The 72,089-nt window shown below is 41.6% G+C and overlaps 1 pseudogene and 1 gene segment (V, D, J or C); both read left to right on the top strand.

The window, feature by feature from the left end:
• The first annotated feature begins 9,513 nt into the window (after nt 1–9,513).
• On the top strand, nt 9,514–10,032 carry LOC129076586 (Ig heavy chain V region 1B43-like). The segment is given in 2 exon segments: nt 9,514–9,606; nt 9,692–10,032. Coding segments are annotated over 2 exon segments (387 nt in total).
• Nucleotides 10,033–42,806: 32,774 nt separating this feature from the next.
• LOC129076567 (immunoglobulin heavy variable 4-38-2-like) lies at nt 42,807–55,002 on the top strand (annotated as a pseudogene).
• Nucleotides 55,003–72,089: the final 17,087 nt, after the last annotated feature.

Below are 72,089 nucleotides of genomic sequence, written 5' to 3'. Positions count from 1 at the left end.
ACGAACTCAGAAGAGTCAACAACTGAACCTAAAACAAAAAGCAAAAAAAAAAAAAAAAAAAAAAAAAAACTAAGCAAACAACTAGAACAGGAATAGAATCACAGAAATGGAGGCCAGGCAGTGGTAGTAGGGGGGAAATTGGGGACTAAACACAGGGGATAAGAAACATAAATAGTAGGTGGAAAACAGAGGGAAGTCATGAATAGTATAGGAAATAGAGAAGCCAAAGAACTTGTATGCACAAACCATGGACATGAACTAAATAGGGTAATGATGCAAGTGGTCACAGGTGTGCACGGTGGAGGGGAAGAAGGAGATATAAAAAAATAGGAAAACTGTAACAGCATATTAAAATGCACCCACACACTTTTATATATTTATACACAAACACTCATACTTACACATATATACATGAGTCAAACCTTCATCTCCAGACACATGTCCAAGAAACACTTTCCCTAAGCCTGAGCTCACTGACCACCAAGGACACAGACATGTATTACTGTTGGGAGACACATTGAGGGAGGTCAGCATGAGCCCAGACACAAACTTCCCTGTTTGAGGAGCTCTGATACCAGCTGTATCACTCAGTGTCCCTGAATTCCAGGATCATCCCAGGAACAGCTTAATTGGTCAGTTTGGGCCAGTTCCCTGTGATATTTCCTCTTCCTGTAACAGTTTCCAGCAGGGAACCTCAATGGATTCCTGGTTCTGCATGAACCTCTAAAATCTGTGTTAAGAAGGTCAGTTGTAAGAAAACACAAATTTATCTTGTGGAAAAATGGCAATGCCTGTTTCAGACAGTATGTACCCAATGTCAATGAACCATTAAACCTCTGACTCATCAAACCAAGATGAATGTAACCATAGACTGAGCAATTTCATTTGGTGAAAGTCACAGTGTAATTATACGCACCAGGAGAATTCAGCCACCACTGGGGCCTAATTGTCTGAGCTTTTCCATGCCAGGCAGTGCAGTAGGTTGTTTTGCAGAGCAGTCAGGAAACACATGTGTGAGCAGTGTAATGTGCTATAACATTACAGCACCAACAATGACACAGGTGATAGGAATATTTGAGTCCCATTAGGATCTCATGTGACCACAGTTGGATGCATAGTCTGTTGTTTGAGCACAAAGATGTGTGTGTGTGTGTGTGTGTGTGTGTGTGTGTGTGTGTGTGTGAGTGTGTGTGTGTGTGTGACTGTTATCCAGATGATAGTCATAGAATTTGCCAAGGGTAAGTATGTTTAATGTGATGTTCCAGATTTGTTTCTTGGAAAAATGTTGATCCTCTTTAATAGGAACTTGAAAGTTCCCTGAAACTGGAGTATTGGTGACTGGATCACCCTGCTTGGCATTTTTTGTTCTGATCACAGACACGGGGTCCTGTGGGTCCTCACTGTGGAGGGAGGCCTTCCTGGCCTGTTTGAGGAACTTGTGACAGATACGGAGAGGTGGCACTTGTCCCCGGGTGACTGGTGAAACCTGAAGCTGCAGGAGCAGGGCCAAGGACTCCTGAAGCCCCCATTCACCTACTCCCACACTGTATTGTTTCTGAGGGCTCAGGTACTAGTATTGATTATTGGATAGCATATGCCACATCCAGGGAAGAAGTTGGAACAGTTGAAGCACTGGTCATGGTGCAAAGGTAAAAACTACTTTTCCCAGACCACATCTCCATCACTGCTGACACATCCAGAAAACAATTCTCCCTGCAAATGAACTCTGTGACCACCAAGGACAAAGCTCTGTGTTTCTGTATGACAGACATAGTGAGGAGAATCAGCGTGAGCTCAGACACCAACCATCCTATGGTAGGCAAAGGGCTGAGCTGCAGGGAGAACTCTGGAGACCAGGGGTCACCCTGGGACCAGGGTTCAGTGCATCCAATCCAAAGCAGGTGCAGGTGGAGGCTTCACTGGGGTTCCTGGGGTAGCCTGAGGTTTCCTCTTCATCTTACATCTGCCCCAGCATCTTCTCCAAAGTAGCGATGATGACACCAACAGGACAGACATCACAGCAGCCAATGGCAGCTCCCAGGAATCACCTTCTGTAAGAAAGCAGAACCGTGATCAATCCTGATGGAGAAGAAAGTTTGGGTGATGGTGGTGGTAGTTGTCCAAGCATCCTGAACACATCACTGGTTCTAAGGTCCTTGTGTAAACCTGGAGGTGCTCACATCCAAAGTAGCTTCTGATATTTATTCTCATCTTGCCCACTCACTAAAGAAACAGACGGAGCTCCCTTCAGACATGATCAACATCTCAGGAGTTCAGAAAGGCCTCTCCGTCAGGTGAGAAGTGGCTTCTGAGAGGCAGCCCAGGAGCCTGGATCAGGGTATCTGTGGCAACAGGTGAATGTTCTTATGTTGGGCAGAGACTGTCCCACAAGGGGAAAGGAGTGATCACCCAGGCTTTCTTATCAGTGTGTCCACATGAGGGTAGACGGCGATGCATGAGACATGGCTTGAAATCTCTCAGACATCCAGTACCAAAATCTGTGTTCAGATAGTTGAGTCAACCTAACTATTGTGATAAGAAAATGGGAGACAGTCAGGCACTGCAGTGCGTAGCTCTAAGAGATTATGAACAACCAGATAAGAACAAACCAAGGATTAAATAGGCTTTTTTACTGGGACAACATGAGCGGCAGTTTCTGTTGCCTCAGACTTCTCTCGTTGTACCAAGGGCGGTGGGTCAGCTGGCCGTTCCCAAGGACTGAAGCTTCTGGAGTACCCAAGTTACACATCCTGCACTTGCAGCGGTCCTCAAGGGTGTGGAGTTCACATTGTCTGGCTGACCTGTAAGGTGTGAAAACAGAGACCCTTCTGGAGTCCTATTGTGCCCTTAGTTGTGAAAACGGAAGCTATGTACTCATCCATGTGGTTCATCAGCCATTTCCTCAAAATCCTCATTCAGTAGATAAAACGCCTAGTTGTAGATCATGAAGATGCTATTGAGGATGGCATGAGGGAAAGTCACTCGAGTCTCTTGAGAGGTTGGGACACGTGGTTCTCATGACGGTTGATGTTTGGCCCACATGACTGGCAGTGCATGCCCCCAAATCTGCTCAAACGTCACCTGGGTTTTCCATGAGGGTGTTTAAATCAGTGGACTGATTAAATCAGTGGGTGAAGCAGATGGTCCTTCCAAATGCACTGGGGGTGACCCTGCCTGGCCGTTAATGGCCTGCAGGAGACTACTGTGATATTCCCGCCAGATGGCCTTGGCCTTTAGCATCCACATGAGCTTTGTTCCTGCCTCCAGCACAAAGGGCACACAGGCTCTTACTGCATCTCAGGCCTGAGTCCATTTACTGGGGATAATCCTGAGAATTCTCTGTGACTTCATGTCACATTCACTCCTCAAATTCCCCTGAATCTTATTTAAGTCACATTCTCTTATTTCCTCAGTCCACAGTGCAGGTGCAAGGCATGTGCCCCTGCCCAGAAACACCCAAGTAATGCAGGTGTTATTCAGAGTTGGACCCAGTCCCTGTCTGAAACCAGGCCCCATCATCCCTGCCCCCATTACACAGGCCAGGCCTCCTCCTTTCACTTCCTCCTCATCTTGTTGTTTCCAGAAAGGCTGGGAGGCCTTAACAGAGGGCCATGATTAGACTTTGAGAATTATTACTCTTTCTCCTGACTGTGCACGGCCTCTGGTCCAGGGATCCTCCTGCTCATTTAATGTGATCACACGTTGCTTCCTTTCATCTGAGTTTGTTGTCCGCTTTCCCTTGAGAACGACTGCTCTGTGTCTTTTCTCTAAAGTGTTATCAGTGGGGGTAGGTAGCAGTAATATATAAGTAATCTAATTGCATAAGTATGTTAAGTTTGCCAAAAGTAAGTGATATTTAAAAAAGACGGTTGGCAGATACACACCTATCTGGGTGGATCTGAGATGAGTTAACATAAGAACACCAAATGCTTTAGAGTCAGGGTCCATGAATAATATAAATTTCCTTCCCATGATGAGCCAGTAATCATGGGTTGAGGTAGAAAGAGGGCATGCTTCAGGGAGTGTAAGTTCCTTCTGGACCTTATTTCCCATGGGGGCCCTCAAAGCTATTATCCGGTGTTGCCTATCAACCACATTACAGGTTTTCCAGACAAGAGCCTATGGAGACAATCCCAGGACCAACCTTGTGCAGGACTACAGTCCCCGATACCACTGAAAGCAGCCCCAAACAGATGTGCTCCATGCTCATCATAAAATAACAGCCCCCTTTATGAGGGAAAATCAAGATGGTGGAGGAGTGAGTGAAAGTCACACTGACCTCTTCCCAGGACCAACCTGGAATTACAACTAAATTGTGAAGAATAAACCTGGAACAAAGAACTGAACAATAGTGAGAGAGGAGCCTAGTAACCTTGGAGAAAGAAGAATTGCCCTTAGTGTAATGTAAGTGGTAAGGACTGCAGTACAGACCCAAGAAAGTGGCCCACTAGTGGCAGCATCAAAGATTATTGAAATAACCAGTTGGGTCCCCCTGAGAAGAGTGGGGTGTAAACCAAAAGCAGTGATATCCAGGTGACAACACCAGAGCTAAACAAGTACACAGAAAACAGCCAGCTGTGAAGAGTGGTAGGGATGCTCTCTGCCAGAGACAGAAGGTCAAAGAAAGAAAGAGTCTTCTATAGGGCCCATGAAAAATTTTTATTTGCAGCCACTTGTCATGCTGCCTTGAAAAGGTAGGAGCAGAGTGGTTTAGAGACACATGAGGAGAGACTGGGGAAGGAGGCTTTGGGGAGAGAACTGAGAGAGTAGCCGGAAGAATTTTGGTGCTGACTCATCCTCTATGCACAGCAGCCATTTTGCTCAGGAAGAGACCATAACCCCTGAGCAACACCAGGGTCAAAGGACCAAATATCCCCACCTTCAGGTGTGATTCCACCCTGCCCTGTGCTGAGTGCAGAGTGACAGCCACTGACAGTAGATCCCTAGCTAAAGGGGGCACAGAGAGGTCTGGAGACACTTGAGGAGAGACTGTGGATGAAGGCTTTGGAGAAAGAACGAAGACAGTAGCTGGCAAGATCCCAGTGCGAACTCCTCCCCCATGTGGCAACAGCATGAAAGGACCCAATAATCTCACCCCCAGGAGTGACTCCGACTCACCCTGATCTGTCTAAGGCACCCTGCTGAGTGCAGAGTGAATAGATTAACAGCTGAAGGAGACAGCCACAGGCAGCAGATTCCTGGATGTCTGGAACAGACTGCCTAAGGTCAGACAGGATCAACATCTGACATCATCAGAGGTAGATCCAGAAAGTAAAAATAGTGGTTTCCAACCATAAAAGTTCACAGAACAAAGTCAGGAAATCAAGACAGATCAACTTAAGAATCACAAGCAAAAGAGAAGCGTCTCACAAATAATGGAAATACATAGAAATACACTCCACTCGAAGAGAAAGGAGCCATTCCCAGAAAGTTAACTAAATGAAATAGAGGCAAGTAAACTATCAGATATTGAGTTGCATAGAATGATTCTAAGGAAGCTTAATGACCTCAGTGAGCTCAGAGGGAATTACCAAAAATTACAGGAAACTGTGAGGAACTTACTGTGAATTATATCAGCATGAAAAAGGACATAGATACTATCAATGAGACAAGAGGGAATGAAGAATACCATTTCTGAATTGAAGAACACAGTAGAAGGAATCCAAAGCAAGCTAGAGGAAGCTGAGGAACGAGTCAGTGATCTAGAAGACAAGGTAGAAAAAAGCTTCCAGAAAGAGCAAGAAAATAAAAAAAATAAAAAAAAAGAGAGAGAGAAACTCAAAAAAAAAAAAAAAAAAAAAAAAGCAATGAAGAAGCATCCAGAGAAATGCAGCACAACCTTAAGTGTAATAATATCTGTATTATAAGGATACCAGAAGGAGAAGAGGATGAGGAAGGGATAAAGAACCTGTTTGAAAAAGTCATGATGGAAAACATTCCCAGTTGGAGGATAGGAAATGTCACACAAGTCCAGGAAGCACAGAGGGTCCCATTCAAGAGGAACCCAATGAGGCTCACTCTCAGACACATCATCATTAAAAATGGAAAATATGAAAGATAACAGAGAATCCTAAATCAAGCAAGAGAGAAAGAGGTAGTAACATATAAGGGTGCCCCTCTATAGCTAGCAGCTGGCTTCTCAACAGAAACACTGCAAGCCAGAAGGGTATGGCGAGAAATATTCCAAATGATGAAAAGCAGACGGCTGCAACCAAGACTGCTCTACCCAGCAAGGCTCTCAATTAAAATGGAAGGCAAAATAAGGAATTTCCCAGACAAAAGAAGGCTAAAGGAATATACCTCCACCAAACCAGCACTGCAAAATACATTAAAGGGACTGCTTTAAGATGAAGAAAATGTTTCTATGAATACCCAGTTCCTTTTGGAGTTGCCAATACTTGATAGTATCGATATTTTTAATACTCATCAACCTGATTGTGATAATGATGTTATTTTAATTGTTTCTTTACTATATGTTGAAACTAAACCTGTTTTAGTATATTTATTGTCTATTTATGTTATTTTTTAAAAAGTCTTTAAATTACTTTGTAGTATTCTTTACCCATTTATTGATTAAAGGTTTGTGAATCTTTTTTTCCATAAAAAAATGAAAAACTTAATAACCATGTTTTAGATGTGTTGCAAAGACTTTTCTATTCTATTCCTTGTCCTTTAACTCTTTTTATATGTATATTAATGTATAGTTAAATATTTAATATAGTCATGTTGTTAATATTTACTTTATAGCTTCTTGGTTTGAATATTTTGCTTCAGGTCATGAAAAATATTTTATTTTCTTCTAAGACTCCTTAGATTATACATAGTGATTTTTAACTCACCTGAATATTTCTTATATAATATGTGAAATAGAGCTCTATATTTGTTTTATTTCAAGTAATAATGGTCCATACTTCTTATTTGTTTAGTAAGCCTTATTTTTCCCATTTATTTGAAATATCAACTGAATCATATATCTATTAATTAGATATATATGTTTGTCTCTAGAATGTTCATTATATTTCATTAATGTACTTGATTATTTCTGTGCTGGTGTCATGTTTCTTTAATTGCTGAAAATTTATTATGGTTTTAAATTTTTTAAAGAATTTTATAATTAACTTTGACATTTAAAAAATCAATAAAATCAGTCTACATTTAAGAAAGAAAGAGAGATAGAGCTGCTACTTTTTGTGACAGCATGGACAGAAGTGGAGAATACTAAGCTAAGTGAAGTAATCCAGTTGATGAAAGGCAATTACCATATGATCTCACCTATCAGTGGGTTCTATTCAACAAAAGTAACTAACAAACAAAATAAACCACAGGTACGGAAACATGGAGCAGACTGAAAGTGACCAGAGGGGAGGGAGAAAGAGGGCAATGGTGGAAAGAAGGGGGAGGGACTAGACAAGGAACATGTATCAATGACTGACAGACATCGACAAGAGAATGGTAATTGACTGTGGGAACCGGGGGTCGGGGGGTTGGGTTCATGGCAGTAAAAGGGGAAAAATTGAGACAACTGTAATAGAATTAACATGATTTATATATTAATAATAATAAATAATAAAATAACAGCCTTCCTTTAAAGATAAAAAAAGTAGACAGGATCAAGACATTGATAAATTTGTAGTCAAAATACCAGATATACAAACCACCCTCAGAATCACAACAGCTGTGTGCATGCAAGCCTAAAAGAGTGGAGGGTCAAGGGCATGGAGACTAAGCCTTGTAGTGGTGCCTGAGGTGGGGGACATGAATGAGGTGTTGTTAATTATTGTGCACTGAGTCAGTTTGGGGAAGTGAGAGTTTCTGGATTTGGGTGGTGGAGACCTTTCCACAACAGTGACAATATACTAAACATTGCTGTGTCCATTTACAATTGATTAATTAACCTGGTGAGAATTAGATAACATTTGTTTTTCCACAAGGATCACGCAATAACTAATGGGAGAGGTGCCTCTTGACCCTGCAGGGTTGGAAAAGAGTCAGGATTGCAGAGTCAGGCTGGTATTCAAGGTCACTCTGGGGAGCTTTTCTGTTGGGGGCGGCAAAAAGCCAGAAGTGGATGACAATTCCATGAGTGTTTCTAGGAATATGAAATATGGGATGATGGGGAGACTTGATCAGGAATCTGGGCCATAGGGGCTCATGGGCTAAGAGAAGTGTGTGAAGTGGATGTGTGTGTGTGTGAGAAGCATTCTGAGAGGGTGCAGGGCATAACAAGGACCTGGGTGTATCATCAGGAAGAGTATATGTGAGTGGCATGCCATTAGGTCCAACAGTGCCTACCTCACTGTATTACCAGAATGACAGGGGAGCACACATAACTGTTCATGACACTCAGCATACACAGGAGTGTGCTCAAAAGATTGAGTCCTCCCTTCTCAGGAGGCAATTTGTCCTCCTGAGAACAAATTCAGAGAGGACCTTTCACTTTCTAATATCCCCCAAGCAGATATTCATCATTACTCCCTGCTCTCACCTGGTATGGAAATGAGAAAAATATCGAGGCTTTAAAGGTACAATAACTGAGCACTTAGGTTTTCCTCCACAATAACCTTGGCTCATGCTCATCTCCTAGTCTAATATCCAGGTTGTCAGCTCCCAGAACTCACCGCCTGCCCCGAGGCTCAGATTATAAGTGGATGGTTGATCCCAATCTGACTGTATAACAGGGCAGCAGGTCCTCTCATCCACATACATCTCAGACATCTGTCGTCCCAGAGCGAGAGCCTTTTATTCCTCTGATATAAGAAAAATCCATGTTCCCCATGCTTAATGTGGGCTAGGAACCTGTGAGGTGTCCTGTGTAGCTCACCTGCAGGAAGGGTCTGCTCTGCTATGGAGGAAGTGAGCCTAAAGGAAAAAAATATATCATGTCTAAAACCTCTTTCAGGTCAGAGCCTGCACAAGACCCTCAGAGACAGGTGCTGACCAGAACGGCCCATTCCCTGGTGTTGGACTGTAAAAGAGGATGCACTTGTACTGCCAACAGCAGAAACAGTGGCTTTCTTCAGGTGAAGGGAAAGTAGGTTCTTCATGTAGTTATTATTTTACATCTCAATTTATATCAAATATAATTTTATACAAAATAATGATTATCCTATATATCAACAAAGAATCAACTTCATGTGTTGTTTTGTTGGTTTTTTTTTTTTTTGGACATGAGAATATTTGGGGGCAAATTCTTCATCAGTTTTAATATCCATTTGAATATTTCATGAGATTAAAAGTGTGTGATCCCTCATGTCATCCTACTTTACTTGTAATAGTGTAAAGAAGTGTTGTCCATTGATATAATTCAAAATCATCTCATAATCCAGTCACTCTCCCTTCACTGGCCCTCTCCATCAAGTCTAAGTAGAAAGGTGCTCCAGACCCAGAAGCACATTGGGAAGTGATGTAATCCCCTCCTATTTTATGAGAGCAGTCAGTATCACATGCAAATTTATTTCCCAGTTCTAGGTTAAATCCTCCCCTGGACTGTGGGGGCCAACAGCTCTCTCCTCACAAGGGGCTGACATCTCAAGAAAGGCAGCATTCTGCTCCCGAATAAGATGAGACTGCTGGGTATCCTCCTGTGCCTGATGATAGCCCCCCAGGGTGAGTGCATCAGATATCAGACATGAGTCTAAAGGTTGGTGGTGCCTGCACATGACTAACAGAAACTCATGCTCCTTGTCCCCAGGTGTTCTGTCAGATGTGAAGCTGCAGGAGTCAGGCCCTGGGTTGGTGAAGCCCTCGCAGACCCTCTCCCTCACCTGTGCTGTCTCTGGTTACTCCATCACAACCAGTGGTTATTGCTGGGACTGGATCCGCCAGCCACTAGGGAAGCGGCTGGAGTGGATTGGGGTAATATGTTATGATGGAAGCACAGCCTATAGCCCGACCTTTAAGAGCCGCACCTCCATCTCGAGAGACACGTCCAAAAACCAGTTCTCCCTGCAGCTGAGCTCCATGACCACGGAGGACACAGCTGTATATTACTGTGCAAGAGACACAGTGAGGGGAAGTCAGGGTGAGCTCTGACACAAACCTCCCTGTGGGGAACAGGAAGAATGTGCTGTAGGGAGTGCTCAGGACACCAGGGAGCTCTCAAGACATCAGGCAGTACAGAGGAAAACAGCACTGACACTGGGTAACATTATCTGACAGCCCAGCACCATTTTTCTAATCCCTGCTTCCTACATTATCCTCTGCGAGTGCTCCTTGGGAGACACCTGTTCAATTACACCCAAGGGTTGACTCTCAGGACTCTGGGCTGTGAGCTCTGATGATGCAGAATTGCATTCCTAGGGCAGTGAGACACCCCTACCAGTCAGGGAAGAATGAGGTAACTTTTTGTGTGAGAGAGTCCTGGTATGGAGTCCCCTCCCAGAACAAACCAAGGCCTTTTCACCATGGACTTTCTAAACTACCAGGTTCTGGGAGAACAGGAAAGCACGAATTTGGGCACTCTCTTGTCTTTACATCAATTGCATTTACTCATGTTCTGTCCGCAAAATTGGTCATTCAGCTTTCATCTTAGTGGAAATCATACCCATGTACTAGGAACTGAGTAGAAGGCTGTCCTGGAGTCATTGCCATTAAATAGTTTGTGAGTGTGTGTTAGTGTGTGATTTTTTGAACAGTAGAAGTGCACTGCCATTAGGGTCACATGCAGGGATATTCACAGGGGGCCTGCAAGCAGAAAAAACTGAAAACATCACATCTCCCACACTCTCGAGATATTCTGAGCTCAGGGGTGTCACCTGAGTCAGTGCACCTGGCAGGTCCTGGGAAGGGGCTCTCTGGAGGCTTCACAGTGCCATTTTTAGGGCCCCTCACTGAATCACTGAGCATTAGAATGGTCTAATATCTGTATCCTGAGATGTTTAAAGCACAGTGTTCCAGAGGGAGCATCTCAAACTCAAAATGAAACCTTAAATTCTAGACTAGAGATGAAGAGAGGTTTATGCTCTGTGAGCACAGAAAGGACCCTGCCCTGCAGGGCATGGGCTGGGCAGCAGGGGGCACACACAACCCTTGATCTCAAGGATGCTGTCCCAGTACCAGATGGAATGGGGGAGGGGCTTGATTTCACCCTCTTGGGGCCTGGGTCCTCTGCTTTGCACAAAAAACATCTCAAATAAGGTTTAGGCATGAGGTGACTCAAAATACCCTATTCTATCAGAGCTATGACCTTACTCAATAAAACAAGAGAAGCACAGTCAATGAGAGTAATTCTAGTTTTCTTGTATATGATATGACCTTTATAATACTGACGTATGCTCCCTCTCTTTCGACTACTGCTGAAGGTTTTATCATAAGTAGGTTGTGTACTTTATCAAATTTATTTCAGTACCCATTCATATGATCATATTAGCAATGCCTTTCATTTTCATGTGGTGTATTACATTTATTGATTTGCAGCTTTTATAGCATCCGTGCATCCCTGGGATGAATGGCACTTGGTCATGCTGTATGATATTTTCAATGTTTTGCTGGATCCAGTTACCAATATTTTGTTAAGGTTTTTGAGCATCTAATTTCATCAGTGATACTGGCCTATAGTTTTCTCTCTGTGTTGTCTCTTAACCTCCTTCTGTAATGAGGGCAATACTGGCTTCGTAAAAAGACTTTCGTAGTCTCCTTTTTTTTTTCTTTTTTTGAATTTTTTGGAATAGGTTGAAACCAAAAATAGTTAGCTCTTCCGTAAATGTTTGATAAAACTCACCTCTGAAGGTGCTCAGTCCAGGGCTTTTGTGTGCTGGGAGTTTTTTTTATCGCTGCTTCAATTTCATTAGTTATTATTGGTCTCTTCTTGATTTCTGTGTCTTCTTGATTCAGTTCTGGAAGATTATATGTTTCCAAAAATATGTATATGTTGCCCAGGATGTCACACTTCTTGGCATAGTTATTTGTACAATTCTTTGTATTCCTGCACTATCAGTTGCAACTTTTCTTTTATTTTGGATTTAATAATGGATTTTATTTATTTGGGTCCTCTCTCTCTTATTCTTCATGAGCTTGGTTAAAGGCTTCTTGGCTTTTACCTTTTCAAAGAAACAGTACCTGGATTTATTGATCTTTTGAATTTTTCTTTTAGCTTCTATATCATTTATTACTGCTCTGATCTTGATTATTTCCTTCCTTCTATTCACTATAGACTTTACTGTTTTTATTCCTCCAATTCTTGTAGATGTTGGGTTATGTCATTTATTTAAAATATTTCTATCTTTTTAGGTTGGCATGCATAACTATTTTTTATATTTTTAAATCATATCTATTCTATTACACTTGCCTCGATTTTTCTCCTTTGCTTTCATCAGCCCATCTCACCCAGCCCTCCTCTTCCACAGGCAATTTCCATTCATTTGCCCATGCCCATGGGTCATTCATACATGTTCTTTGTTTAGTTTCTTCTCCTTATTTCCAACACTGTCTTCCTTCTCTATTCCCTCTGGTCACTTTCAGTCTGCTCCGTGTCTCCTTGCCTGTGATTTATTTTGTTCATTAGTTTATTTTGTCAAATAGATTCCGATAATAGGTGACATCATATGATATTTGTCTTTCACCAACTGGCTTATTTCACTTAGCATAATATTCTCTAGTTCCACCCATGATGTTGCAAAAGGTAGGAGTTCTTTCTGTCTTTCTTTATTTTATAAGTGTAGATTGATTTTATTTATTTATATTTTAAATGTCAAAATACATTATAAAATATTTTTTAAAAATAACTCCAATATAAAGTCTCAGCAATTAAAACAACGTGACACTGACAGAGAAATAATCAAGTAGATCAATGAAATTAAAAGAGCATTCTAGGAAAAAAATGTTTATATCTGTTAAACAACATAATGTATGATTAAATTAATATTTCAAGTCAATTCAGAGAATAAGGCTTATTCCAAAAATAAAGTTAATGAACCAATATTACTTGAAATAAAACAAATGTAGAACCCTATTTCACATACTACGCAAAAATATATTCTGGTGAGTTAAAAATCAATATGTAAAACCCAGTGAGTTTTGAAGAAAATATGAAATAATCGTTTTATTACCCTGAGGTCACATATTCAAACCCAGACGCTATAAAGTAAAATATTGTTTATATGACTATATTAAACATTTAAGACTAGATCATAATATACATATAAAATTTAAAGGACAGGAAACAGAATAGGAAAGTATTTGCAAAACATCTAGAAGTGGGTTAATATATTTTAATTTTGGGGGAAAAATTTCTACAAAAATTCCAAAATTTGATCAAGAATATCAAAAATTCGAAGTGGAGATGATGGCGGAGGAGAGAAAGGGAGTCACGCTGGCCTCCTCCAAAGACCAAACTAAAATTGAAACTAAATAGTGGAGTAATGACCTAACAATGGAACAATAGTGGGAGAGGAGCCTTGGAGCTGCAGACAGTGGATTCAACTCTTACACATCCTAACGGGTGAGAAGTGCAGTGGAGGCTCGAGAGGGTAGGCTGGGTGCCCACGGGCACTAGCACCAGAGGGACATTGAAATGGCCAGTTAGCTCCCCCCGAGAAGAACGGGGTCTGAATCATAAACAGGGACCCCTAAACTACAGCAGCTAAAACCAAGAATATACAGACAAATGCAACCCCAAAAAAGCTTAGGGGTGCTCTCTGCCAGAGACAGGTGGCTGGGGATGCAAATAGACATTTAAAGGACCAATGCAAAAATTGCAGTGGCAGCCACCCTCCTTGATCTCTGGGTAGAGGTGGCAGTAGGGTGGGATGGTGCCTGGAAAAAGACTGGTGAGGAAAACTTTGTGAAGAAAATTGACAGGGCAGCCGGTGTAGCCCTGGTGATAACGCACTTCCCACTCTGCAGCTCCCATCTCGCTCAGGCATAAGGGAATCAATTAACCTGCGTTTTGTGTACTCCAAACACAGCTTGTGCATGTGAGTCGGGGGACTGAGTGCAGACTGGCTGGGACAGCCTTGAGGAGAGCCTGGAGACGGAGGCGTTCGGGAAAGAATTGGAGGAGGAACTGGGGAGTCCCAACTCCTTCTCCTTGCCTTAGTCTCTATTGTGCGGGAAGAGGCCACACCCCCCAAAAGCCAAAAGCTGAAAAGCACATATAGACATCCCCAAAACACCCAGTGCAGGCACGCACGCTTGTGCCGAGTTACTGGTGAGGGTTGGCGAGCTTATGTGAACCGCTCGGGCTGGTGAATGCTTGCAGCAGCCAGCAAGGCCTCCCACAGATAAACACCAATAAGGCCTGCGAGGGAGTGCACAGAGCGGCAAGGGCAGGCGTAAATTGACCCGCCCACCCGTGATTGCGCAGTAGCCCACAAAATTAGTAGATACCCGGCCGAAGGGGTCACAGAGCTGCCCAGAGTCCCTGGAGGAGACCCCAGAGACAGGATTAACCAAAGAGTCCTGGAGCTGACTTTCTCCCATTTCCATAATCCTCATTTGGCGAGGGCAAACAACGGACCCAAAGAGACAAAAGCGGGGAAAACACACAATAGAATACCCTAAACTGACCAGTGCCAGGGAGCTCGGCGACCAGGGGGACCAGATGAGTATGTGAGGTCACGAATAAACCCTCTGGCCTGGGGCAAGCACATGTGAGCCCAGGCAGGCAGGGGATCCAGCCGCACTGGGAGTGCGCTCAAGGAACCTAAGTGAGAGTGCAGAGATATCCCCCAAAATAGCGCAGCCCTGACCAAAGTGGTCACAGAGCTTCCCCAAGCAGGAGTAAGACAGAGGCAGTAGACTCCTGGAAGGCTCAAACAACCCAGGGTCATATAGGGTCAACAACTGACATCATCAGAGGCAGGCCCATAAAGAAAAGTAAAGGACAAAAATACTTCACAGACTCTCACAAAAATGGGAAGAAAAAGAAGTCCCCCCCCCCAAATGAGTGGAAAAGGGGACACCCCACCGAGAGAGCTAAATGAAATATAGGCAAATACCATATAATCTCACCTATAAGCGGAACCTAACCAACAATACAAAGATGCAAGGAAAATATGACCACCAACACTGAAAGGAAAAGAAACCAACAGAGAAAAGAGGGAAGGAGGGAGGGGCAGGCAGGGGAAAGGGAAGAGAAGGGGAAAGTCAAGGAACATATAGCAAGAACTCATGGACAAAATGAAAGGGGAAGCGCTGAGGGAGGGAAGGAGGGAGAGGGCAAGGGAAAGCGGTGGGGGGGAGGCAGACACAAATGCATTTAAAAATAAATAAAGAAAGAAAAAAAGAAATATATGCAAAGGAACTATCAGATACTGAATTCAAAACAGTGGTTCTAAGGAAGCTCAATGAGCTTAGCCAGCTCAAAGATAACTATGAGAAACTGCAGAGAAAAATATCAGGATCTTACAATAAACTATATCAGCCTGGAAAAGGACATAGAAACTATCAAGAAGACACAAGAAGATATGAGGAAAACCAATTCTGAATTGAAGAACACAGTAGATGGAATCCAAAGCAGGCTGGATGAAGCTGAGGATTGAATCAGTGAGATGGAGGATAAGGTAGAAAGAAGCTGCCAGAAAAAAACAAGAAATACAAAATAGACACAAAAAGAATGAAGAGGCATTTAGGGAAATGCAGGACAACCTGAAACGCGATAATATCCATATATTAGGGATACCAGAAGGAGAAGAAGAGGAGCAAGGGATAGAGAACCTCCTCGAAAAAGTAATAATGGAAAATTCCCCTAATTTGGGGAGAGAAAGGCTCTCGTGGATCCAAGAGGCACAGAGGGCCACACTCAGGAGGGACTCAAAGAGATCCACTCCAAGACACATCATCATTAAAATGGCATATGTCAAAGACAAAGAGAGAATCCTCAAGGCAGCAAGAGAGAAGGAGAAAGTAACATACAAGGGGGCCCCGATACGCCTAGGAGCTGGCTTCTCAACAGAAACACTACAAGCCAGAAGGGAATGGCAACAAATATTCCAAGTCATGAAAAGCAAGGACCTACAGTCAAGGTTGCTCTACCCAGCTAGGCTCTCCATTAAAATAGAAGGGGAAATACAGAGTTTCCCAGACAAGAAAAGGCTAAAAGAATACATCTCTTCCAAACCAGCACTCCAAGGTATGCTAAGGGGACTGGTTTAAGCAGATGAAGGAAAAGAATGAGAGAGAGAGGAACACAGGTACAAAGAGAAAAGATGAGTAAGTTTCTATCAGTAATATCCCTCAACGTGAGTGGACTAAATGCCTCAGTCTAAAGACACAGGGTAGCTGAATGGATAAGAACACATGACCCACACATATGCTGCCTACACGAGACCCACCTCAGAGCAAAATACATACACAGATTGAAAGTAAATGGATTAGAAAAAAATATTCAAAAAAATGGACAAGAGAAAAAGGCCAGGGTTGCCATTCTTGTATTACACAAAGTAGATTTTAAAATTAAGGTAGTTTTCAAAACAAAAGAGACCCAGAGGGACACTTTATAATACTTAAAAGAAGAATCCATTAAGAAGACATAAACACTGTAAACTTATATGCTCTCAATATAGGAGCCCCCAAGTTTATAAGGAAATTGATGGACGACTTCAGAAAAGATATAGACAGCAACACACTGATAGTAGGGGATTTCAACACACCACTATCAAAAATGGACAGATCTTCCAAACAGAACATTAATAAACATATTTTGGCGCTGAATGACACACTGAGTCAAAGAGATTTAACTGACATATATAGAACCTTACATCCCAAACAAGAAAAAATACACATTCTTTTCAAATGCCCATGGCAGTTTTTCAAAGATAGACCACATGATAGGACACAAAGCAAACCTCAGCAAATTCAGGAAAACTGAAATAATACCAAACTTCTTCTTGGACTACAGGGAATTGAAACTGGAAATCAACCTCAAAGAGAAACTTCAAAAACTTGCAAACTCATGGAGACTGAACATTAGACTATTAAACAATGAATGGGTCAATAATGAGATAAGAGAAGAAATCAAAAAATTTCTGGAAACAAATGAAAATGAACAGACAACAGTCCAAAACCTATGGGACACGGCAAAGGAAGTCCTGAGAGGGAAGTTTATAGCAATACAGGCTTACCTAAAAAAGATAGAAACATTTCAAATAAAAGACCTAACACTACAACTTCAAGAACTGGAGAAAAAACAACAAATAAATCCCAGAGCAAGTAGAAGGAAGGGAATAGTCAAGATTAGAGCAGAACTGAATGACATAGAGATGAAAAGAACAATTCAGAGAATCAACCAATCCAGAAGTTGGTTCTTTGAAAAGATAAATAAAATTGATAAGCCTTTAAGCAGACTCATCAAGAAAAAAAGGGAGAGGACCCAAATTAATAATATCAGAAATGAAAGAGGAGAAATAACAACTGATATCACAGAAATACAAAGGATCATCAGAAACTACTATGAACAATTATATGCCAAGAAATTGGAACATCTAGATGAAATGGATCAATTTTTAGAAAAGTATAATCTTCCAACACTGAAGGAGGAAGAAAGAGAAAGCTTGAGCAGAGCGGTAACAGCTCAGCTCGGGAATATGAAGCAGTCATCAAGAAACTCCCAGCACACAAAAGCCCAAGGTCGGATGGTTTCACAGGGGAATTTTACAAAACAATTAAGGAAGAGCTAACCCCTGTCCTTCTCAGACTATTCCAAAAAATCCAAGAGGAGGGAAGACTCCCAGAGTCTTTCTATGAGACCAGCATCACCCTGATCTCAAAACCACATAAAGACCCTACAAAGAAAGAAAACTAGAGGCTAATTTCGCTGATGAACATAGATGCTAAAATCCTCAACAAAATATTGGCAAACCGCATCCAGTAATATATTAAAAAGATTATCCACCACGATCAAGTGGGGTTCATCCCAGGCTTGCAGAGATGGTTCAATATATGCAAATCAGTAAACGTGGTACATCACATAAATAAAAGAAAAGACAAAAACCACATGATCATCTCGATAGATGCAGAGAAAGCATTTGATAAGGTACAGCACCCATTTATGATCAAAACACTCAGCAAAATGGGAAGCAATGGGGCATTCCTCAATGTAATAAAGGCCATATATGAAAAACTAGAGCCAACATCATACTCAACGTGCAAAAAATGAAAGCTTTCTCAGTAAGATCGGGGACACGCCAAGGATGCCTGCTCTCAACTTCTTATTGGAAGTCCTAGCCAAAGTGGTTAGACAAGAGAAAGAAATAAAAGGCATCCAAATAAGAAAGGAGGAAGTAAAGCTATCATTGTTTGCAGATGACATGCTAGTGTACATAAAGAACCCTGTAGACTCTACCAAAAAACTCCTCAACCTAATAAGTGAATTTGGCAAAACAGCAGGATACAAAGTCAACATTCAGAAATCAAAGGTGTTTTTGTACACCAGCAATGCAATAGAAGAAGAAATCAGAAAAAAAAAATACCATTTGATATAGCAAGAAGAAAAATAAAGTACCTAGGCATAAATTTAAACAAAGACGTAAAGACCTGTACGCAGAAAACTATACAACATTGAAAAAAGAAATTAAGGAAGACACAAATAAATGGAAGCATATACCGTGCTCATGGATTGGAAGAAATAATATCATCAAAATGTCCATACTACCCAAAGCAAGTTATAAATTCAACATAATCCTTATTAAGATACCAATGGCATATTTCACAGAAATTTATATGGAACCATAAACAACCCCGAATAGCCTCAGCAATTTTGAGAAAGAAAAACAAAGTAGGAGGGATCACAACACTAGACATCTAACTCTACACAAAACCAATATACTCAAAAGAATCTGGTACAGGCATAAGAACAGACCCAGAGACCAGTGGAACAGAATAGAAAGCCCAGAAATAAGCCCATGTCTATATGGGCATCTAATATTTGACAAAAGGGGCAGAATCATAAAATGGAGCAATAATATCCTCTTCAAGAAATGGTTTTGGGAGAGCTGGATGGCTACATGCAAAAAAATTGAAATTGGATCATCAGCTGACACCATGCACAAAAATAAACGTAAGATGGATAAAAGACTTAAACGTAAGATGGATAAAAGACTTAAATGTAAGTCGGAACACTATAAAAGTCCTAGAGGAGAACATTGGCAGGAAACTCTCAGATATCCCATGCAGCAATTTTTTCACTGATATGTCTCCTAAAGCAAGGGACATAAAGGAAATAATAAACAAGTGGGACCTCATCAAAATAAGAAGCTTCTGCACGACAAAAGAAAACATCAGCAAAATGAAAATGGAGCCAACTCTATGGGAAAATATATTCGCTAATGATACATCAGATAGAGGTTTGATCTCCAAGATATATAAAGAACTCTCTTGACTCCACTCCAAGAAGACAAACACTCCAATCAGAAAATGGGCAAAGGACCTGGGCATACGCTTTTCCAAGGAGGAGACACAGAGGGCCCAGAGGCATTGGAAAGGATGCTCAGCATCACTAGCCATCAGAGAAATGCAGATCAAAACCACCATGAGGTACCACCTCACACCAGTCAGAGTGGCCATCAGAAACAGATCCACAAACAACAGGTGCTGGTGAGGCTGTGGAGAAAAGGGAACCCTAGTCCACTGTTGATGGGAATGCAGACTGGTGCAGCCAATGTGGAAAGCAGTGTGGCATTTCCTCAAAAAGCTGAAAATGGAACTGCCTTTTGATCCAGTGATTCCCCTGCTGGGACTATACCCTAAGAACTCCAAAATGTTAATTCAAAAGAACCTATGCACCCCAATGTTCATAGCAGCACAATTTACAATAGCCAAATGTTGGAAGCAACCTAAATGCCCATGAGTAGATGATTGGATACAAAAGTTATGGTACATATACACAATGGAATACTACACAGCAAAAAGAAAAATAGAACTACTAAACTTCGCGACAGCATGGATGGAACTCGAGAACATTATGCTAAGCAAAATAAGCCAGGGGGCGAAAGACAAATACCATATTATCACATCTGCAAGTGAAACCTAACCAACAATACAAAGATGCAAGGAAAATAAGACCAGCAACACTGAAAGGAAAAGAAACCAACAGAGACAAGAGGGAAGGAGCGAGGGAGGACAGGGGGAAAAGGAAGGGAAGGGGAAAGTCAAGGGACACGTAGCAAGGACTCATGGCAAAAACCAAAGGGGAAGATTTGAGGAAAGGAGGGAGGAAAGGAGGGAGGGGGCAAGGGATAGTGGTGGGGGATAGGCAGAGACAAATGTATTTGAAAAAATGAATTAAAATTAAATTTAAAAAAAATATCAAGAAGTCATGTAAAGCTTTCTATAAGTAAGAGAAATAGCCAAAGAATATACAAAATCATGTTTAGTTTCAACAAATAGTAAAGGAAAAAATAAAATAGCGTATTGTTTTGACAATCAGATTAATATGTATTAATAATATTTGTAAATCAACTATTGGTATCTGTGAAAGGACCTGGGTATCCCTAGACTCCTTCTTTCTTTCTAAAGTGGCCCCTTTAGTATATTTTATGACTCTTGTTTGGTGGAGATATATTCTTTTAACCTTTCTTTGTCAAAGAAACCTCTTATTTCACCTTCAATTTTAATTGAGAGCCTTGTTGGGTGGAGCATTCTTGGTTGCAGACCTTTGCTTTTCGTGACTTGGAAAACTTTTTGCCATTCCCTTCTGGCTTGTAGTGTTTCTGTTGAAAACTCAGCTTCTAGTCATACTGAGGCTCCCTTGTATGTTTCTACCAGTTTCTCACTTTCTGTATTTTGGGTTCTTTCTTTGTCTTTGATATTTGCCACTTTAATGATGATGTGTGTTGGAGTGGACCTCATTGGGTTCCTCTTGAATGGGACTCTCTGTGCTTCCTGGACTTGTGTGACTTTTTCTCTCCTCCAATTAAGGACGTTTTCCATCATTACTCTTTCAAAGAGGTGTTCTAGCCTTTGCTCCTCTTCTTCTCCTTTTGGTTCCTATTACATGAATATTATTATGTTCTAGGTTGTCCTTCGTTTCCCTATACACCTATTCATTCCTTTTGGGTCTTTTTTTTTTTTCCATTTTCTTGCTTTTTCTGGTAACTTCCTTCTACCTTATCTTCCGGCTTGCTGATTCAATTCTCTGTTTCATCTAGTTTGCTTTTGATTCCTTCTGCTGTATTCTTCAATACAGAAATTGTATTCTTCATTTCCTCTTGTCTCTAATTGATAGTTTTTATGCCCATTGTTGTTTGGAACTCAATATCTTATAGTTGCATCTATTTCATTGAGTTCTCTTTCCACTGTCTCCTTTTTTCACATTGGCCGGGGGCTTTATCTTTTCCTTCCCATTATTTGGAAGCTCTTCTCTTTTGCTTCAGCTTCTTAAATTGATCTGTCTTGTTTTTCTAACTTTGCGGTGTGAACTTCTATTTTAGGAGACTGCCCTTTTTATCTTTTTGGATCTTCCTCTTATTGACCTTTTGTGTTCTTAGGCATTCTGCTTGAGACTATTCAGAATCCACTGCCTGTGCCTGTCTCCTTCAGCTGTTAATCTAGTCATTCTGCACTCAACAGACTGGTTTAATGACAGTACAGGTGTGACCAAGGATGTCCTGAGGGCAGGGCTATTGAGTCCTCTCTTGCTGCTGATAATCAGAAGAGTGGTCTCTGCCTGAACAAGGTGGACAGTGCCATCTGGGGTATGAGTCAGCACTGGGATCCCAGTGTCGACTCTTCTAGTTCTCCCCCAAAAGTCTTCCTACCCAGTGTTTCCCCAAGCTTCTCCTGCCCAATCCTCCACCCTTCCACCTCTGCCAAAGCCCAGTATAAGTGGCTGCAAATACAAATATATGAGTTGGCCCTTTAAATGGATTTTTGTCTCTTTACCCGCCTGTTTCTGGCAGAGAGCAACCCTGCCATGTTTCTCAAATGGCATTTATCTCTGTACATTTTTGGTACTGGTGGTGTAGGCTTGAGAAGTCTGCTCATGTTTTAGACCCCACTCTCCTCAGGGGGATCCAAGTGTCTGTTTCAATATCTGTCTGGTGCTGCTACCTGTGGGCACCCCACCCACCTTCTTAAATCTCTACCAACTCCTTACCATTTAGGCTGTCAAATGCCGATTCCTCCGTTTGTCCAAAGTTATATGGCTCCTCTCTCACTGTCTTTTTGTTGTTTGGTCCAGGTAATTTATATGAAATTTAACTTCAGCTTGGTACTAGGAGGGGATCAGTGTGACTTCCACTCACTCCTCCACCGTATCGATCTTATTCAGCCTGCATTGCAATTATTTCCCCCTCAGGACTGCCTTCGTTGTGCTCCATAGGTGTTGGACTGTTGTAAGTTCATTTTGATTCATTCCCAGAACTTTTGAGATTTCTTCCTTAATCTCATTGTTAACCATTTCATTATTTAATTGCATGTTATTCAAACTCTGCATATTTGAAAGTGTTTGAGTTCCCTTTCCTTAAAAGTTTATTAAATTTATTTTTAAGAGTGGGGAAGGGAAGGAGGAAAACAATGAGACAAACATCAATGTGTGGTTGCCTCTGGAGCACTCCATACTGGGTACCTGGACTTCAACCCAGGCATATGCCCTCCCTGTGAATTGAACTGGTGACCCTTTGGTTCACAGGCCAGCACTCAATCCACTAAGGCACACCAGCGGGACTTGAATTTTCTACTTGAGTTTTGTTTCCAATTTCAAGGCATTTTTATGTGATAAAGTACTTGATGCAATTTCAATTTTCTTGAAATTGTTGAGTCTTGTGTGCCCTACCATGTCCTCTACCTCTGAAACCGTTCCATGTGCATTTGAAAAGAATGTATGTTTTGTGTTTGGGGGCTGGAAATTGTTGTATGTATCAATTAAGTTAATCTGTTCAAAAGTGTTGTTCAATGCTACAATATTTTTGTTATTATTTTGCTTGGAAGATCTATCTATTGGTGACAACAGGGTGTTAATATCCACTACTGTAAGTGCATTGTTGTCAATTATCTTTCTTGATGTCCATGATTTTTCTTAGATACTTGGCTGCTCCTATGTTGGGTGTATATATGTTGGGTGGATATACATTTGTGGGTTATATCTTCTTGTTGGATTATTCCCATAAGTTTTATATTGCGTCCTTCATACCTCTTATTATAGTTTTTGTTTTGAAATTTATTTTGCCTGATATAAATATTGCTACCCTGTTTTTATTTAATGTGTATTCCCTTGGAATATTTTTTTTTCCATGCCTTCACTTACATCTTGTGAAAATCTTTGGTCTGAAATGAGTCTTTTGTAGACCATATATGTCGGTCCTGTTTTGTTATCTATTCAGCTACCTATGTTTTATGACTTGAGCACTTAGCCCAAGGGTTACAATCTTTTGTTTTTCATTACTTGGAATATTTCTTGACATTTTCTTCCAGTTTTTAGTGATTCAGTTGAGTAATCAGCTGATAGCCTGATTGGAGCACTCACGTTACTAGATGATTCTTCCTTATTACCTTGATGATTCTTTCTTTGTCTTTATATTTAGGCATTTTAATTATAACATGAATTTGAGTCAGGCTCTTTGTTTTTGTTTTTTGTTTTTTGTTTTTGTTTGTTTTTTTGTTTTCTTGATTGGGACTCTCTATGCTTACTTCACTTTTCTTACTTTTTATCTTCTCCAGTTAGGGAAATTTTCTGTCAGTGTTTTCAAACATGTTTTCTATCCATTGTTTTTCTTCTTCTTGTTCTTCTCCTTCTAGTATTTCTAATATACAGACATTATTATATTTCATGTTATGCAGCAGTTCTCTTAACCTTCTTTTTTTCTCTTTAAATCTTTTTTTTTTCATTTTATTGCTCTGTGTGGTAATTTTTTACTACCATGTTTTCCAGCTCGCTGATTTTATCATTTGTTTTCTGTGGCCAGCTTTTAAATTATTTTATTCTGTTGTTCATTTCAGAAGTTTTAGTCTTCATTTCCTTCTGGCTCTCATTGATAGTTCCCTTTTTTATCTTAGGGTAGTTCATAGCAAGTTCTTTGTAGATTTCCTGGAATCCTTGTGGTTTCCACTGAGCTCACTGAGCATCCTTATAACATTATTTTGAACTCAATGTCTAATAGTTTGTCTCTATAATATTTAGCACTGCTTCTGGGGATTCCTTCTTTTCTTTCAATTATATGTTTTTTTTTTTTCATTTTCTCCTCATTTTAGATTATTCTTCTTGTTTGTTTCTGCATATTGGATTGATTTACTTTGACTCCTTCTCTTTGTGGTGTGACTTTCTGTGGTAGGAGACCTGTGTGATTCAGCGACGCAGTCTCCTTCATCCTGAACTTGATACTCTTGGCATATTCTTTACATAATTTCCATAGGGTCTCTGATTGTAATTGGGTTTTGGTTGTTGTTGGGTCATTCTTTTGTAGGTACTTTTCTCCAACTGGATTACTGAGTAGAAATTCACCCACCATGTTGTCTATGCTGCTCTATATGTGCGTTTTCTCTTTTTGTATTCTAAACTGGTGATGTTAGATGGTGTCCCTGTCTGATCATAGGAAGTCTGTCTGTGCTAGTCTACCAGTGATCTTCAGTCTGTGACTCTCTCCTTCACTTGTTAATTTAGTCTATCTGTAATTAGCAGTCAGGCTTAAACACCAAAAGGTTAGCAGTTGTAATGCCTGCAAGTGGGGCTATTGATTTTCACACTGATATCATTTAGAATGAACTGACTTGCCTGAAGAAGATGGTCCATGCAGTATGTGGGATGTCTGAGCACAGAAATCCTGGTGGTTGCTCCCTCAATTCTCTCCCTAAAGTCACTGACCCCAGACTTTTCTCCAGCATGTCATGTCCACTCTGTCCCTCCATTTGCAAGTACAGGACAAGTGGCTGCAAACAAAAGTTATGTGATGGTCTTTGAAAAGGCTCTATGTGATTCCAGCTGATTCTCTGGCAGAGAGAAACCATGTTGCTCTTCACAGCTGGGTTTTTTATCTGTTCATTCGTGGCCCTGGTGCTGTAGGCTGGGGAGCTGAGCTTGGAATTTAGACCTCAAATTTCTCAGTGGAATAGCTGACCACTCCATTTCCTTCTGGCATCTCTACTGCCACTCGTGGGAGCCCAACAATTCCTCGGGTCTCCTCCATACTCTGTACCAGTCATGTGGTGGTGATGCAATTTCTTTCATCTCTCTGTGGTGATTTCTTTACAACTTACTTGTAATTCCACGTTGGTCCCAGGAGAAGGTTAGTGTAGCTTCTGCTACTCCTCTGCTATCTTGAATCTTCTAATTAAACCTTTTAATATTGGAGTGAAAGATGCATGAGAATTTAAAATTTTCCACTATTTATCTAGTATATCATTTTTTCTGTTCAATTCTAGACAGATGTATTGTTCCAGGTGCCACTGCAGGAGTCTGGATCAGAGATGGTGACACCCTCACAGACCCTTCCTCTCCTGTCTCTGGATTCTTATTTACAAGGTTTCATGTGGATTGGACCTGCCTGGCTCCAGAGAAGTGCCTGTGGTGTTTCATTGCTATTTAGAATAATGGAACACGGGCTCTAATCCAAAACTGAAATCCATAATCTAACCCAGTACATCACCAGGGAGACCTCAATGAGCCAAGTTTTATTAATAATGAGCTTCCTGAGAGACAAGGACATGGCCTCTTTGTATTGCTGTGTGAAAGACACAATGAGGGGAAGAGGGCATCAGCCCAGACACAAAATATTAATTTTGAAGATTTTCAAATTCTGGGGCCTCTTTCCCTTCTCCTCCTCACAGTAACCACTGAAATTTCAGCTGAGAACTTCCCAGCCCAGCTGTTTGCTGGACTTAATAGAAGAAGGGTCAGAATGTCTGAGGGTCTCAGAGAGATAAACAGGGGCTCCATGACCTTCACAGTCCTCTCCTAGGACATTTTTTGAATGGCCTATTGACAACACTTACTGAAGAATCTTTGAAAATCTCACCACCATGGAGCCCACTTTTTATAATTCCTAGACAAATTGAAGTGTTGAGTTTACTGCCTGTGTCAGGTCTTCCAAGTCCCTTCTCTATTTAGTTCACTCTGCTTTCTGGTTTTCACACAACACTGCATGCTGTTCTCCTGGTATAATTAACCCTCAGCGATGTCAAACCACACACTCTGCTGCACAGCATATACTGAACAAGCATTTTTAAGCCTTTTTTGTTGGTGGCTATATCTATTTTGACTTAACTTCTTCCCTTTTACTCTGGCTTATCTGAGAGGCACGTTCATTCATACTTTTTGATGTCTCTTTTGCAGCTTCTTGGCATTTGATGTAGAAACATCCCTAAAATCACATCAATTTTCTGTATTAAAATTTGGCAGGATGATTAACATTGTAAATCACAACCCAATGCATTAATCCATAAAATGAACCCTCACCTTCATGCTAGGAAAATGTGTTAATTTGGGTCGGAAAGTCCAGGACAGCAGTTGTCCTCAGTGGCCATTCAGTATTGCCCACCAAGTTCTAGTGCCCTCTGAGTTCACAGAAGGTCATCTTCTATTCACAACCTTGGAGTATAACCAGAGCTACCTCCCAAAAATGTAGAGGCACCTCTGGATGAAGGTCTTCTTTTCAACGCTATTCAGTCAGGCTCTTCTTCATATCTTCTGTTGCAGACTTAAAGTTTGGGAATTTAAGATCCACCTTTGCATAGCCCAATATTGACATCAATCTTGTTAAGTTGGTTGGACTAGAATTCACCACTGCACATATTTGATTATGGTGACAATTAATTAGGTTCCCGACCCAACACCACTGCCAGGTGATGTCTGATTACCCTGGCCTGCTTTCAGCACAAATGCTCTTAGGTCAGATAACAACTCTCCCCTCACCTCTTCTGTTCTCTTAGTACTCTCAATCCTTTGACAACAGCCCTTTGCCTGCATGTGCTTGTTTTATTCAAAGTTGAACCAAATATCTCTCTGCTACTGCAAAACTCACTTGAATATTCCTCACAGTTCAGCCAACCTTCTTGTTGGTAAACAATGGTGAGAGTGGATGTTTTATCCAGCCCTCGACCCTGAGTGCCTGAGCCTATTATGATACATGTCAATTCTTCCTGTTAATGTGGTCACAGCCCACAAAAATGCCCAACACACAGTCATTGCCTGGTTGATTAAATCTGACCCCAACCACCTTGCAAGGTGGCACTCTATCCCAAGCAGAATCTATCAACCTTCTCATGTGGGTTTGCTTCTGTCAAGAACACAGTCTGGGCATGAATGTCTTGATTCCTCCTGGAGTCAAACACATGGACCTCTCTTCATGCCCTTGGGCTTCTGGTTTATGAACCCAGGGAGGTTCCTCCTGTAGGGCAGGGCAGCAAATATTCACATTAACCTAGAAACATTCATTTAAACCCAGAATTTCTTTCAATGTTGTATGTCCCTTATTACATCACTTGGCCCACAGTTCTGCCCTTGGCTGTCCTCTCTCCAGATGGTCAGTGCCACTGTCCTTACAACCACTTTTTTTGTCTTCCCTGGTGAATCTCAGGCCCAGTGTTGGGGTCATAGTGGAGGGAGAGTAAGAGGATCCCCCTTGCCTGAGCCCTGATCTCCCTCACTGGTGCCTGTGACCAGGTGTACCTTGAACCATCTGAGTCGAAAAAAAAAAAAAAAAAACAATCACAACAATTAGTGAGTCTCTGTGGACTTTCTTCCAGACCTGGATGTATTTACCAGTAGCAGTATCAGCTGGGTGTTCCAGATGCCTGAGAAAAGCCTGGAGTTGATAGGAATGATCAATCCTGGTGACTCAGTAACCAAATATAGCTCAGTTACCATATGCACATCACCACCCCCGGAGAAAAGGTCATCAGCACCAGCTACCTGCCTGTAGCTGGTACACAGTAGAGCTTCCTCAAGGCTTCTGGAACAGCCATATATTATATTTGAGGGACTCAGTGAGAGCAATCACGTGCTGAGAACACCAAAACCCCTCTAACATCTGTAGAGAACAGACTCCCAAGACCCCCTACTGGGACCCCTCAGGTATAATCTTGGAGGAAACAGCATCTGCAGGGTCTGCAGGTGTTAGAACAGGAGATAGTCAGTGTGAAAGTACTGTCTCTGATGGGACAGGATATTTCCGCATTTGAAGCCCTAATATCTGTCTGGGAGGCCATCTCAGTGCGGAGTTCAAACTCTGTGCTCTGTGACTGAATAGGGTTGAGGAGAGGATATTCATCCTGAGCTGCCTCTGCCTTTTTTGGAGGAAGCCCTGTTTGACCTCCAAGGCCAGAAACAAGGAGGAACCATAGGGTTCACAGCTCTTCATAACAACAGCTCCCCTATGACACACTGCAGACAGTCTCAGTGTTTCCCCCTCACCCTCATGTCCTTTTCTCTCTCCAGATTCACAAGTTGAACTCCATCTTGGATTCTTTTAGTCTGTTTTATCTTCCAGGGCATTATTATTCTTCACTCACAGTGTTCTGATTCTTGTTATTGGCTCTTTTCAAATAAAATTTACTTATTTTTTAGAAATATTTATTTCAGGCCTTCCAGCAGAACAGTCAGGTAACTGCATCTGTTCAGGACAACCAGAGCACAGAGACTGGTTCCTGCAACAGGTATAGATTTTGTTTATGGATGTTTTCTGGGGGTTTTGTCCTTCCTATTGATTTACCAGTTATTTCAAGAGTTGCTCTAGACATATACTTGTGTCTACCAAAGATGTGTCTGAATTATAATAGTTTCATTGCCACAGTTTACTTTACTTTGGTTTACTTTCACATAAACCAAAGGCAGTATGTCACAATTGAAGAAGGAAAGTGTAGAGAGGTTAGTTAGTCTGGGGAAACTGAGAACACATGATAAAAGTTTGCCCACAAAATTTGGAACTTAGGTAAACCTCTGTGCACTTCAGGATGGCCATACCCATGTTTTGCGAATTTATTCAACTTAATGTTTCCCTCAGATGACATCTGCAAGTCCCTGAAATGACTGTTTTCTAGTGTCACTGTCAAGCTCATTCATGGCCTAGGATCCATGCACTCTCATGTCTTCAGCACAAACCGTGATGGGTCTCAGAGAGTAACACTGTTCTTTGTGCTCCCTAGAGATGGAGGTGAGGTATGTGCATTCTCAGAACTAAGATACTTTGTGAAATATACATTTAAAAAATGATTCTATTTAATCCTTTTTGGTGACATATAAAATTACTATGTTTTTTTTTAAACAACTGTAATTTTAACAGGAATCAAATTGCATTAACCTTCTATTGTGTTGGATGCTGTTGCTGAGACTTACCTGTCAGAGGAGGAATTTTTAAACAAGATGTGAGAAGATGTGTTTCCTTTTCCACTGGTCTCTTTTTGTACACAGAATATTACATTAGAATAAGGTTGCCCCTTTCTTCATAAAATACCACTCTTCTCCCAATAGAAGAACACAGATGTCTTTGATGCTGAGTCTTAGCCTCAGAGCCTGCAGAGATACTCCCCAGCTGCAGTTTATAGAGGCAGGTGCAGCATTCTACCTCCTCCCTCATCAGTAGACCTAACTGTTTCTTTCCTGGAGATTAGCACACCTTAGTAACACATCCAAACCCACATGAACATATAAACACCCATTATATCATCTGTTGCATGAGCAATAATGTGCACCAGTTTCCATCCATACTCATATTCTCCTTATTACCAGAATGACCCATGCACATCTGTTCAAACAAAGGGGCCTGAGATCATTTGATGATTGTTGGACTCACCTGTTTTTTGATGTCAGCGTCTGCCTTGTCCTATCTGCTGTCCTGTAACTGGTCAGCCAACAATTTTTCAGGTTATAAACAAAGGATTCAGATTCTTCTTTTTGGAATTATCCACAAACTTCTGGTGACTTTTCAAGAACCTACATCTAGATAGGTAGAAGCTACTACATTTAACATATTGAATTTGAATTTGAGGTTTTGTGCATGCAAAGAATGGGAGAAAAAAGCTTTTCACATTTAAAGTAAAAGGATATAAATCATTCGGATCAGTAGTGGAGACATGAAGGTGGGTGACCTGATCCAGGGGTAGCATTTCAGTCCTGGAGCAGGTGTTCCTCACCTAATCAGAGGTCAGGCCTCGCAGGGAACCTTCCTGCCTCCATGGTGGGTAATGATATTAATATCAATGAAGAAAATTCTAAGAGGGCTGGTGTCCTTTTATTGAGTTTACATATCACGTTGCCACTGAAAACCCAAATCTGCTTTTCAGACAAAAGAAAAACCTGAGGCCACATCTTTCACATTCAAGCATGAGGAGGACTCAGCTGCACCATCCTCTTCACTGCTACTTACTCATAGAACCTCAGTCCTGTATTGACACCCGAGGAGTTACAGAAGAAACATCCATCCAGACCAGTAGGAGGGGCAGAGATGGGCAGCTGGGGAGAGAGGACATGCAGCAAGGCAACTGGGTGGAGGCCAGGGAGGTGAAGCAGCAGCTGACTGACTGGGAGGTCCTGCATTGTCATGTGGCTAAACCAGAACAGCTGGGGAGTGAGACAGTCTGCTTACTCTAAGTTTCAGGTGAAAAAAAAATTAAGCCTGAAAATCTCTGGCTTTAAAAATCTGTTGTGTCAGCTGAAGAAACATACATCCTCAAAAATGTGTTAGTTGGAGAGACACACAGGGTCCTAGAGTGTACACAATACCACCATCCTGGAAATTAGCACTAAAAGCACACAATTCGCTTGTGGTTAGCAAGGGGAAGTTACTGTGCTTTTCAGTTCTCAGCCAGCCCATAGCTAAGCAAGTGGCATTGTTACATCCGGACCCCTCCTCCACTCACAGCATCGCAACTCAGTGACCTGGGTTGCCGTTTTTCTGGTGAATAGATTAAGCTCCTCACTTTACAATGTAACGTGTGTGCTGAGACACAAAAATGTGGACCAAAGGAAAGAACAGGTCAAAGCTCCAAAAAGATAATTAATTGATTCAGAGATACCCAATGTATCAGATACACAGTTAAAATACTGGTAACTAGGATGCTCACAAAAATGGCTGAGTATAGTTGCAACAATGGAGGAAGATGTGAAAGCCATGCAAACTGAAATAAAGAAAAAATATACTGGGATCCAACAGTCAAGGGAAGGAAATAAAGACTCACATCAATGATTTGAAGCAGAAGGAAGAAATGAATGCTCAACCAGAACAGAATGAAGAAACAAGAATTCAAAAACGTGAGGAGAATATTTGGACCCTGTGGGGCAATTTTAAATGTTCCAGCATCTGAATCATAGAGGTGCCAGAAAGAGAAGAGGAAGATCAAGAAATAGAAAACATATTTGAAAAAATAATGAAGGAGAACTTCCAAAATCTGGCCAAGAAAAGAGACTTCCAGTAGATCAAGGAAGCTCAAGAGTCCCGAAGATTTGGACCCAGAAAAGCACACACTAGGGCACATCACAGTTACATTATCCAAGAGTAAAGATGAGAGAATATTAAAAGCAGCAAGAGAAAAGAAGGCAGTTATCTAAAAAGGAGTTCCCACAAGACTATCAGCTCATTTCTCAAAAGAAACCTTACAGGCAAGAAGGGGCTAGAAGGAAGTATCCAATGTCATGAAAGTCAAGGACCTACACCAAAGATTACTTTATACAGCCAAGGTATCAATTAGAATTCAAGGGGAGTTAAAGTGATTCCCAAATAATGTGAAGATAAAGGAGTTCATCATCACCAAGCCATTTTGTATGAAATGTTAAAAGAACTTATCTAAATAAAAGAAAATCAAAAACTATGAACAGTAAAATGACAACAAACTCAGAAGAGTCAAAAACTGAACCTAAAACAAAAAGCAAAAACAAACTAAACAAACAACTAGAACAGGAATAGAATCACAGAAATGGAGGCCAGACCGTGGTAGTAGGGGGAGAATTGGGGAATAAATACAGGAAATAAGAAGTATAAATAGTGGTGGAAAACCGACAGTAGATGGGAAGTCATGAATAGTATAGGAAATGGAGAAGCCAAAGAACTTGTATGCACAAACCACGGACATGAACTAAATGGGGTGAGGATGCTGGTAGTCATGGGTGTGCAGGGTGGAGGGGAATAAGGAGATATAAAAAATGGGACCACTGTAATAGCATATTAAAATGCACACACACATTTTATATATTTATACACAAACACAAATACTTACACATATATACATGAATCAAACATTCAACTCCAGACACATGTCCAAGAAACACTTTTCCCTAAGCCTGAGCTCACTGACCACCAAGGACAAAGCCATGTATTACTATGTGGGAGACACATTGAGGGAGGTGAGCGTGAGCCCAGACACAAACTTCCTTGTTTGAGAAGCTCTGATACCAGCTGTGTCACTCAGTGTCCTGAACTCCAGGATCATCCCAGGAACTGCTTAATTGATCAGTTTGGACCAGTTCCTTGTGGTATTTCCTCTTCCTATAACAGTTTCCAGCAGGGAACCTCAATAGATTCCTGGTTCTGCACGAACCTCTGAAATCTGTGTTATGAAGGTCAGTTGTAAGAAAACAGAACTTTCTCTTGTGGAAAAAAGGCAATGTCTTTTCAGACAGTTCTGTACCCAACTTCAATGAACCATCAAACTTCTGACCCATCAAACTGAGCTGAATGTAACCACAGGGACAGCAATTTCATTTGTGTGAAAGTCACAGTATAATTATACACACCTGGAGGGTTCAACTGCCACTGTGGCCTTATGGTCTAAGCTTTTACATGCTGGGCAGTGCAGTAGATTGTTTCACAGAGCAGTCAGGAAACACATGTGTGAGCAGTGTAATGCGCTATGACATTACGGCACTAATGATGCCGCAGGTGATAGAAATATTTGAGTCCCATTAGGATCTTTTATGACCACAGTTGGATACATTTTCTGTTGTTTGAGCACAAAGATGTGTGTGTGACTGTACCTTAGATGATAGTCATAGAATTTGGCAAGGGTAATTATGTTTAATGTGATGTTTCAGATTTAAAATTGTTTCTTGGAAAAATGTTAATACTCTTTAATAGGAACTTGAAAGATCCCTGAAACTGGAATATTGGTGACTGGCTTACCCTGACTGGCATTTATTGTTCTGATCACAGACCTGGGTCCCTGTGTGTCCTCACTGTGTAGGAAGGCCTACCTGGCCTCTGTGGGGCACCTGTCAGGCAGCGAGTTTCTTCTCTGAACATGACCCTCACTGTCTGTAAACCAGCATTGCGACTCATCTCTGCAATCACAGGGCCATGTTCTTCTTCATCAAAATATCAGGGAAACACATGAAATAGTCTGTGAGAGTGAGCTGTGTGCTGAATTATAAGATGAAAAATTGAGATAAATATTGATGAATTAAATTTAAATTAAAACCCTTTGGCCCAAGCTGGAGTGGCTCAGTGGATTAAGTGATAGCCTGCAAACCAAAGGGTTTCAGGTTCAATTCCCAGGGAAGGGCACATGTGCTGGGTGCGAGCAAGGTCACCAGTAGGGGGCACATGAAATTCAACCATACATTGATGTTTCTCTGCTTCTCCCCCTCTCTTTCCTTCTGTTAAAATAAAAAAAAATGTTTTTAACACCTTTTGTCCCACTGAGATACTGTTAAAACTCTGAAAAGGCAAGCATTGAAAATAGAGCAATTTTAAGTGCTATGTCTTCAAAATATTGTGTGTATATATATATATGATTTTTCACATAATACAGAATCCCTGGACCTCATTATGGCTACAGAAAGAAGGCAGATGGATAGAGTTCATTTGAGGATCACAGTGACTTTCCCTCTCAGCAGGTCTGTGGATGGGCCTATGCCATTCTCATGCCTCTGAAAACATGAATAATAAATACCAGAATGTCAGAACATGGGTCAGCCATGAATCTGCCCACATCATCTCTTCAATATTTTGACATCTTCTCTTCATCATAGACAGACATAGTAGCTGATTTGTTTTTCATCTTCTGCATAAAAGGTGTGATGTTGTCTGATGTAATTTGTGAGAATATTTGGTCTCTTAAAGGAGAGTTATCACAGAGATCCTTGGATGCAAAGATAAGACTCACACAGCAGGCATCCAGGGGCCCCAGCCAGCTCATGCCTTGGACATACTTTATAAACATGGTTATAGGTGTTTGAATTAGAGAAAAAAAGTCTTTGACAAATCTATCATATATGTGGGGATCGTATTTATAGCTGACTTGAAACCAACTTTTTACTAAACATAAAATTATGATTACAGTCCTTTCCTAATCATGGTTATGTTCATGTTTTCTGTTTTGGAAAGTGTATGGACACAAAGATAACCCCTTAGTATATCTATAAGAAAATGGATGAGATTCCAAATTCTCTCTTACACTCAGGAAGGTGGATTCCAGCTTAGAATTGTGGGCAATGTGCCTCAAAGCCTGTGTTCTCTTGCACCAGTTCACATAGTGCATGGGGACAGGAAAAGAATCACCAACACAGGATGGTGATGCACTCCCCCAGTATTTGTTACAACAGAATCCCCCCACATACTAATTACTCTCTCAGCTACAGGTCAATTCCTTCCCTGGTCTGGGTGTCTCCCAAACCTCTCCCCACAGGGGTCTAAGGTATATGGGAAGCCACAGCTGTGCCCTAGAAAAAGATGATACTGCTGTGTCTTCTCCTGGGCCTGGTGACAACCACCCAGGTTGAGTGTGTCTGATTTCAGACACAGATGTATGAGATGGTCGTGAAAGCATGTGACAGATAAGGAGAGATGGCACTTGTACCCAGGTGACTGGTGTAACCTACAACTGCAGGAGCAGAGCCAAGGACTGGTGAAACTCCCACACACATACTCGCACATTGCAATGTGTCTTCGGGTTCAGTAACTAGCATTGACTACAGGATTGGATCTGCCACATCGAGGGAAGAAGCTGAAGCAGATTAAGCCCTGCACAGGGAGCAAAGGTAAAAACTTGTTTATCTGGACCACATCTCCATCACAGCTGACACATCCAGAAACCAATTCTCCCTGCAGCTGAACTCTGTGACCACCAAGGACAAAGCTCTGTGTTTCTGTATGACAGACATAGTGAGGAGAATCAGCGTGAGCTCAGACACCAACCATCCTATGGTAGGCAAAGGGCTGAGCTGCAGGGAGAACTCTGGAGACCAGGGGTCACCCTGGGACCAGGGTTCAGTGCATCCAATCCAAAGCAGGTGCAGGTGGAGGCTTCACTGGGGTTCCTGGGGTAGCCTGAGGTTTCCTCTTCATCTTACATCTCCCCCAGCATCTTCTCCAAAGTAGCGATGATGACACCAACAGGACAGACATCACAGCAGCCAATGGCAGCTCCCAGGAATCACCTTTTGTAAGAAAGCAGAACCGTGATCAATCCTGATGGAGAAGAAAGTTTGGGTGATGGTGGTGGTAGTTGTCCAAGCATCCTGAACACATCACTGGTTCTAAGGTCCTTGTGTAAACCTGGAGGTGCTCACATCCAAAGTAGCTTCTGATATTTATTCTCATCTTGCCCACTCACTAAAGAAACAGACGGAGCTCCCTTCAGACATGATCAACATCTCAGGAGTTCAGAAAGGCCTCCCCATCAGGGGAGAGGTAGCTTCTGAGAGGCAGCCCAGGAGCCTGGATCAGGGTATCTGTGGTAACAGGTGAATGTTCTTATGTTGGGCAGAGACTGTCCCACAAGGGGAAAGGAGTGATCACCCAGGCTTTCTTATCAGTGTGTCCACATGAGGGTAGACGGCGATGCATGAGACATGGCTTGAAATCTCTCAGACATCCAGTACCAAAATCTGTGTTCAGATAGTTGAGTCAACCTAACTATTGTGATAAGAAAATGGGAGACAGTCAGGCACTGCAGTGCTTAGCTCTACGAGATTATGAACAACCAGATAAGAACAAACCAAGGATTAAATAGGCTTTTTTACTGGGACAACATGAGCGGCAGTTTCTGTTGCCTCAGACTTCTCTCGTTGTACCAAGGCGGTGGGTCAGCTGGCCCTTCCCAAGGACTGAAGCTTCTGGAGTACCCAAGTTACACATCCTGCACTTGAAGCGGTCCTCAAGGGTGTGGAGTTCACATTGTCTGGCTGACCTGTAAGGTGTGAAAACAGAGACCCTTCTGGAGTCCTATTGTGCCCTTAGTTGTGAAAACGGATGCTATGTACTCATTCATGTGGTTCATCAGCCATTTCCTCAAAATCCTCATTCAGTAGATAAAACGCCTAGTTGTAGATCATGAAGATGCTATTGAGGATGACATGAGGGAAGGTCACTCGAGTCTCTTGAGAGGTTGGGACACGTGGTTCTCATGACAGTTGATGTTTGGCCCACATGACTGGCAGTGCATGCCCCCAAATCTGCTCAAACATCACCTGGGATTTCCATGAGGGTGTTTAAATCAGTGGACTGATTAAATCAGTGGGTGAAGCAGATGGTCCTTCCAAATGCACTGGGGGTAACCCTGCCTGGCCATTAATGGCCTGCAGGAGACTACTGCGATATTCCTGCCAGATGGCCTTGGCCTTTAGCATCCACATGAGCTTTGTTCCTGCCTCCAGCACAAAGGGCACACAGGCTCTTACTGCATCTCAGGCCTGAGTCCATTTACTGGGGATAATCCTGAGAATTCTCTGTGACTTCATGTCACATTCACTCCTCAAATTTCCCTGAATCTTATTTAAGTCACATTCTCTTATTTCCTCAGTCCACAGTGGAGGTGCAAGACATGTGCCCCTGCCCAGAAACACCCAAGTAATGCAGGTGTTATTCAGAGTTGGACCCAGTCCCTGTCTGAAACCAGGCCCCATCATCCCTGCCCCCATTACACAGGCCAGGCCTCCTCCTTTCACTTCCTCCTCATCTTGTTGTTTCCAGGAAGTCTGGGAGGCCTTAACAGAGGGCCATGATTAGACTTTGAGAATTATTACTCTTTCTCCTGACTGTGCATGGCCTCTGGTCCAGGGATCCTCCTGCTCATTTAATGTGATCACACGTTGCTTCCTTTCACCTGAGTTTGTTGTCCGCTTTCCCTCGAGAACCACTGCTCTGTGTCTTTTCTCTAAAGTGTTATCGGTGGGGGTAGGTAGCAGTAATATATAAGTAATCTAATTGCATAAGTATGTTAAGTTTGCCAAAAGTGATGTTTGAAAAAGAGTGTTGGCAGATACACACCCATCTGTGTGGGTCTAGATGAGTAAACATAAGAGTGCCAAATGCTTTAGAGTCAGGGTCCATGAATAATATAAATTTCCTTCCCATGATGAGCCAGTAATCATGGGTTGAGGGAGAAAGAGGGCATGCTTCAGGGAGTGCAATTTCCTTCTGGGCCTGATTTACTGTGGGGGCCCTCGGATCTCTTATCCAGTGTTGCCTATCAACCGCATTATAGGTTTTCCAGTGAAGAGCCTATGGAGACTCTCCCAGGCCTCTGCGCCCTTGTGCAGGGCTACAGTCCCCAATATTATTCAAAGTGGCTCCCAACAAATGTGCTTTGTGCTCATAAAAAAAATAACAGCCCCCATTAGGAGGGAGAATCAAGATGGTGGAGGAGTGAGTGGAATTCACACTGACCTCTTCCCAGGACCAACCTGGAATTACAACTAAGTTGTGGAGAAATAACCTGGAACAAAGAAATGAACAATAGTGAGAGAGGAGCCTAGTAACCTCAGAGACAGAATTAATGGCTTTAGTGAAATCTAACTGGTAAGGAGTGCGGTACAGACCTGGGAAGGTGGTTGGGTGCCCATGGGTGGCAGCATGAAAAGAATATTGAAATGAGCAGTTGGATCCCCCTTAGAAGAGAGGGGTCTAAACCAAAAGCAGGGATCTCCAGGTAACAGGACCAGAGGTAAAAAAGTACACAGAAAACATCCAGCTGCAAAAAGTGGCAAGGTTACTCTGTGCCAGTGAGAGGAGGATGAAGACATAAAGAGTCTTCTATAGGGCCAATGCAAAATTTTTATTTGGAGCCACTTGCCGTGGTCTCCAGAAAAAGTGATAGCAAAGTGGTTTAGAGACACCTGAAGAGAGACTGGGGAAGGAGGCTTTGGGGAGATAACTGAGAGAGTAGCCAGAAGAATCTCCGTGCTGACTCTTCCGCTATGCAGCAGCAGGCATTTTGTTCAGGAAGAGACCACTCCCCTGAAGCAACACTAGCAACACTAGAGGGACCCGATTGTCCCTCTCCCAGGTGTGATTCCACCCTGCCCTGTGCTGTCTAATCTGCCTACTGAGTGCAGAGTGACAGCTACAGACAGTTGATCCCTTGCTAAAGTGGGCACAGAGAGGTCTGGAAACACTTGCAGAGACACTGGGGATGGAGGCTTTGGGATGAGAACAAAGAGAGTAACCATCAAGATCCCAGCGCAAACTCCTCCCCAATATGGCAGCAGCAGGAGAGGACCCAATAACCCAGTCCCCAGGAGTGACTCTGACCCCGCCCTTAGCTATCTAAGGAACCCTGGTGAGTGCAGAGTGAATAGAATAACAGCTGAAGGAGACAGCCACAGGCAGCAGATTCCTGGATGTCTGGAACAGACTGCCTAAGGTCAGACAGGGTTATCATCTGACATCATCAGAAGTAGATCCAGAAAGTAAAAACAGTGGTTTCCAACTATAGAAGTTCACACAACAAAGTCAGGAGATCAAGACAGATCAACTTAAGAATCACAAGCAAAAGAGAAGAGTCTCACAAATAATGGACAGACAGAGAAATATGCCCCACTCAAAGGGAAATGAGCATTTCCCAGAAAGTTAACTAAATGAAATAGTGGAAAGTAAACTATCAGATATTGAGTTCCATAGAATGATTCTAAGGAAGCTCAATGAGCTCAGTGAGCTCAGAGGGAATTACCAAAAACTACAGGGAAACTATGAGGAACTTACTGTAAATTATATCCACTTGAAAAAGGCCATAGAAACTATCAATAAGAGACAAGAGGAAATGAAGAATGCCGTTTCTGAATTGAAGAACACAGTAGACGGAATCTAAAGCAGGCTAGAGGAAGCTGAGACTTGAGTCAGCGAGCTGGAAGACAATGTAGAAAAATGATCCCAGAAAGTGCAAGAAAATGAAAACAGACAAAAAGAAGAAGAAGAAGAAGAAGAAGAAGAAGAAGAAGAAGAAGAAGAAGAAGAAGAAGAAGAAGAAGAAGAAGAAGAAGAAGAGGCATCCAGAGAAATGTAGGACAACCTGAAATGTAATAATATCGATATAATAGGGATTCCAGAAGGAGAAGAGGATGAGGAAGGGATAGAGAAGTTGCTTGAAAAAGTAATGATGGAAAACATTCCTAATCGGAGGAGAGAAAATGTCACGCAAGTCCAGGAAGCACAGAGGATTCCATTCAAGAGGAACCAAATGAGGCCCACTCTAAGACACGTCATCATTGAAATGGAAAATATGAAAGACAACAGAGAATCCTAAATCAAGCAAGAGAGAAAGAGGTAGTAACATATAAGAGTGACGCTCTATAGCTAGCAGCTGGCTTCTCAACAGAAACACTGCAAGTCATAAGGGAGTGGTGAGTAATATTCCAAGTCATAAAAGCAGAGGCCTGCAACCAAGAATGCTCTACCCAGCAAAGCTCTTAATTAAAATGGAAGGCAAAATAAGGAATTTCCCAGACAAAAGAAGGCTAAAAGAATACACCTCCACCAAACCAGCACTGCAAAATACATTAAAGGGACTGCTTTAAGATGAAGAAAATGTTTCTGTAATTACCCAGTTTTGTTTTTGTTTTTTTTTTTAGAGTTGCCAATACTTGATAGTGCCAATACTTTTATACCAATTAATCCGATTGTGATAATGATGCTATTTTAATTGTTCCTTTACTATATGTTGAAACTAAATCTGTTTTAGTACATTTCTTGACTATTTCTATTAAAAAAAAAATCTTTAAATGACTTTGTGGTATTCTTTACCCATTTATTGATTAAAGGTTTGTAGAACATTTTTCCCCTATAAAAACACAAACAAACCCCCCAAAAAATAAACAAACCCTAATAACTATGTTTTATATGTGTTGCAAATACTTTTCTATTTTATTCCTTGTTTTTTAACTTTTTAAATATGTATATTACTATATAGTTAGATGTTTAATCTATTCATATTTTCAATATTTAATTTATAGCTTCTGGATTTGAATATCTTACTTCAGGTCATGAAAAATATTAGTTCTATTTTCTTCTAAGACTCCTTAGATTCTACATATTGATTTTTAACTCACCTGAATAGGTCATGTATAATGTGTGAAATAGGGCTCTATACTTGTTTCACTTCAAGTAATAGTGGTCCATGCACTTTATTTGTTGAGTAAGCCTTATTTTCCCCACTTATTTTAAATATCAACTAAATCAAACATATATGTTTGTCTCTAGACTGTTCATTATGTTTCATTAATCTACTTGATTATGTCTGTGCTGGTGGCATGTTGGTTTAATTGCTGAGACTTTATAATGTTTTTAATTTTTTAAAAATATTTTATAATTAACTGACATTTAAAAATAAGTAAAATTAATCTACATTTAAGAAAAAGGAAGAAAGAAAGAAAGAAAGAGAGAGAGATGGAACATCTACTTTTGTGACAACATGGATGGAAGTGGAGAATGCTAAGCTAAGTGAAGTAAGCCAGTTGATGACAGACAATTATATGATCTCACCTATCAGTGGGTTCTATTCAACAAGAGAAACTAACAAACAAAATAAACCGCAGGCACGGAAACATGGAGCTACTGAAAATGACCAGAGTGGAGGGGGAAAGAGGGCAACGGTGGAAGGAAGGGGGAGGGACTAGACAAGGAACATGCATGAATGATGGACGGACATTGACAAGGGAATGGGAATTGACTGTGGGAGCGGGGAGGGGTGGGTTGGGTTCAGGGTGGTAAAGGGGGAAAAATTGAGACAACTGTAATAGAATTAACATGATTTATATATTAATAATAATGATAATAATAATAAATAAAATAGCAGCTTTCCTTTAAAGATAAAAAAAAAAGGAGACAGGATCAATATATTGATAAATTTGTATTCAAAATGTCCAAATATATACACCACCCTCAGAATCACAACAGCTTTGTGCATTCAAGCCTGCAGGAGTGGAGGGTCAAGGGCATGGAGACAAAGCCTTGTAGTGGTGCCTGAGGTGGGGGACATGAATGAGGTGTTGTTAATTATTGTGCACTGAGTCAGTTTGGGAAAGTGAGAGTTTCTGGGTTTGGGTGGTGGTGACCTTTCCACAACAGTGACAATATACTAAACATTGTTGTGTCTATTTACAATTGATTATCCTGGTGAGAATTAGATAACATCTTTTTTTCCACAAGCGTCACACAACAACTAATGGGAGAGGTGCTTCTTGACCCTGCAGGGTTGGGAAAGAGTCAGGATTGCAGAGTCAGGCTGGTATTCAAGGTCACTCTGGGGAGCTTTTCTGTTGGGGGCGGCAAAAAGCCAGAAGTGGTTGACAATTCCATGAGCGTTTCTAGGAATATGAAATCTGGGATGATGGGGAAGACTTGATCAGGAATCTCGGCCATAGGGGCTCATGGGCTAAGAGAAGTGTGTGAGGTGGATGTGTGTGTGTGAGAAACATCCTGAGAGGGTGCAGGGAATAACAAGGACCTGGATGTATCATCAGGAAGAGGATATGTGAGTGGCATGTCATTAGGTCCAACACTGCCTACCTCACTGTATTACCAGGATGACAGGGGAGCACACATGACTGTTCATGACACTCAGCATACACAGGAGTGTGCTCAAAAGATTGAGTCCTCCCTTCTCAGGAGGCGATTTGTCCTCATGAACTTTCACTTTCTAGTATCCTCCAAGCAGATATTCATCATTACTCTCTGCTCTCACCTGGTATGGAAATGAGAAAAAATATCAAGACTTTAAAAGGCACAGTAACTGAGCACTTAGGTTTCCCTCCACCATAACCTTGGCTCATCCTTATCTCCCAATATCTTTTCCAAGAGGTCAGCTCCCAGAACTCACCTCCCCCTCCCTGAGGCTCAGATAATAAGGGGATGACATCTCAATCTGACTGTATAACAGGGCAGCAGGCCCTGTCATCCACACACATCTCAGACATCTGTTGTTCCAGAGTGATAACATTTTGTTCCTCTGGGATAAGAAAAATCAATGTTTCCCATGCTTAATGTGTGCTAGGACCTTGTGAGGTGTCTTGTGCAGCTCAACTGCAGGAAGGGTCTGCTCTGCTTTGGCAGAACTGAACCTAAATGGAAAACACATCATGTCTACACAGCTTTCAGGGCAGAGCCTGAGCAAGACCCTCAATGGCAGGTTCTAACCAGAGCAGCCCATTCCCTAGCGCAGTACTGTAAAAGAGAATGCACCTACACTGACAACAGCAGAAACAAGGTGCTTCATTCAAGTGAAGGGAAAGAAGGTTCATTATGTAGTTATTATTTTACATCCCAAATTATATCAAATGTTATTTTATACAAAATGGTTATCCAATAAATTAACACAGAATCAACTTCATGTTTATCTTTGGACCTGAGGAGATGCTTGGGCAAATTTTTAATCAGTTTTAATATCCATTTGAATATTCCATGAGAATAAAAGTGTGTGACACCTCATCCCATCCTGCTTTACTTGTAAAAGTGGAAAGAAGTGCTGTCCATTGACACGATTCCAAGTCATCTCATAATCCACTCACTCTCCCTTAACTGGCCCTCTCCATCAAGTCTAAGTAGAAAGATTATCCAGACCCAGAAGCACATTGGGAAGTGATGTCATCCCCCATATTTTATGAGAGCAGTCTGCCTCACATGCAAATTTATTTCTCAGCTCAAGGGTAAATCCTCCCACAGGCTGTGAGGTCTCATAGCTCTTGGCTAACAAGGGGCTGACATCTCATGGAAGACAGCATCCTGCTCCTGAATAAGATGAGACTGCTGGTTTTCCTCTTGTTCCTAGTGATAGCCTCTCAGGGTAAGTGTGTCAGATGTCAGACATGTGTCTAAGGGTTGGTGGTGGCTGCACATAACTAATAGAAACTCATGCTCGTTGTCCACAGGTATTCTGTCGGAGGTGAGACTGCAGGAAGCAGGCCCTGGATTGGTGAATCCCTCACAGACCCTCTCCCTCACCTGCACTGTCTCTGGTTACTCCATCACAACCAGTGGTCCCTGCTGGAACTGGATCCGCCAGCCACCAGGGAAGGGGCTGGAGTGGATTGGGCGCATATGTTATGATGGAAGCACAGCCTATAGCCCAACCCTCAAGAGCCGTGCCTCCATCTCCAGAGACACGTCCAAGAACCAGTTTTCCCTGCAGCTCAGCTCCATGAGCACCGAGGACTCCGCTGTGTATTACTGTGCAAGAGACACAGTGACAGAAAGTCAGGGTGAGTTCAGACACAAACATCTCTGGGGTGCACTGGAGGTCTGGGCTGCAGGAGGAGCTCAGCATAACACTGGGCTCTAAGGGCAGCAGGCAGTATAGGGGGAAAATCACTGACCCTGGCTAACATCATCTGACAGCCCAGGACCATTTTCCTGATTCTCTTGTTCTGTACCAGCACTTGCTTGTGTTTTGGGAGACACAAGTTCCATGACACCCAATGTCTGGCACTCAGAACTCATGACTTTGAGCTCTGTGATGAAGACAAGTGGGTGGTAAGCGGTGATACCACCCTTTCCAGTCTGGTTAGAGTTATCTAACTCACTGGATGAGGGAGTCCTGGTACTGAACCCTTCCCAGGACAAAGCAGGTACTTCTGGCAATGGACATTGCAGCTACCAGATACTGAAAGAAGAGCAAAACATAAGTTTGGACACTCTCCTGTCTTTACATCAATCATATTTGCTTATGTTCTGTTGTCCAAGGAGCTCAGTCACTCTGTTTGCCTGTGAGTGGGCATCCTGCTCATGAGCAAGAGCGGAGACAGGAGGCCTGGAGTTATTATCATGAATATCATCAGTGTGTGAGTGTGTGTGCTAGTGTGTGACCTATTGAGCAGTACAAGTGCACTGGCATTAGGGTCACATGCACTGATAGTCACATGGGACCTGAAGCAGAGGAAACTGATCACATCAAGTTTCCAACACTCCAGACAACTTCTGAGCTCAGAGGTATCACCTGAGTCAGTGTATCTGGCAAGTCCAGGGAAGGGGTTCTCTGGAGGCTTCACAGTGCCTGGGTTGAGGCTCCTTACCAAATCATTAGGGTTTAGAAAGACCAAGTATTTGTATCTTGAGATGTTTACACACATGATGTCAGAGGGGCTGTCCTGAAAGCAAAATGCACCCTTTAACTTTAGACAAGAGATGCTGACAGATGTATGCCCTATGATCCCACACAAGGACCTGCCTTGAAGAGCATGGACTGGGAAGTAGACAACACATGGGACACATGATCTCAGAGATACTGTCTCAGGAGCAGGTGGAGTGGGGGCTGGGGAGCGACTTCCTCCTCTGAGGCCCTGGGTCTTCCGCTTTTCAAAAAACATCTAAAATAAGATTAGGCATAAGGAGACTATAAATACCCTATTCTATCAGAGATATGACAGTACTCAAACAGAGAAGAGAAGCACAGTTAATGGGAGTGTTTCTCGGGCTTATGTACATCTGAATGTTAAGGAGCTGGCAACAGGGATGGTATTGTCAATGTATCCAGTATTGCAGTTTGGAAACTATGATTGAGCAATAAGACATTAGGCAGTGAAGCCCAGAACTTGTCCAGGCAACCAATGTTACACTCTAATGTGATTCCTCAATGAGGAGCATGCCTTGTGGGGTTTTTTTCTTCAGTGAGAGGAGGTGAGTCTGCTCAGAGCTTAGGAACCGGGCAGGTGATTTACATCTAATAGCATTTGTTCAGACTTAGGCCCTGAGTCTCCCACTGAACATGGTCCATGTATCCTCTACCCTCTTCCAAATGGAGTAAAATATTCAGCTATGCAGTGTTCTGCCTCATGATTATGAAATAAGAAGAACTTGACTGGTTATATGTGGATCTGTCTGTGCCCTGAGTGCATTTATCCCAATCGCAACCTCCCCTAGAGAAGCCCTGCCAGGAAATCCTGTCGCCATCAATTGTAGCTGATGAGGCCTCTACCTGGTATCTGTGGCAAGAAGTATGGGGGTTCTAATTTCCTGGGTCTGGTAGGAAACCAGAGAGAGTCAAGAGACATAACCGTCCACTTCTACCTCCTCTCCACAGGTGCCTAGTCCTAGGTGCCCCTGGTACAGTCTGGAGCTCTGATGAGGACTTCTGGGGCAGCAGTTGAGGTCTCCTGCATGGTTTCTGATTATTCCTTCACCAGCTAGGCAATGGTCTCAGTGAGAAAGGCCCCAGGAGGAGACCTTCAATACATGGGCTGTATCAATACAAACAATGAAAAACCCACATATGTGAATGGCTTTTCAGAACATTTTTTTCTCTTCCATGGACACCTCTATCAGCATAGCCTACCTGCATATAAATGGCCTGAAGTTGAGGACACAGCCATGCATTTCTATGTAAATGACACAGTGTAATGACCCATAACCTGAGTGTGTCACGCATCTTGAGAAGCTGGACAGCTGGACTGGAATGAGGAGATGATGGGGCTATGTGCCTCCTTGATTACTCAAACACAGTCATAATCAGAGACCAGGACTGCTGCTGCATGAGGCATGTAAGGAACTCAGGGAACATTTTCATTAGACCAGATGAAGCATGAGGACTATTCAGGGAAATTATTTTGAATGAACCTTGATTATTTACTGTGATTTGTACAAGGGTCATATTTCAGAGCCACCTTGTCCTATGTATGAAAGGATGTCCATGAAGCATCATCTAGGAACCTTTGCTGTGGTCATCTTTGTCGATTTGGACTGTAGTGACTCCCCAGCAATTTGTTTTGCATTCCCCTCATTCTGAATACAGGTGTGTTTGAATATAAGTACATGAATATCAAGGATGAAATTCTAAGCCCATGCCTCTGTCCAGTCATCCCAGAGATGACATACTGGCAGCAAAGTCAAGGATTTACAGCTGGCCCTGCTTCCAACACAGTCAATGACATAAGAGCATATTCTCAGTCCTCCCTCAGGTTGAGAACCTTATGAGTTTACAACACTACGGTTACTGCTCTGTGAGAGGATCTGTCCCAGGTTCAGTACTGATGGTTATCACCCAGGAGGGAGATGGGTAGGGGCACCCTCATCAATGGAAGACCCACATCCAGCCTGTTTTACATTCTTATGAAAACTGAGTCAAAAATTACACATCGGGGGCTGTTGACTCTGCAGGTCAGATCATTAAATCCCTTCACTGGACTTATTTCTAGGTGGTGAAAGGACCTTCTATCTCCAGAGGTTCTGGGGCAGTGCTGTAGTCTGAATATTTGTGTTTACCCAAGGTTTTAGGTTTAATTCCTCATCCCCAAAGTGAATATTATTAAAGTGGGGCATTCAGAGTTGCTTAGGTTGAGAGTGCTGAAGAAAAGGGATTAGTGCTTTTCTCAATGAGCCCAGAGAGCTTGCTGGACTTTCCACCGAAAGACCCAAGAAGATGTTTTCTGACATGAACAAGGAAGAGGGTGCTCATCAAAAGGCACAATGCTCCTGTAACCAAATACAGTTTTGCTGCCTACCTGTTCAAAAGCCAATACTAGGGAGTCCACTGCTGATGTAATGGAGAATGGATTTATTCATGTGCAGGCAAGCCAGAAGATAGGAGACACTCAACTCGAAGCCCAGTAACATCTGAGTGAAGGTAGCATTTAGTATAAGAACAGAGATGATAAAAAGAGACAGACAGACAGACATACAGACAGAGTGAGAGAGAGAGAGAGGGGGAGAGATCTTTGGAAAATGTATGGGCATGCAATAAGTGTCCTTGCTGGTCCCCATATGAACTTCTACTGTCATCATCAGGAACTCGTTGGTTGCAAACAAATTGTTTCTGTTGGGCCATCTCTGTTGCCAAAACTGTGACAAAGGCTGTTTCTTCTACAAACAGGACTGGAAGTGGTAATACTTGTAATATGATTACAAAGATACTGTTACTGTGTTAATTTTTAATACTAGGGTTAGCATACATTATTCTAAATCAATTTAATGGTATGTCCCAGCAGCATAAAGTTTTTATTCTGTGTTACAATTCCCTACTGCCAAGCCTTCCTTATCTGTGGAGCTACTGACAGCCTCTGATCTCATGGGGGAAAGAAAAACCTAAACCTGTTGTAAATCAAAATTTTGTTAATTAAAAGCAGATATACCTTTAAAGCAGAAGTTCTCCTGCCTCCAGTGTGATTTTCAGCACCAGCCCTGGCACCCACACTGCGGGGCTCCTACTGGAAGGACTGCAGGTGCACAGCCCAAGCGGAAGGGTCTGCATCATGCTGCCTGCCCACTGGGAGGGGCAACCCGATGAACAGGAGGCTAGTTCCAAGGAGGCATCGTGGTTCTGAGGTCTAGTGTTGACACTGGAATGAGAGCACAGAACATTATATGACTCCCAGTCCCTTCTGGAGTAAGGCATTTCCCCTCTTGAGTACCGCGACCCTACTTGTCATTGACCTTTGCTAAACCATTGCAGTTCGTAAACCAAAGAAACATGGATGAATTAAAAGCACTCCTTTTTTCTTTTCTTTTCTTTTTTTTAAGATTTGCACATTTGCTTACTATCTTTCCAAATATTTGCCTCTTTTTTTTTTCTTTTATAGATGGTATCTCTTCCTGGATCATTCATTTCACTTGGTTCCTAACTTTAGATTCATCTTCAACTTGTTATTTGACTTAGCAGGTGCAACAAAAACAACAAACAAGTGTGCCCACCTCACTTTCCTCTTAACTGAAAAGCTTAAAGTAAATTTCTGAATTATGTATCGTAAAGTTTTGACATTTATTTATTAATTGATGAAATACGAATTCTAAACCCTCACATTGAAGCTTTCCGCCAAAAGAAGTCTTCTCAAAATAAATGTTTTACAGCAAAAAAAAAAAGCAGATGTATATTTTCAGAGGCCACCAGAAAGCAGATTTTATTCTTCATTCATGGGAAACACAAGTCATAGAGAGCTTTAAAGTTATAAAGACAGGAATTACAAAGAAAAGTGTGGTCAAAACTAAATTAAAAATTCCTCCTCTTCTGGACATGAGTGCTTGTGCTATCATGTAAAGAGAGTCATATACTAATCTCCAGTTCCCTCACAGAGTCAGACGTGATGGCCTGATGTTTGTGAATTTGGAATTTGTGAACATACTAGAGTATTGGGATTCATAAACTATCTTGAAAAAAAGGAAATAAAATCTTTATTGCATTGTAAATGTGTGTGTATTTTTCTAAAATAGCATTGTTTTTATGTTTTATTTCATTTTTATTGTGCTATTATAGTTGTCCCAAATTTTCCCTGTTGTTCCCCCCAACTCTGCCCACAACCAACTCCCATTGTCATTCCCATTCTGTTGTCGATGCCCATGAGCCATTTATAATTTATTGTTAATTAGACCCTCTCTCTTCACTAACTCATTACACTCATCCCCTCCCTCTGATTTCTATTAGTCTGTCCCTTGTTTTCTTGCCTCTGGCTCTATATTGTTCACTTATTTTCTTTCTTCATTAGGTTCCTCTTATACATGAGTTATAGTAGTTGTATTTCACTCTAAACCAGAATAAAACATTTTCATTTTAAAGTGCAGAACTAGTCCACGTAGACTGTGTCATTCACATGCAGGTTCCCATGTGAATGAGAAAAAAAATGGTGGAAAATGGTGGAAAAGTTATGTATGTATGGAACTCAGAGACATTGTAGGCTACACACATCCTACAACACTAACTTTTACCTGCACACTCACGTTCCCTCAGATCATGATTCCTCTTTATTCTATTGTCTATCACCTATGTCTTTAGCTATGAAACTCTCTGCCCCATGAATATTCAAGTGAGCAGAGGTAGAATCTGTTATATGTGAGGTTCTTTGTGCCCAGGGATGATCATCCCAATACATACCCCCACCCAAGTCCTGAGTATAGAGCACCTCACCTTGAACTGGAGATGGAGAGCCATCTTCCCGGTGTTAGTAGCTACAGGTATGAGGCTCCCCAGTCCAAGGGTTAAAGAGGGGATGAGGGACAGTATGGGGAGATTTTGAATCAGTCCTGTCTCTTCCCCTCAGAGGAGCAGCCCCCAGTGCTTCTGGTGCAATCTGGTGCTGAGGTGAGCAAACAGGGGGTCTCAGTGAAGGTCTCTTTCAAGGCTTCTGGATAAACCTTCTCCAGGGACTGGATGCATTGGGTGCTATAGGCCCCAAGATAAGGGCTTCAGTGGATGGGGGTTTACCCTTATAAATGGGGACACAAACTCACACAGAAGTTCCAGTGTAGGGTCACTGTGACTGAAAGGTCCATGATCACAAACTACATGGAACTGAACAGCTAGAGAGCTGCCTCATGGCCATGAATTGTACAGTAGACATATTCAGGGGAAGTCAGTGAGAGGCCAGGCACAGAAGTCCTGGCCTGAGGTGCTGCGACCACCAAGGGGCACTCAGAGTCCCTGAACACAAGCATTACCACAAGAACAGCAGCAGTTGGATCTTTTGAATGCTTTTCTGTCTGGTTTGCACTTCCTATAACAGTTTCTCTCAGAGAACTTCTCTGGGTTCCTCATACTGCATTCACCTCTGAAGTCTCTCAGACAAGTCTATTGTAATGACAGACAACCAACTCTCCAGGGCAAATGACAGAGTCTGTTTCAGGCACTCTTGTCCCCACTTCCAATAAATCATCATTTCTTTTAACCCACCTCAGTGAATCAAACCTTAGTTTCCACCATACTCAAAAATGTGGCTCTGCCCCACAGAGATGATTCCTAGCTCTCCAGAAGCAACATATTTACCTACTGGAAAGGCGGCACAGGAGGCATGTGAACCCAACACCGGGGAGCAAAGACCTCCAGTGTTCACGATAATTGGCATCATACTCTCAGCACCAAGCTTAGGTGACATCATGTAGAGGCAGAGCTACCTGGGTCAGATTGGTTTGGATTCCCAGGCTAATAAAAATACGTATCTTATGAAGACATAGAATATTTGTTATTCACAGAGTTGATTTATCTTGGAAGAACAGAAAAAGCCTTCAGGAAGTTACACTACTTTAGTAAGTCTTGGTTAGCCCCCCACAGTTTGTTAATTGAGGTATGATTCACCAGCAGATAATTCTAGGTCAAGATTCACAATGGGAGTCTCTAACAAACCTACAGGGTATTCACTATTTTTCCACTAAAGGTGAAACTTTCGAGAAGAGTTCCGGATTGAGCCATGACTCTTGTCTGTTGCACTCTGTTTCACAACCTTGTCTTAGCCTCCTTGAATTTGGGATAAGTCTTTTTTTCTTCTTTTTAATTCCATTTAATGTTCTATTGTGTTGGCCAAAAAGTTCATTTTGTGGTTTCTATAGAATGAAATACATTTTTTTTTCATTTTCACTAATAACATCACTGCTTTTAATATCTTCAGGGTGTCATCTATCTTTTGCGTGGTATAATGTTGATTGTTCCCAATTAATAACTCAATTTCATCACTATCAACTTTATTTGGCCTACCAGACAGTGGAGCATGATCCATAAAGAAATCCCCTGCATAAAAGTTCAGAAACTACTTTTGACACCTTATATCATTCACAACATCTGCTCTATGCACCACACACACCTTTCTTTGGATTTCAATTCTGTTTTTACTTTCTTGAAATAATATCGCAGAATGTATTGTAAGAGTTTTATATATTTTTCTCCGATATTAACATTGCTACACAAGATTCACCCATTTTGTAAAGTTTTAAATGTATGCTGAGATGATTGCTCTCACATTACTATCTAACAGTATGTTTCAAATAAAGTTGAATCTGACAAAGTGATACTGGAGTAATCTTACATAAAAATAAAACAAACCTTTTGGCCAACCAAATATTTCAAAGACTAGATTAGCATTTTATTCTATTGCTTAGAAAAATGACCAAGGAAAAGTTCAAATTGCTACACAAGGAGGAAAATAACAACATCAAGAACAAGAGTCCAGCAATTTTTAGCTTCAGGTTTACCTAATCCCACTATAAAATAACCTGGAAGTATCTATTTCCAGTTCTACACACAGATTTACACAGCAAGTGACTTCAAGCCCAGATGATGCCCATCTCATGTGGGGGAGTGTCAGCTTTCTTGAGTGTCATGTGCAGAGATAGCAATGGATGAAAGAGGGAGAAGAACATGAAATTTACTTCTGAAAAGCCAGGGATGAGCCTGTCCCTCGTGTTCCTGATTATAACCATGTCACATGTCCACAGTTTCACAGACCATGATGGTAAAAATAAGGCTGAACTGATGTGTGCTGACCAGTTTTACAAAGAGTTAGATCCCCAGTCCAGAAAGTGTGGCTTATAGAAATGATTTATTCATTCTAAAATAAATAGATGAAGAAAGTGATGTTTTTCATATCAGTTATGTTTTTTTATACTGTTATTTCATATTAGTCATTTTTATCAGAATTTTCAATAGTGAAATTGATATAACTGAAACTTACTTCCCAGTCTGTACCTACACCTTCGCCTCAGCAGATCTAGTCATGACTGAGTTTCTTCTCTGACCACAATGTTTAAGCATCGTTTTACTACACAGCCTATAAAATAAAATAAAAAAAAATGAAATGAAGCAGTAATTCATTTGCACATTCAGCATCAAACTCCACGGAAGGAACATGAACATTGAGCACTGTCTTCTTCCTTGTAGAATTCACACCTCTGTCTACTTGTTATCCATACAGAAACTTCACTCTCTCTCACACTAAGCCACGTGTTCAGGGTCACTCTCTGTTCCTAGTTCATACTCTGATCGCTTTGTAGGGGAAATGTTGTCTGATGGAATTTCCTGTCTCCTCGGCAACCTTTTGCACTTTTAATTCTCCCTTGTTATGTGAGAATTAAAGTATTTTGGTAAGTTAATTACTGGTGACATTCAAATGCACCTTTCATTTCAAATCTCTCTCTTTTATGACAATTTATTCTGCTAGGTCTGTACTCATCTCTTGTATATCCCTGGAACTAATCAAGAATTCAGTGCTTGCCAGGCAGCTGGATTTGTAGGACACAGAGCTCACATGTGAAACATCAACACAGCTCTCCCATGACTGACTCTATTACCACCTCTCAAAGTGAGTTTGATAATGACCATTGGTATCTGAATCCTCACCTGTAAAGTCTTTGTCACTGTGTTTGGCCTGTAATATCCACACTTGGACATGACTGAGAACAGCTCTATACCATGGACTCATGCAGACTGGATTGTTCCTTCAGGAATAGTCCATATAGCTCACTGTGGCTAGGGCAGGCCACACCTCATGGACCATGGAGGCTGCAAAGGGGTCCCAACAAGAACAAGCACTTGCTGTGACCTGCACTTACAGACCAAATGGCAGGTGCTGCTACTCAAAGGGTTTGAAAGGAATTCAATGCAGATGTGACACCACTATGGACAACTGACTTATATCTTTCTCATATTAAGGGAAACACTGTTTTTTCCATAACATCTAACAGTGACCACAAAGGCACTACATAAGAAGGCCTTGCTGGTTTCCCTATCATCATTGCAATCCTGATTTGATAGGAATTGAAACAAGCTATTGATACATGTTGTCTGGACTTGAGGAGATAAAGGCATGAGAGCTGGTGCCCAGGAAACAGGAGCATGTGCTCACACTCATCACAAGGGGTCCATGGACTTTCCCTCTGCACAGACTCAGCCACTGTTCTGAGGGATGTGGAAGGAAGCATAAAAAAGCATGTAGCTGGGACCATACAAGTCTCCCTTTATCATCTCATCTTCCTTTTTGGACAGCATGCAGTGGGCATGGCCAGGAGGGGTTAGAAGGAGGTTTCCTAAGCAAGCAAGTTTCAGCGAACTATGTATTTCATCCTTTCTGTCAGAATTCATATGAGCCCATTGAACTACACTGTCTTTATTCATCTGGAACAGTCTAATGGACTCCAGAAGTGCCCAGAAAAATATTACTTATTTTTTTGTTTGTAAATAAAAATAAATTAAAATGTTGTTATTGATAGCATAGGAGATGAAAAACCATGAGAATCTTTAATGCTGAATGCAATACTTTCTCTTAATTCACATGTCCCAGATGTCATCCAGATGTTACACAATGGACTCGAACTGTACCCTCTTCTGCTCTCACTAAATGCATTCTCTATGCTTCAGACCTTTGGGTCTCATTGCACCAGAGTAAAGAAGCGGAAGCCCTCCATCATGGTTATGACATTTTTTTTTGTGGCTCCTCCTGAGTCGGAACTGAGAGCAGGGTCAGACCCATCCTGCAGTGGACTGCATTGCTTCCCACCCCATTGTGCCCTCGGCATGTGGTCATCCCAGCCCTGCATTGAGGATCTGTATAGAGAATGGGATGACACAGGTAAGCATGAACCACAGACCCAAGAAGTGTTCTCCACCTCATACCAAGGTCCACTGCCTCTCTGTCTCCTGAGGTTTTTTGACCTGGCTTTTGTTTCCATTGGTAACAGAGAACAGAGAGGATCCCACTCTTAGACCATGGGGCATGTGCCTTGCACTTATGGTGATGAACAGAGAATGATCCAGATTCTGTATGTAGTCTTTTTCAAATACTTCCATCAATCCTTCACATCACACATTTTCTTATTTTCAGGTATAATTGGAGACTTTGTTCAAGTTGCAGGACTTGTACACAATAGTTAACTACACAATAGTAAAAGACAGCCAGAGTTATAAAACTTTCAACACAAAGGATTCACATCTCCAATGCTCACTGTAATTGAGAGGCAGGTGCTCTGGTAAATATGACTATCAAAAATAGATAAAGCAAAATAAATGTGAGTTCACGAATGACTGTCCTTTGTATGAGATTGTATTTACAGAAAGGCTGACATCACAAATTGTTTTACACCCCTATACAACAAGAAAGGGAATAGGGTTTGCAAAATGCATAGTTGGGCACTTTCAAAATTGTGTAAATGTCACAGTGTCATTACAAACACCTCTCTCAAGGCAGAGCCTGTGTAGGACCCTCAGTGACAGCTTCTAACCAGTGTCACCCATTCCCTGGAGCTGGGCTGAAACAGAGACTGCACCTCCACTGCCACCTGCAGGCCCAGAGGTCTTCATTCAGTTCAAAGGAAAGATGGTTCTCTATTTTGCTATTATTATTTAATCAAAATGTATATCAACTAAGAATTCATACAAAATTATGGTTATCCAATATGGAAACGATGAACTGACTTCATGTTTTTCTTTGGACTTGAGAAAATGTTTGTTCAAATTCTTAATCTGTTTTAATATCCACTTGGATATTGCATGAGATTAAATCAGTGCAACCCCACATCCCATGTCCCACTTTACCTTTGAAACTGGAAAGACGTGCTGTCCATTGACATGATTCAAAGGGGTCTCATCACACCGCTGCTCTCCTCTCACTGGCCCTCACCATTGAGTCCAAGTAGAAATGTGCTCTGGATCCAGAAGTACATGGGGAAGTGATATGTGTTTCCCTGCTATTATGAGAACAGTATCCCCCACATGCAAATACATCTCCCCGTTCAAGGGTAAATCCAACCCTGGTCTGTGAGGACTCTCAGCTCTCTCTTCACAAGGGACTGACATTCCAGGGAAGGTAGAGTTGTGCTCCTGAAGAAGATGAGACTGCTGGGTATTCTCCTGAGTCTAGTGACAGCTCCGCAGGGTGAGTGTTTTATATGTCGGACATAGGTACATGGGATGGTGGTGATGCACATGAATAACAGGGACTATTGCTCCTTGCCTCCAGGTGTTCTGACCCAGGTGCAGCTGCAGGAGTCAGGCCCAGGGTTGGTGAAGCCCACGCAGACTCTCTCCCTCACCTGCATTGTCTGTGGTTAATCCATCACCAGTAGTAGCTGCTGGCAATGGATCCGCCGACCCCTAAGAAAGGGGCTGGAGTGGATCGGGCACATATGTAGTAGTAGAAACACACACTATAGCCCGACGGTCAAGAGTCACACCTCCATCTCCAGAGACACGGCCAAGAACCAGTTCTCCCTGCAGCTCAGCTCCATGACCCCCAAGGACTCCGCTGTGTATTAGTGTGCAGGGGACACAGTGACAGGAAGTCAGGGTGAGCTCAGACCAAAACCTCTCCATGAAGAATAAGAGGGGTATTTTGCAGGGTGTTCTCAGGACACAACGAGTCTCTCAGGGCAGCAGGCAGCACAGGGGACAACAATACTGACCTAGGTTAACATAATCTGACAGCCAAGGGCCATTTTTATGAGTCCACTCTTCCTACATCAGCCCCTGCACATGCTCTTGAGGAAACAAGTTTAGTGTCTCAATATCTGACTCTCAGGACTACAGGCTGTGAGCTTTGTGATGCACACCTGTGGTCCTTAGGTCAGAAAGACCAACTCTCTCATTCAGGACAGAGTTACCTAACTCATTTAGATGAGAGAGTTATGGTACTGACCCCCATCCCGGGGCACTCAGGGCCTACTTACCATGGACGTTGCAGCTACCAGATGCTGGGAGAACAGGAAAATATGAGTTTGGGTACTCTCCTGTCTACATCAGTCGTATTAGTTCATGCCATCATAATAGGTCATTCAGTTTGCATTTGAGTGGGAATCCTACCAATGTACTAGGAACAGAGAAGAAGGAAGGCCTGGAGTCATTACCATGAACAAAGTCACTGTGTGAGTGTGTCTGTTGGTGTGTGACCTATTGAGCTGGATAAGTACACTGTCATTAGGTCACATGCAGGGATATTCACATGGGACATGCAAGCAGAAGAATCTGACCACATCATGCCCTCAACATCCTAAGATCTTCTGGACTCATGGGTGTCACCTGAGTCAGTGCATCTTGCAAGTCCAGGGAAGAGGCTGTCTGGTGGCTTCTCAATGCCCTGGGCTGATGTTCCCCATCAAATCACAGGGGTTCAGAATGGTCAAATATCTGTATCCTGAGACATTTAAACACTCAATGTCCCAGAGGGAGCATCCTTGACTCAAAATGCAACCTTAAATTCTAGACTAGAGATGCTCAGAGGTGTATACCATTTGAGCCCAGACTGTAACCTATCCTGGAAGGCATGTACTGGGCAGCAGGGGGCACGTGGAACCTGTGACCTGTGAAGCTGCCCGATCCAGGGCTTTTGTGTGCTGGGAGTTTTGGGACTGCTGCTTCAATTTCTCTAGTTGTTATTGGTCTGTTCAGGTGTTCTGTGTCTTCTTGATTCAGTTTTGGAACATTATGTGTTTCTTAAAATGTGTCCATGCTGCGCAGGATGTCACATTTCTTGGCAGAGTTATTTGTACAGTTCTTTGTATTTCTGCTGTATCAGTTGCATCTTCTCTCTCTCTCTCTCTCTCTCTCTCTTTTATCTTATGACAGATTTTATTTATTTAGGTCCTCTCTCTTTTGTTCTTGATGAGTCTGGTTAAAAGTTTCTCAATTTTTACCTTTTCAAAAAAAAATTACCTGGACTTATTGATCTTTTGAATTTTTCTTTTAGCCTCTATGTCATTTAATTTTGCTAGGAGCTTGATTATCCCCTTCCCTCTACCCACTCTAGGCTTTGTTTGCTGTTGTTCCCCCAGCTCTTGGAGATGTTATGTTATGTTATTTATTTAAAATATTTCTTACTTTTTAGGTAGGCATGCATTGCCATTTTTTTTAAAATTTTTAAATCATGCCCATTCTTTTACTGTTGTCTCAATATTCCCTTCTTCCACCCATCCAACACTGCCCCCATCTTCCACAATCAATTCTAACTCTGTTGTTCAAGTCCATGGGTCATTTATACTCATTCTCTGTTTAGTTCTTTCTTCTTCTTTCCACCATTGTCCTCTTTCCCCATTCCCTCTGGTCACTTACTACTTGCTCCGTGTTTCTTTGCCTGTGGTTAATTATGTTCATTAGTTTATTTTGCTTAATAGATTTCACTAGTAAGTGAGATCATATGGTATTTATCTTTCACTGACTGCCTTATTCACATAGCTGAATATTATCCACTTCCCTCTATTAAGTTGCAAAAAGTAGTTTTTTTCTTTTTTATTTCTTCCTTCTTTTCTTTCTTTCCTTATTTCTTTCATACAGATTGGCATTATTTATTTATTTTTAAATGTCAAAAGTTATTATAACATACTAAAAAAATTAAATTCATAAAGTCTCAGCAATTAAAACAACATGACATGGACAGAGAAATAATCAAATAGATCAATGAAATTAAAAGAACATTCTTGAAACAAATGTATATATCTAACAATGTAATATATGATTAAATGATATTTCAAATTAATGCAGAAAATAAGGATTAATCAACAAATAAGGTGCATGGACCACTATTACTTGAAATAAAATAAATATAGAGTTCTATTTCACACATTATACAAAATATATTCTGGTGAGTTAAAAATGAATATATAAAATCCAGTGAGCTTTGAAGAAAACACAAAATAATATTTTCTTACCCTGAAATAACATATTCAAAGCCAGACACTATAAAGTAAAATATTGTCTATGAGACTATATTAAACATTTAAAACTACATCATAATATACATATAAAAAAGTTAAAGGACAAGTAACAGTATAGGAAAGTATTTGCAACAAGTTTAAATAAGGGTTAATAGTTGTTTTGTTTTCTTTTTCTAGGGAAAATTTTCTACAAACATTTAATCAAAAAGTTGATAAAGAATATAAAAAGGGCACTGTATCTGGATTCTGAGGGGGAAGATGGCAGAGGAGTGAATGGGAGTCATGCTGACCTCCTTCCAAGACCAAATTGAAATTGCAAAAAAATAGTGGAGTAATCACCTGGAAAGCAGTGGAGCGATAGTGGGAGAGGAGCCTTAGTGCCGCGGACAGTGGATTCAACTCTCACACATCCCAATGGTTGAGAAGTGTGGTGGAGGCTCGAGAAGGTGGGCTGGGTGCCCACGGGCACTGGCACCAGAGGGACATTGAAACGTCCAGTTAGCTTCCCCCGAGAAGAACGGGGTCTGACTCATAAACAGGGACCCCTAAACTACAGCAGCTAAAACCAAGAAAATACAGACAAAAAACAACCCTGAAAAGCTTAGGGGCACTCTCTGCCAGAGACAGGTGGCTGGGGATGCAAGAGACATTTAAAGGGCCAACACAAAAATTGCAGTGGCAGCCACCCTCCTTGATCTCTGGGTAGAGGCGGCAGCAGGGTGGGCTGGGGCCTGGGAAAAGACTGGTGAGGAAATCTTTGTGAGGAGAACTGACACGGGGGCTGGTGGAGCCCAGGGGATGGCGCACCTCCCACTCTGCAGCTACCATCTCGCTCAGGCAAAAGGGAATCAATTAACGTGCCTTTTGTGCGCTCCACACAGAGCTTGTACACATGTGAGCTGCGGGGCTGAGTGCAGACTGGCTGGGAGAGCCTTGAGGAGAGACTGGAGACAGAGGCGTTGGGGAAAGAAAGGGAGGAGGAACCAGGGAGCCCCAGCTCCCTCCCCTTTCCGTAGTCCCCATTGTCGGCTGGAAAGGTGCGCCCCAAAGAGGCAGAAGAGGGGCGCGCATGAACCAGACTGCCTGTGATTGAAATGCAGGCCACACAGGGGGTGGATCCTTGGCCAAAGGGGTCACAGAACTGCCCAGAGACCCCTGAGGAGAGACTAGAAACAGAGGCATTGGGGAAAGAACGGGAGGAGGAACCGGGGAGTCCCGATTACTTCTCCTTGCCATAGTCTCCATTGCGCGGGAAGAGACCACACCACCAAAGAGCCAAAAGCCAAAAAGCACACATACACCCCCAAAACAACCAGTGCAGGCTCGTACACTTGCGCCAAGTAACCGGCGAGGGTTGGCGAGCATGTGTGTGACCCACGTGGGCTGGTGAACGCTTGCACCGGCCAGCAAGGCCTCTCACAGATTGGCACCAATAAGGCCTGTGAAGGAGTGCACAGAGCGGCAAGGGCAGGCATAAATTGACCCGCCCAACCGTGATTGCGGAGCGGCACACAAAATTAGTAGATCCCTGGCCGAAGGGGTCACAGAGCTGCCCAGAGTCCCTGGAGGAGAGACCAGAGACAGGATTGACCAGAGAGTCCTGGAGCTGACTTCCTTCCATTTCCATAATCCTCATTCGGTGAGGGCAAGAAATGCACCCATAGAGCCAAATGCTGGGAAAACACACAATAGAATACCATAAACACCAATGCCAAGGAGCTCAGTGGCCAGGGGGCCCAGATGAGTACGCAAGGTCACGAATAAGCCCCCTGGTCTGGAGCAAGCACATGCGAGCCCAGGAAGGTGGGGGATCCTGCCGCTCTGGGAGCATGCTCAAGGAGCCCGCGTGGGAGTGCAGAGAGATCCCCAAAAATAGCCCAGCCCTGACCGAAGGGGTCACAGAGCTGCTCCAAGCAGGAGTGAGACGCAGACATTAGACTCCTGGAAGGCTCAAACAAACAACCGAAGGTCATATAGGGTCAACAACTGACATCATCGGAGGCAGGCCCAGAAAGAAAAGTAAAGGAGAAAAATACTTACCAGACTCTCACTAAAATGGGAAGAAAAAGAAGTCCCCCCAAATGACTGGAAAAGGGGACTCCCCACAGAGAGAGCTCAACGAAATAGAGGCAAGGGAACTATGAGATACTGAATTCAAAACAATGGTTCTAAGGAAGCTCAATGAGCTCAGTGAGGTCAAAGATAACTATGAAAAACTGCAGAGAAACTATCAGGATCTTACAACAAACTATATCAGCCTGGAAAAGGACATAGAAACTATCAAGAAGACACAAGAGGATATGAAGAATACCATTTCTGAATTGAAGAACACACTGGAAGGAATTCAAAGCAGGCTGGATGAAGCCAAGGATCGAATCAGTGAGATGGAGCATAAGGTAGAAAGAAGCTCCCAGAAATAACAAGAAATGGAAAAACGACTCAAAAAGAATGAAGAGGCATTTATGGAAATGCAGGACAAACTGAAACGCGATAATATCCATATAATAGGGATACCAGAAGGAGAAGAAGAGGAGCAAAGGATAGAGAACCTCCTCAAAAAAGTAATAATGGAAAATTCCCATAACTTGAGGAGATAAAGGCTCTCGTGGATCCAAGAGGCACAGAAGACCCCAGTCAAGAGGGACTCAAAGAGATCCACTCCAAGACACATCATCATTAAAATGGCAAATGTCAAGGACAAAGAGAGAATCCTCAAGGCAGCAAGGGAGAAGGAGAAAGTAACATACAAAGGGGCCCCGATACACCTAGAAGACTTCTCAACAGAAACACTACAAGCCAGAAGGGAATGGCAACAAATATTCCAAACCATGAAAAGCAAGGACCTACAGCTAAGGCTGCTCTACCCATCTAGGCTCTCCATTAAAATAGAAGGGAAATACGGAGTTTCCCAGACAAGAGAACACTAAAAGAATACACCTGTACCAAACCAGCACTCCAAGATATGCTAAGAGGACTGGTTTAAGCAGATGAAGGAAAAGAATGAGAGAGAGAGGAACACAGGTACAAAGATAAAAGATGAGTAAGTTTCTATCAGTAATATCTCTCAATGTGAAAGGACTAAATGCCCGAATCAAGGGACACAGGGTAGCTGAATGGATAAAAAAAAACATGGCCCACACATATGCTACCTACAAGAGACCCACCTCAGAGCAAGAGACTTACACAGATTGAAAGTAAAGGGATGGAAAAAAAAATATTCCAAGCAAATGGATATGTGAAAAAGGCTGGGGTTGCCATACTTGTATCAGACGAAGTAGATTTCAAAACAAAGGCCATAAAGAGAGACCCAGAGGGGCACTTTATCATACTTAAAGGAAGAATCTATCAAGAAAACATCAACATTGTAAACGTATATGCTCCCAATATAGGAGCCCCCAAGTTTATAAGGAAATTGATGGACGACTTCAAAAAAGATATACACAGCAACACACTGATAGTACGGGATTTCAACACCCCACTGTCAAAAATGGACAGATCTTCCAAACAAAATATTAATAAACAAGTTGTGATGCTGAATGACCCACTGAATCAAAGAGACTAAACTGATGTATATAGAACCTTATATCCCAAAGAAGAAAAATACACATTCTTTTCAAACGCTCATGGAAGTTTTTCAAAGATAGTCCACATGATAGGACACAAAGGAAACCTCAAAAAATTCAGGAAAATTGAAATAATACCAAATTTTTCTCAGACCACAAGGCCTTGAAACTCGAAATCAACCTCAAAGAGAAACTTCAAAAACTTGCAAACTCATGGAGACTCAACAGTAGACTAGTAAACAATGAATGGGTCAATGATGAGATAAGAGAAGATATCAAAAAAAAAAAATTCTGGAACAAATGAAAATGAAAAGACAACCGTCCAAAACCTATAGGACACAGCAAAGGTGGTCCTGAGAGTGAAGTTCATAGCAATGCAGGCTTACCTAAAAAAGAGAGAAACATTTCAAATAAAAGACCTAACACTAAAACTTCAAGAACTGGAGAAAAAACAACAGATAAATCCCAGAGCAAATAGTAGGAAGGAAATAGTCAAGATTAGAGCAGAACTGAATTACATAGAGGCAAAAAGAACAATTCAGAGGACCAAGCAATCCAGAAGCTGGTTCTTTGAAAAGATAAATAAAATTGACAAGCCTTTAAGCAGACTCATCAAGAAAAAAAAAAGGGAGAGGACCCAAATTAATAATATCAGAAATGAAAGAGGAGAAATAACAACTGATACCACAGAAATACAAAGGATGGTCAGAAACTACTATGAACAATTATATGCCAAGAAATTTGAAAACCTTAATGAAATGGATAAATTTTTAGAAAAAGTATAATCTTCCAATACTGAAGGAGGAAGAAACAGAAAGCTTGAACAGACCAATAACAGCTGGGGAAATTGAAGCAGTAATCAAGAAACTCCCAGCACACAAAAGCCCAGGGCCGGATGTTTTCACAGGATAATTTTACAAAACATTTAAGGAAGAGCTAACCCTTGTCCTTCTCAGACTATTCCAAAAAATCCAAGAGGAGGGAAGACTCCCAGACACTTTCTATGGGGCCAGCATCACCCTAATCCCAAAACCAGATAAAGACCCTACAAAGAGGTCCCACTTGTTTATTCTTTCCTTTATGTTCCTTGCTTTAGGAGACATATCAGTGAAAAAATTGCTGCGTGGTATATCTGAGAGTTTCCTGCCAATGTTCTCCTCTAGGATTTTGATGGTGTTGCGACTTATATTTAAGTCTTTTATCCATCTTGAGTTTATTTTTGTGTATGGTGTCAGCTGATGATCCAATTTCAATTTTTTGCATGTAGCCATCCAGCTCTCCCAACACCATTTGTTGAAGAGGCTGTTATTGCCCCATTTTATGCTTCTGCCCCCTTTGTCGAATATTAGATGTCCATAGGGTCCTGGGCTTATTTCTGGGCTTTCTATTCTGTTCCACTGGTCTATGGGTCTGTTCTTGTGCCAGTACCAGATTGTTTTGAGTATAGTGGCTTTGTAGTAGAGTTTGATGTCTGGTATTGTGATCCCTCCTACTTTGTGTTTCAAGTGGGACCAAGTGGGACCTCATCAAAATAAGAAGCTTCTGCACGGCTAAAGAAAACATCAGCAAAATGAAAAGGGAGCCAACCATTTGGGAAAATATATTTGCTAATGATACATCAGATAGAGGTTTGATCTCCAAGATATACAAAGAACTCACTCGACTTTACTCCAAGAAGACAAACGATCCAATCAAAAAATGGGCAAAGGACCTGGGCAGATGCTTTTCTAAGGAGGAGATACAGAGGGCCCAGAGGCATTTGAAAGGATGCTCTGCATCACTAGCCATCAGAGAAATGCAGATCCAAACCACCATGAGGTACCACCTCACACCGGTCAGAATGGCCATCATAAACAGATCCACAAACAACAGGTGCTGGCGAGGCTGTGGAGAAAAGGGAACTCTAGTCCACTGTTGGTGGGAATGCAGACTGGTGCAGCCACTATGGAAAGCAGTGTGGAATTTCCTCAGAAAGCTGAAAATGGAACTGCCTTTTGATCCAGCGATTCCCCCTGCTGGGACTATACCCTGAGAACACCAAAACGCCAATACAAAAGAACCTATGCACCCCAATGTTCATAGCAGCACAATTTACAATAGCCAAGTGTTGGAAGCAACCTAAATGCCCATCAGTAGATGACTGGATCAAAAAATTATGGTACATATACACAATGGAATACTACGCAGCAGAAAGAAAAAAAGAAGTACTAAACTTTGCCACAGCATGGATGGAACTGGAGAGCATCATGCAGAGCAAAATAAGCCAGGGGGCGAAAGACAAACACCATATGATCTCACCTATAAGCAGAACCTAACCAACAATGCAAAGAAGCAAGGCAAATATGACCAGCAACATTGAAAGGAAAAGAAATCAACAGAGACAAGAGGGAAGGGGGGGGCAGGGAAAGGGAAGGGAAGGGGAAAGTCAAGGAACATATAGCAAGGACTCACGGACAAAACCAAAGGGGAAGAGCTGAGGGAGGGAAGGTGGGAGGGGGCAAGGGAAAGAGGTGGGGGGAAGGCAGAGACAAATGTATTTAAAAAGTAAATAAATTAATTAAAAAAACAAAAAAAAAAACACCAAAAAACCAAAAAAAAACAAAAAAACAAACAAACAAACAAAAAGACCCTACAAAGAAAGAAAACTACAGGCCAATTTCGCTGATGAACATAGATGCTAAAATCCTCAACAAAATATTGGCAAACCGCATCCAGTAATATATTAAAAAGATTATCCACCCGACCAAGTGGGATTCATCCCAGGCTTGCAGGGGTGGTTCAATATACGCAAATCAGTAAACGTGATACATCACATACATAAAAGAAAAGACAAAAACCACATGATCATCTCGATAGATGCAGAAAAAGCATTTGATAAGGTACAGCACCCATTTATGATGAAAACACTCAGCAAAAAAGGGAATCAATGGGGCATTCCTCAATGTAATAAAGGCCATATATGAAAAACCTAGAGCCAATATCATCCTCAACGGGTAAAAACTGAAAGCTTTCCCACTAAGATCGGGAACACGCCAAGGTTACCCGCTCTCAACATTGCATTGGAAGTCCTAGCCAAAGTGGTTAGACAAGAGAAAGAAATAAAAGGCATCCAAATAAGAAAGGAGGAAGTAAAGCTATCATTGTTTGCAGATGACATGATAGTGTACATAGAGAACCCTGTAGACTCTACCAAAAAACTCCTCAACCTAATAAGTGAATTTGGCAAAACAGCAGGATACAAAGTCAACATTCAGAAATCAAAGGCATTTTTGTACACCAGCAATGCAATAGAAGAAGAAGAAATCAGGAAAAATATACCATTCGATATAGCAAGAAGAAAAATAAAGTACGTAGGCATAAATTTAACCAAAGACGTAAAAGACCTGTACGCAGAAAACTATACAATGTTGAAAAAAGAAATTAAGATACAAATAAATGGAAGCATATAACGTGGTCATGGATTGGAAGAATTAATATCCTCAAAATGTCCATACTACCCAAAGCAATTTATAGATTCAACGCAATCCCTATTAAGATACCAATGACGTTTTTCACAGAAATAGAACAGACATTTTAAAAATTTATATGGAACCATAAATGACCCTGAATAAGCACAGCAATTTTGAGAAAGAAACACAAAGTAGGAGGGATCACAATACCAGACATCAAACTCTACTACAAAGCTACTATACTCAAAACAATCTGGTACTGGCACAAGAACAGACCCATAGACCAGTGGAACAGAATAGAAAGCCCATAAATAAGACCATGTCTATATGGGGATCTAATATTTGACAAAGGGGACAGAAGCATAAAATGGAGCAATAATCGCCTCTTCTACAAATGTTGTTGGGAGAGCTGGATGGCTACATGCAAAAAATTGAAATTGGATCATCAGCTGACACCATACACAAAAATAAACTCAAGATGAATAAAAGACTTAAATAGAAGTCGCAACACCATGAAACTCCTAGAAGAGAATATTGGCAGAAAATTCTCAGATATCCCACGCAGCAATTTTTTCACTGATATGTCTCCTAAAGCAAGGAACATAAAGGAAAGAATAAACAAGTTGTACCTCATCAAAATAAGAAGCTTCTGCATGGCAAAAGAAAACATCAGCAAAATGAAAAGGGAGCCAACCATTTGGGAAAATATATTCACTAATGATACATCAGATAGAGGTTTGATCTCCAACATATATAAAGAACTCACTTGACTCCACTCCAAGAAGACAAACAATGCAATCAGAAAGTGGGCAAAGGACCTGGGCATATGCTTTTCCAAGGAGGAGATACAGAGGGCCCAGAGGCATTGGAAAGGATGCTCAGCATCACTAGCCATCAGAGAAATGGAGATCCAAACCACCATGAAGTACCACCTCACACCGGTCAGAATGGCCATCATAAACAGATCCACAAACAACAGGTGCTGGCGAGGCTGTGGAGAAAAGGGAACTCTAGTCCACTGTTGGTGGGAATGCAGACTGGTGCAGCCACTATGGAAAGCAGTGTGGAATTTCCTCAGAAAGCTGAAAATGGAACTGCCTTTTGATCCAGCGATTCCCCCTGCTGGAACTATACCCTGAGAACACCAAAACGCCAATACAAAAGAACCTATGCACCCCAATGTTCATAGCAGCACAATTTACAATAGCCAAGTGTTGGAAGCAACCTAAATGCCCATCATTAAATGATTGGATCAAAAAACTATGGTACATATATACAATAGAATACTACGCAGCAGAATGAAAAAAAGAACTACTAAACTTCGCGACAGCATGGATGGAACTGGAGAGCATTATGCTAAGCGAAATAAGCCAGGGGGCGAAAGACAAATACTATATGATCTCACCTATAAACGGAACCTAACCAACAATACAAAGATGCAAGAAAAATAGGACCAGCAACACTGAAAGGTAAAAAACCCAACAGAGACAAGAGGGAAGGATGGAGGCGGGCGGGGAAAAGGAAGGAAGGGAAAAGTCAAGGAACATATAGCAAGGACTCTTGGACAAAACCAAAGGGGAAGAGCTGAGGGAAGGAAGGAGGAAGGGGGCAAGGGAAAGTGGGGGGGGGAGGCAGAGACAAATGTATTTGAAAAAATACATTAAAATAAAATTAAAAATATATAAAAAGGCTTTAAATTTTTTTTCGAAATAAGAGAATATCCAAAAACAGGTTTAATTTCAACAAATAAAAAAATGAATAATGAAAATAATAAGTCATTGTTACAATCAGATTAGTAAGTAGTAAAATATTGTTAATATCAAGTATTGGTGACTGTGAAAGGAACTGGATATTCATAGACTCTTATTCTTCATCTTTTTGAAGCAGTCCCTTTAGCGTATTTTACAATGCTGACTGGTAGAGGTGTATTCTTTTAGACTTGCTTTGTTGGGGAAACTTCTCATTTCACCTTCCATTTTTATTGAGAGCCTTGCTGGGTAGAGCAGTCGTGGTTGCAGACATTTGCTTTTTATGACTTGGAATATCATTTACCATTCCCTGCTGTCTTGTAGTGTTTCTGTAAAGGAGTCAGTTGCTAGCCATACCAGGGCTGCCCTATATGTTACTACCTTTGCTGCATTTAGGATTCTCTTCTTGTCTTTGATATTTGCCATTATAATGATGATGTGTCTTGGAGTGGACCTCATTGGGTTCCTCTTGAGTGGGACCCTCTGTGCTTCCTGGACTTGTGTGACTTTTTCTCTCCTCTAATTAGGGAAGTTTCCCATCATTACTTTTTCAAATATGTTTTCTCTCCCTTGCTACTCTTCTTTTTCTGGTATCCCCATTATATGGATATTTCTATGGTTCAGGGTGTCCTGTTTTTCCCAAAACACCTCTTCATTGTTTTTTAGTGTCTTTTTCGTATTATTGCTCTTTCTAGGGCTTTTCTTCTACCTTATCTTCCAGCTTGGTGATTCAATCTGCTGCTTCATCTAGCTTAGTTTTGATTCCTTCTATTGTGTTCTTGAATTCAGAAATGGTATTCTTTGTTTCCTCTTGTCTCTTATTGATAGTTTTTATGTCCACTATTGTTTGGACCTCAATATCTGATCGTTTACTTAATGCTATTTCATTTAGTTCTCTTTCTGGTGCCTCCTCCTTTCCTTTTGATGAAGGGTTTTTCTTTGCCTTCCAATTATTTGTGAGGCTCTTCTATTTTGCTTCAGCTGCTTAAGTTGACCTGTCTTGATTTCCTGACGTTGTGGTGTGAATTTCTATGGTAAGAAACCACTCCTTTTATCTTTCTGGTTCTGTCTCTTATTATGTCGGATATAGATCCTTTCTGTTCTTAGACATTCTGCTTGAGACTTTTAGAAACCTACTGTCAGTGGCTGTCTTCTTCAGTTGTTAACCTAGTCACTCTGCATTCAGCAGGCTGGCTTAATGGCACCACAGGGTGGGGTCAAGGCTGGTCTGGGGACAGGGCTATTGAGTTCTGTCTTGCTGCTGATGCTCAGAGGAGTGGTCTCTGCTTGAGCAAAGTAGACAGCACCATCTTGGGGAAAAGCCAGCACTGGGTTCCTGCTGTCCACTCTCCTAGTTCTCACCCAAAGCCTCCCTACCCAGTCTCTCCCCAGCCATCCCCAACCCAGTCCACCCCCAACTCCGCTAAAGCCCAGTGTAAGTTGCTATAAATAATTTTTTTTTATATATATATATATATATATATATATATATATATATATATATATATATATATATATATATATATAATCTGTTGGTCCTTCAAACAGCACTTTGAATCTCCAGCTGCCTGTCTCTGGTAGAGAGCAACCCTGCCACTTTTCACAAATGACAGTTATCTGTGTACATTTTGGGCTCTGGTGTTGTAGGTTTGAGATCTATCCTCATGGTTTACAGCACACTCTTCTCAGGGGGATCCAAGTGTCTCTTTCAATATCTGTCTGGTATTGAAATATCTGTCTGGTATTGAAATATCTGGCTGCTCCCTGTGGATGCCCCACTTGCCTTCTCAGGTCTCTATCACACTCTTTACTAGTTAGGTGTGCAAAAGCTGATTCCTCTGTCTGTCCAAGGTTATATGGTTCCTCTCTCACTATTGTTCAGTTGTTTGTTCCAGGTAATTGCTCCACAATTTACTTTTAATTCCAGATTGGTCCTAGGAGAAGGTCACTGTGACTTCCACTCACTCTTCCACCGTCTTGATCTGTATTTGGCATACAGCACTATCAACTTCCTTCTCAGGACTGTCTTCATTGTGCCCCATAGGTTTTGGACTGTTGTAGGTTCATTTTGATTTGTTTACAGAACTTTTTGAGATTTTTACATTCATCTAATTGTTAACCCTTTCATTATTTAATAGCATCCTATTCAGACTCTGTGCATTTGAAAGTCTTTGAGTTTTCTTTCTATAAAAGTCTTTAAAATTTATTTACCAAAGAGAAGAAGGGAGGGAGAAAGAGAGGGAGAGAAACAATAACGTGTGGTTGCCACAGGAGTGCCCCCTACTGGGAACCTGGTCTTCAACACAGACATATGTTCTGTCTGGGAATTGAACTGGCGACACTTTGGTGTACAGGCCAGCACTCAATCCACTAAACCACACTAGCCAGGGCTTGAGTTTTCTACTTGAGGTTTGTTTCCAATTTCAAGACATTTTTACTTGAGAAAGTGCTTGATATGATTTCAATTTTCTTGAAATTGTTGAGTCTTATTTTCTGCCCTGCCATGTACTCTACCTTTGAAACCATTCCATGTGCATTTAGAAATAATGTATATTTTGTGTTTTGGGGCTGGAAATTGCTGTATATATCAATTAAGTCCCTCTGTTCTAAAGTGTTGTTCAATGCCACGATATTCTTGTTTTTGTTTTTGTTTTTGTTTTGTTTTGTTTTTGTCTGGAAGATCTATCTATTGTTTACAATGGGGCATTTATATTCCCTACTGTAAGTGTGTTGCTCCAATATCTTTCTTGATGTCCTCCATTGTTTTCCTTAGATACTTGGCTGCTCTTCTGTTGGGTGCATATATGTTGGGTGGATATAAATTTTTGGTTTATATCTTCTTGTTGGATTATTCCCATAAATATTATGAGGTGTCCTTCATTACCTCTTATTATAGCTTTCAATTTGAAATTTATTTTGCCTGATGTAAATATTGCTACCCCATTTTTTAAATATACATTTGCTTGGAATAATTTTTTCCCATCCTTTCACTTATATCTTTCATAGATCTTTTGATCTGAGGTGAGTCCATAGAGTGTATATGTGGGTCCTGTTTTGTTATCCATTCAGCTACCTTATGTCTTTTTACTTGAGCTCTTAGCCCATTTCCATTTAAGGTTATTATTGATAAATATATATTGCTTTTTTTCCCTTTGTATTTCTCTTTCTTCCTCTCTCTCTCCCTGTCTCCTGCTTTTTCTTCATCTTCTTAAAGCAGTCTCTTTAGTGTATCTTGCAATACTACTATTGTGGAGATGTATCCTTTCATTTTTTTTTCTTTTGTCTTCTCTAGGAAACTCCTTATTTTGCCTTCCACTTTAAATGAGAGCCTTGCTGAGTAGACTAGCCTGGGTAATAAACCTTTCTGTTTCATTACTTGAAATACTTTTTTGCCATTCCCTTCTGGTTCTTAGTGATTCTGTTGAGTAATCAGCTGATAGTCTTATTGGAGCACTCATATTACTAGCTGCTTCTTCCTTGCTACATTGAAGATACTTTCTTTGTCTTTAAATTTTGGCACTTTAATTATGAAATGTCTTCGAGTGGGTCTCTTTGAGCTTATCCTGATCAGGACTCTCTATGATTTCTTTACTTTTCATACTTTTTATCTTCTCAGTTAGGGAATTTTTCTATCATAATGTTTTCAAACATGTTTTCTATCCATTATTTCTCTTATTCTCTTTCTGCTACCCTTATGATATAAATATCATTATATTTCATGTTGTCCAGCTGTTCTCTTAAACTTTCTTTTTTCTCTTTTAGCTTTTTTTTTTATTTTATTGCTCTTTGTGGTAATATTTTTCTACCTTGTTGTCCACCTCGCTAATTTGATCCTCTGCTTCATCTGGCCTGCTTTGAAATGTTTTTTATTGTGTTCTTCATTTCAGAACTTTTAGTCTTCATTTCCTCCTGGGTCTCATTGATAACTTTTTTTTTTTTTTTATGTTAGGGTAGTTCACAGCAAATTCTTTGTAGCTTTCCTGGAATTCCTGTGGTTCCCGCTCAGCTAACTGAGCATGCTTATAGCAATTATTTTGAACTCGATGTCTGATAGTTTGCCCTCATAATATTTAACACTCCTTATGGGAATTTCTCATCTTCTTTTAAAAGGTTTTTTTTTTTTAATTTTCTTCCCATTTTAGATTACTCTTCTTGTTTGTTTCTCCACTTTGGATTGATTTGCTTTGACTCTTTTTATTTGTGGTGGAAATTTCTGTGGTAGGTGACCTGTGAGATTCAGTGATGCAGTTTCCTTCATATCCTGAATCTGATGCTCTTGGGATATTCTTTATAACATTTCTGTGGGACCTCTGGTAGTAATTGGGTTTTGGTTGTTTTTGGGTTATTCTTTCATAGGTCCTCCCTGTGAGTGTCTAGAGACATTCTGCCCACCATGTCGTCTGTGCTGCTGTACAGGTATATTTTCTCTCTCTGGGTCTTCCATCAGCGATGTCATATGGTGCCCCTGCCTGGTCATAGCAAGTCTGAGCTAGTCTACCAGTGATCCACAGTCTGTGACTATCTCTTTCAGTTGCTAATCTAATCTATCTGTAATCAGCAGCCAGGCTTAAACACGAGTGGGCCATTGTAACTCCTGTTGGTGGGGCTTTTGCTTCTCACCCAGATATCACTTGGAGTGGACTGATATGCCTGAAAAAGATGGTTCTTTCAGTATGTGGAGGACTGAGCAGAGGGATCCTGGTAGCTGCTCCATCAGTTCTTTCCCAAAGTCACTGACCCAGGCTCTTATCCAGCGTCTGTAGTCCACTCCCTCCCTCCATTTGCCAGAGTTCATGACGAGTGATTGCTAAAAAAAAGTTTTTAAAAGTCCATTTAAAAAGCTCTCTGTGATTCCAGCTGACTTCCTGGCACAGAGAAACCCTGCTGCTTTTCACAGAAAACTCAGAAACCAGATACAGCTCAATTATCATCTGCGCATCACCACCTCCAGGGAAAGCTGCATCAGCACCACCTCTTTTCAGTGGAGCTCCCTGAAGGCTTCTATCATAGCCATATATTACAGTTTGGGAGACACACTGAGAGCAATAATATGTTGAAATCACCAGAAAACCTCCAACAGCTGCAGAGGACAGACACCCAAGACCTGTATGTGGAACCCTCAAATGCACTCTCAGAGGAAACAACAAATGCAGTGTCCACATGATTTAGAACAGGAGACAATCAGTGTGGCAGAGTTGTCTTTGATGGGACAGTACATACCTGCATTGGGGGCCCTAACATCTCTTTCTGGAAGACGATCACAGTGTGGAATTCAGACCCTGTGCACTGAGACATTACACCATGGGGTTCATTTCTCTTTGTAACAACAGCTCCCCATGACACACTGCAGACAGTCTCAGTGTTTCCCCCTCACCCTAATGTCTTTTTCTCTGTCTGTCTTCACAAGCCTACCTCCATCTTGGATTCTTCTTGTTTGACCTTCCAGGTCACTAACATTTTTTACTCGCAGTGTTATAATTCTTATCAATGGTTCTTTTCAGAATAAAAAAATAACAATTTAAAAAAATATTTAACTGAGGACTTCCAGTGGGACGTTCAAGTTACTAGCATCTGCTCAGGACAACCTTAGCACAGATATTGTCTCCCACAACAGTGCAGATGAGGTTTATGGCTGTTTTCTCAACATTTTGTCCTTCCTATGGATTTACCAATTTTTTTCAAGATTTGCTCTAGACATATAGTTGTGTCTACCACAAATGTGACTGAATTTTACAAGTTTCATTGCCATAGTACAAATATTCTCACATAAACCAAAGGCAGTGTGTCACAAGTGAAGAAAGAAAGTGCAGAGAGTTTAGTTAACCTGGGCAAACTGTGAGCACATGACCAAAGTTTTACCACAAAATGTAGAACTTAACTAAACCTCCGTGCATTTCAGGAAGGTCATACCTATATGTTGGGAATTTCTTGAGATCA

Source organism: Pteronotus mesoamericanus, unplaced genomic scaffold, assembly GCF_021234165.1.
Source record: "Pteronotus mesoamericanus isolate MK-2021 breed Mesoamerican mustached bat unplaced genomic scaffold, CSHL_Meso_final contig_61, whole genome shotgun sequence".
Classification (NCBI taxonomy): Eukaryota; Metazoa; Chordata; class Mammalia; order Chiroptera; family Mormoopidae; genus Pteronotus; species Pteronotus mesoamericanus.
This window is presented reverse-complemented; position numbering and strand designations above follow the sequence as displayed.